The following is a 72,089-nucleotide window of genomic DNA, read 5'->3' as shown; positions in this document are numbered from 1 at the left end:
TTAGTATCATTCCATAATTCTAACGGTGCCTTGTTGAAAGACTCGGATTTGACAACATTCAATATGTACATTGCACATTGAATGACATAGCCCCAGAATGACAGTGCCAATGATGAATAACTCATCATTGATCTGACCATGGCTAATAACGTCATGTTCCTTCTTTCCAAAACATAGTTTTGTTGTGGCATTCCAGGTGTAGTGAGTTGGGATTGAATTCCATTCTCACACAAGTGGTCATCGAATTGATAATCCAAGTACTTTCCTCCTCAATTAGATCGAAGAACTTTCAGTGATTTACCTAATTTCTTTTCAGCTTCTACTTGGAATTCTTTAAATTTTCCAAAAGTTTCAGATTTCTTTTGCATCAAATATAGGCAACCATATCTTGAATAATGGTCAATGAAAGTGACAAAATATTTAAACCCTCATCTCTCTTGCACATTGAGTTGTCCACACACATCAGTTTGTACGAGTTGGAGTGGTTCTATGGCTCTTGAGCCTTTTGCAGAGAAATGTCTTTTGGTCATTTTGCCTTCCAGACAGGATTCATAGATTGGAAGAGAACCAACTGTTAACTCTCTTAAAGGTCCCTCCTTTGCTAGTTTGTTAATTCTATCGCAACCAACATGCCCCAATCTCAAATGCCATAGATATGTTTCACTGTCGGAATCAGTCTTTTGACGTTTAATAGACCTTGGGTTTGCAACATTAAACATTTCAGAGTTGCATACAGATCACTCTTTTGTCTTAAGTTTATATAGTCCATCATCGGATTTTGCATGACATATTTCAATACCAGATCTTGAGATAACAATCAAATTGTTATTGAAGGATTATCAAAACATTGTTCATGGAAAACAAAAACTAAAATTAAGTTTCTAGAAAATCCAGGAATAAAATAAACATTGTCCAAAACAAGAAATTTATTTTTATCAAATTCTAAACGGGCTGTTCCAACCACTTTGGTAGAGACGACCTAACCACTGCCAACCCTCATAGTCACCTCCTCATAACAAGCTCCCTCGAAGAACTAAGAATATGTAAAGAAAAACATACATGGTTAGTGGCACCATAATCAACATTCCAGGATGATATATCATCTTCCACTAATTAGACTTCTAAAAAAGGTAAATCATATTTCTCTTTTGAGTCTGAGAGATACTTAGAAGAGATTATCTTCCAATGACCCTCAAATCCACAATGAAAGCTTGTCCCTTTGGGTTGCTTTTTCTTGGAAGTTTTGTTATCCTTATTCTCTTTGTTCTCCTTGCCTTTGGATTTTTAGGCTTCTTTTTGTGTTTGTCATTGTCCTTTTCATTTAATTTCTTTCTCTTCTTATTTTTCCCTTTTGAAGAGGAAGGTTTAGAATTAGAAATATTTGTTTCTTCTACTTTTGAATTACTCTTATTGAGTAATTCAAAAGTCTGCAACTCATTCAATAGCTAAGTCATATTATACTTCAACTTGATCATAACATAGTTGGTAGAAAATGTGGAAAAAGCTGGTGGGAGTGATTTAAGTATCAGACTAACTTGACTCCTCTCATAAATGGTTGCTCCATGAACTTCTAGATCGTGCATTGTATTGTTCTTGTTTAGAACACGTTCTCTGACAGAAACTCCTTTCTTCATTCTCATGTTCATATAGGCTCTAGTAGTGTAACACCCTAGATAGCCAAGACCATTACACTCTGTATTTTAAAAAATGTTGGACATGATAATCAAGTCATTTGGACATACACGTGTAACTAGATGTAATTAAGAAATTAGGGTTAAGAATTTCGGCCCAAAGAATATTTACTTTCATTAAAATTTTAAGTTTGTACATGGGATCCCAAAATAAACATTTAAAAAGTCATTTACAACTCAAAAGAGTGGTTACAACACAAGACGGCCTAAGAGGAAAAATTAGGGTTTAACCCTAGTTCCTTTGTGAATCCCCGACCGTGGTGGTTGAGTGAGCTGCATATGTACACGTCGCCACCGAAACTCTCTGTTATCCCCATAATTTCAGTTTGATGATGTGGCAATCAGAAGTGACAAGTGGCAATGAATGGTCAGTAAAATGGCACATTAATAGTCAATAAATGTGTTGGCTCTTCGGAGTTGTGATAAAGTGATCTGACCGTTCTGATAGAATTTTTGTCCGACCGGTAAAGATTTTTGATTGACCAGTCAAATGCTTTGGTCGACCAGTCAATTGTTTTGGCCAACCAGTCAATTATTTTGGCCGACCAGTCAAGTGTTTTGCTAGACGAGAGATGTATCATGCTAGACCAGAGAAGTGTCATGCTAGACCAGAGATGTGCCATGTTAGACCAGAGATGTGTTATGTTAGACCAGAGAAGTGTCATGCTAGACCAGAGATGTGCCATGCTAGACCAGAGATGTGCCATGCTAGACCAGAGATGTGCCATGTTAGACCAGAGATGTGTCATGTTAGACTAGAGAAGTGTCATGCTAGACCAGAGATGTGCCATGCTAGACCAGAGATGTGCCATGTTAGACCAGAGATGTGTCATGTTAGACCGGTGGAGTGCATGGCCGACCAGTTAGGTGTTTGGCCGACTGGTGGAGTGCATGGCCGACCAGTGAAGTATTTGGCCGACCGGTGGAGTGCATGGCTGACCAGTCAGCTGTTTTGGCTGACCAGTCGAGTGTTTTGGCCGACCAGTCGAGTGTTTTGGCAGACTAGTCTTTCTTCAAGAAGTGAAGTTGGCTGACTAGACAGATCATCGTTATGCAAGCGAAGTTCCAGTAATGCCTTCGGCTAGAATTAATCGTACTTGCGCGGGAATCTCTCAGTTTATCCCAAAGAAGTCGCATATTGTTGAATTTTAAATGTTATTATTAATGAAATATTGTGAGAGTAACAGAAAGGACTCGGTCAAAGGGAATATCTGATGTACGATCCATGAGCCTATAAATAAATGGCTCATGGCATCATTTTAGAAGAATCTTATCTTTTTAGACTGAGAAAAACTCTCTAGTTTGGAGACTTTGGGACTGTTACTTGGGGTATTCTTGGGGAATTTTCTAAGAGAGTTTAGAGAGAGAAACTATGTATTTTTCTACTTACACTTAAGAAACTCAGTTGGCTCAAGTTCATTTGATCTTAAGTGTAGGATATATATCACAACTCCAAGTGGATTAGGCTATTACTAATAAATTGGTTCTGAACCACTATAAAATTATCTGTGTCGTATTTTTCTCTTGAAGGTTCATTGTTGTTTTGACGTCTACTCGTCGTTGGCCAAAATCGTGGTCAACACTCTTCAACTCATGGCTGATCCAACTTCCCTTTTCTCTTACCTGCACCACATAGCACCCATGAGCCAAAGATCAGCAAGAAAACTTAAACATGCTCATAAGCAGTTAATAACGCATTACACAATCATAATTGGCATGTCTAGTAGTAATAACCCTACTCATGCATGCATTCAATCCATATAAGTGACTATAGAGTCACACCGGGGCCCGTTGCCCTAGATAAGTGACTATAGAGTTACCCCGGGGCCGATTACCCTATTTCTGTATAACCAGCCTTAGGGCTGGCCAAGCGTACTGGGCGCTTTATTTTCCAAGTGACCATAGGGTCAGTCAAGCATATACCATGCTCTTGGATAGGCCTAACCATATCAGCATGCATTCAGCGTGCTATTGGCACCCTTGACTTATAAGTTTAGTCTTTCATTCAGATAATACAGACAAGCATAAAAAATGTAATAATTATCCAGATACAGAGCATTCAAGCATGCTTAATAAAAAATCATAGGCATAATCATATTCATGCTCATTCACAGGGGCCAAAGCCCTAATTATAACCCAGGGTGTAGTTTTCTTACCTATGGTCCAAGCACTGAATATGTAAAAACGACCCTCAAGCACGATTCCGTTCCGAGTCCTAGTGGTACCTTATTCACAACCATAATAAAATATATTTATCAATATCAAGTAAATAAAGGCTTTCAGAACGAATTCTAGCCTCCAAGACCTCGAATTCTATTAAATCGGGTAGTAGAATCCTTCCCAAGACCTTAGGTTTGAGTCCCCACAACTCGAAGCCTCACTTGGCTATTATTTACCATTAGAGACGTGACACACCCCTAAAGGGCTGCGACATGCCCCAAAGCAGAGAGCTCTGGCCATGTTTTCACTGGACACGCGCCACGACGCAACCCACCAGGCGTCGCGGCACTACAACGGTTGAGAAGAACTCTAATGCCCCTGAGTTCATACGGGACTTGACGCTCCAAGAACAGCGTCGCGACGCAACCCCGCGAACCTAGATTTCCAACATTTTCGTCAGAGACAAATCCCTCCAAAATCACCCCAATTAACAACCAAACCCAGAATTGAGCCCGAAAACCTCAATAATACACTTAAGGCAACACAAATACACCAAAAGCTAAGCCAAAACCCTACTCCAATTCAAAATTCAAACCTTGTGTTCCAAAACTCAAGAACACTTAAAACCAACTAGAAATTAATCAAAACAAAGTATGCGATCTTAACTCAGGTATGTAATTCGACCTCCAAGTTGCACCTAACCCAATTTTCAGCTTCAATCCTCTAATTCCAAGCTAAACTCCTCCAAAAATTCAGAGAATTCACACAAACTAAGTGAGAGAGAGAGAGAAACGACAGAGAGAATTTGAGGGAGCTGTGTTTTGTGTTTTCTGAAGGCCTCTACTAGCCTAAGTCTACCAAAGATTAGGGAAAATACCGAAATGCCCCTAGACTTTACTTATATCTTTAATGCCATCGAGGGAAAAATAGTATTTTTCCACCATTTCTCGCCAATCTCAATTAAGCCCTCATAGTTTCCCAATAAATCCCAATATCCCCAAGTAATCACCAAATAACTGCCCATTACTCGATAAATCCCGGTAATGTACTAAATTATCAAAATACCCCTAGGCTCACCCTCAGCCGGGTATTTGACCCCGTTATGACTAAACCGCTAACTTGCTCACTAGGATCACCTCGTGCCGAATAACTCAATTATATCCACATAATAATGTGGTCTCAATCATAAAACACATATATTTACAAATATACCCTCAACGGGTCAAAATTATGAAAATACCCTTCTAATAAGAAACGGGCCCACATGCATGCTTAATACACCTAAACATGCTTTAATAGTCATATTATAATATAACTCACATAATTCACATCATCATGCATATAATCACATAAACACATAATTTATCCAATTATTGCCCTCCTGGTCCCTTAATCAAGCCACTAAGCCTTATTATGGAATTTGGGACGTTACAAGTAGCCTCATGTCTGCATTGATTGGACTCCTGTCCAAACATGGTTGAAGAGACTCCCATATTTCATATGAAGTCTCTGTGTATTCATGCTTCTTTCTGAGTACATCACTCATACTAGCAAGCATGTAGCATTTAGCCTTGTTGTTGGATAAAATCTAAGCATCATACTTCTCTCTTGCAGTTTTGGGAGCAGGGACCTCAGGACATTCCTCAGTAAAAACAAACTTATGGTTCTCACAAATCAACACATGTTTTATTTCCATTTCATAAAATTATCACCAGTGAGTTTTTCATTTGCAAGTAAAGCAGTAACAAGGTTTGAGTTATTCATCATTGTGAAATAAATAAATAAATAGGAAATGAATTCAGCATATATTATGAATAACAGTAAGTTTTTGGAACAGTAAATATGATGCATAAATGCAACAAATTTAAATAACATATAAAAAAAATTATTACTAATTCCACGATAAATTAATTTGAAAATTAATGGACCAGCCTTAGGGTAGGTCAAACTAATCTCAAATTAATTTTGAGACAATTGTCAAATCCATAAGTGAAAACATAAAATCAACTATTTTCTCTTTTGACTTACGAACAACCGCTAGTTTGATCAAGATTAACTAGTCTGCTCGAAAGCCTATTTAACTTTTGTGAGTGTAATCCATTATTTTAGATTAATGACTTAACTCAAGAGTGTGCCTTAAGGCCAGCGAAACTTAAAATACATCATTCAATCATATTCTTATAAAGAAGTTAACCTTGAATAATAACATAGTAAGAAACCTTCCTTATGGGGACGCAAACAAAGGCGCCTTAAGGCCCATTCCATGAAACATCGGTGTTAACTAATAATGGAGACCATAGGAGTTATTGTTATGATCCATGCTCCCACTCACTATTTTAGAATATGTATTTTCTCAAAACATCCTATGCTTTTTAATTAATTAAATTATTCAAATTAATTTACCAAATGATATTCTAATAATTACTAATTTCATTAAGCATTTAATCATTAAACAATATTTAATCAAACTACTAAATAGGCACTTAAACTTTCTAGTCAATAAATGTTCTAATTATTAAGAATATCATTTGCCTATCTCATAGAATTAATTATCAAATAGGTCTTGAAATTAACACTTAAATTCAATTTATCAGTTTGTTGTAGATTAATCTAGGATTAATTATCTAATTCATTAAATGCAAATAGTCAAATTGGACATTCCTAATTAAAACATGTTTCTACTCGATAAGAGATGCATTCTTTAATTAGATATTGTGCGGGTAATATGTATGGCATGTTATCATTCATGACAATGTTAATAAACACATTTAATACATTCAAACATTTAAATAAATAAATACAATACATAAATAAATGTGAGTTGGGTGTTTTGGGTATTTCTAGAAAAATTATGACACTCGCAAAATAGACAATAAAAATGTAAATACTATCTAAGACCTAAATAAGACCTTCTATCTTCATTATTTGGGCCTTCAAAATAATCTTGTTTCACTTGCATCTTTATCCATTTTAATTATCTTACACTAATTTTAAGAATAATTAAAGTTGAGTTTTAAAACTAGACAAGTTATTAGGCCCAATTTGAATTTGGACTCAAAACAATTAATTGAAAAATAAATAATTTTAATGGGTTTTATGAAAAACCCTGATGGATAATTTGTTGCCAATTAAGGTTTTGTGAAAACCGTAATTTTTGGGCAATTAGGGTTCGACAACAACATGGTATGCACATGGAGGAGGCACGACACCTAGTGTCGTGCGCTGGGCTCGAAAGTGGCAGGCGATGCTCTCGGGAGTTGTAGATGGTATGCACACGGGGGCTTGGGAGCAACAGGGGGTGCACGAGTGAGGGCGTAGGCATGCAAGGCAGACTCAGGCAGGGCTCGCACTGGGGCTCAGGGAGTGCCTGGTAGCAGCGAATGGGGCTAGTGGGAGCTCCAGGCGACTTGTGAGCGGGGCTCGTGGGAGCCTGGGCTTGGTGCTTAGGCTGGGACTGAGTGGATCTAGGCCAAAAAAATTGCCTAGCTACTTGGGGCTCAGGAGGACATTTGAATAATTAAAAAAAATCCAAAAAGATAAATTACAAAATTCCTATGCCCCAAATGGCTTACATTTTTCAGATCTAGAAAAAATTAAGAACAATTCCTAAACCAAAACACCATAAAATTAAAGACTCTTAAGAACAACCATTCATCAAAATAAACATCCATCCATTTATCACATAATATAGTAATATAAGAATGCATAATATACCCACACAACAATTAATGTATGCAGAGAATAATGACCGCTCTGGTTCCAATTGTTGGTAACTAGTTTACCATGTGCGCAACGGAAAGCACGAGCTGGTGGATCCAGAGAATTTTATTAAAATATTTAAATAACAGATCCATTAATATGCAAAACATTAATCAAAGAGAAAGAAAAAAAAGGATTCACCAGTTGTAGAACAATCAAGAATTCTTTCTATCTTTTAGTAACTCCAACAAACATCCAATCCAAAGTAGTGTTGTGAGTACTCAGACCAAGATGTATCTCTACACCTCAAGATGTGTGTGGGCACGTAGTACTCATGAGATCTTGGAATATTAGGTCCGAGACAGTTTTCAGGGGTAGAGAAAAATAATACGATATATTTTTCTCTTTGTGAAAAGCTTTAGAATTCTCTAGTGTTGACTGCGTTTTTAGCCAACGACGTGAGAACGTCAAATACGACAAACCTTCAAGAGAATGTAAACGACAACAGACGGTATAAACAAGAAAAGTAAATAACACACAGGATTTTTATAGTGGTTCAGCCCCGATTGTCGGTAATAGCCTAATCCACTTAGAGTTGTGATTTATAGATCTATACTCAAGATCAGATGGACTGAGCCAACTGAGTTTCTTCAGTACAGATTGTGAAAATACAAGAGTTCTCTCAAATATCAGCACTTTCTCTCTCTAGAATACACAGACCCAATTTTCTCTCTCTAGAAAGCAGAAGCAGAAGAGACCCTTCTCTCATCCATAAGCCCTCTATTTATAGGCCTGAGATACTCAACTAATATCCCCTTTAGATCAGGATATTTTATTATTCATCTTATATTTATATTACAAGAAATATTTAAAATACAACTGATTCCTCAATTTGAGTGAGGAATGAGAGATTCCCGGATGCTTAGACCAACTCTTGCTGAAGTCGTTCCGGGGATTTTGACGTAGTCTCACATGCATGTTGATTACTCCTTCAAGGTTTCCTTGGACCAAGGTGATACAAGCTTGGCTATCCTCGGACCAAGGTGGTCCGAGCCAACTCCCTTGGCACCTCACCTCGGACAACTTTGAGGCAACCTCCTCCATTCAAGGTCCCTTCGGACCTTGTGGCCTTCTCCTCGGACCAAGGTGGTCCGAGGCATCCTTCTCTCTTGTTTCTCTCCTCGGACAAATCCGAGCATACCTCCTCCATTCAAGGTCCCTTCGGACCTTGTGGCCTTCTCCTCGGACCAAGGTGGTCCGAGGCATCCTCCTTGGTATCTCACCTTGGACAAGTCTGAGGCACTCTCCTTTAGCATCTCTCAACTATGTCCGATCGGACATTGTGTAGGCTCTCCTTGTCAAAATCTAAGTCTCCATTCTTGACTTGCATGGGACTCCTCCTCCTTAGCTACTTACCTTGAACACTTTCGAGCCAACACTTAGGAAACCTTGGGAGGCTTACCTCGAACATACCCTTGGGGTCTCCTAGGACCACATACTCCTTGGGGTCTCCAAGGACCACTTACTCCTTGGGGTCTCCTAGGACCAATTTCTCCTTGGGGTCTCCTAAGACCACTTTCTTGAGTTCTCCTTGGACCTCATCCTTGGGTTCTCCTAGGATCACTCTCTTTAGCCTCCTAGGATGCATTTTGTCATCTTTATTGCCATGCCATTGATCTCCAATTTTTGGGTATAACATCTAGGATCTCTTGTGCGTGTTGAAACTAATTTTATATCAGTTAGATTTATAAAAGAATTAATTAAATTCAAAATTCAAAGTATAAACTTATTATTAAATAAATATATAAAATAAATATCCAAGATTCAGTCTTGGACCTAATCACAGTGCTTGCACTGTGATTGACATGTAGCATATCCCTATTTTAGGGATTTGTGTCTTAACCACTTTTATTTAATAATTATTTATTCAAAAATATCTAAACGTGATAACTAACTTTATCAAATTAATTAATGAATAAATTTCAAATTCATTCAAACCAATTTTGAATCATCTTAATTATCTTTTCACATTATTTAAATAAATAAAATTAAATAATTATTTAATTATTTAAAAGCCATTTTCGAAAATGGCTATTTTATTTAAAAAATAATTTTTGAAAATAATATTAACTAATTTATTAATTTTGAAAATTAATGTATTAATTAATTTGTCTTAATTACATATTTGACCTTGAAGAACAAATTTCTTCCAAATATGCCATTTTCTTGATGTTTTCCAATTTCAACTCTAACCTTGAATGGTGTTGATAGAGTCATCTCAGTGACATATGAACCTATAATTTCAATCTCCAATAAATTTAGATTATTAATTAAAACTCTTTAATATAATAACCTTGATTTATTAATCACAATATCATTCCACTAAAAATATGATCATGCACTCTTGTAATTATAGACATTTATTTATTGAGTGCCTTTAAATATATAAAAAGTGTGCATCGATTTAATCACTACACACAATTAAATCCTCTATTAATGGTTCATAATTAAAGTAGGAGTAAATTACCGTTTAACCTCTTTAATTATATCTTCTTTCCTTAAGTACCATTAACTTCACTAGTGAAGGTTAATTTATAAACTAATTTATGAATTTGAGCTCAATAACTTTTGAGTTCCAAAAGCCAACCCTTAAGGAAACCATTATTCAATTCCTCTCGGAAAGGTATAAATTCCATATCTTTATGTTATGTCCCTTGCCATTTACATCAATGAGTTCCTTAAACTAAAGTTTTCAGCTTGATCATTCTGACAAACCATAACGAGTGAATCAAATGACTCATATGACATAAACACGAGTTCATAATAACTTCAGGATTGAGATCAATTTGTATATGATCATCTTATTGATATATTAAATTAATACTTATAAAGTAAACGATATTATTAAGTATTAATAACATCTCGTCTCCCGTTCATGCATAATCACTTCATACAAAGTACCTCCACTAAGATGTTCTACTACATCAATATTCCGGATCTAGATTAGATGTATTCATAATACTAGTGAACCGTACTTACAGAATTTAATCCAAAGATTCCATATAACTTGTTTTACTTTTAACTATTTAAGTTCGTTCTATAGAATTTTAATCCTCTCATACCAATACATGATTGTATTCACAATAACAAATTTGTGAATTTTTTGATATTCATATAATATTATTATAATAATAATTGTAAACAATAAATATACACTAAAATTCATTTCAATTATTTATTTCATAAAATATTGTTCAATACATATACTTTATAGAACATTAATCCCAACAAAAAGGTTGTGAGGATCGGTTCAATGGCAATATATATAAGCTAACTCTAGGAAAGAATCAGAGCAATTTGATCATGGTAATTCGAGATCGAAGGGCTAAAATTGGGAAAAAAGATAATAGGACAACTATCATTGTACTCAAAACTCGAACAAATGCCTATAGAAATCAAACACGTGTCCCACACTCGAGAAGGTAGGTGGGCATGTTCCCCATGACAAAAGTAGAAAAGCCTCCACTATGTCCGTCAAATATAGGAGTGACGTCATACACGAGCAGAGGCTTGGGGGCAAAAGTTGTAACGGAAAAGACACGAGCTCAAGTGTCTTGTTCGCGGTACAATTGGCAAGAAATTAATGAAGGTTATGCGATTTTTAGAACACTGTATAATTGGTAAGATCTGTAGCCCGAGTAAAGCCCAGCTGAGATCAAGCATCATGGAGGTCGCCCAACACATTCCTTAGATCACCTAAGTAACACTTCGAGCATCTTGAAGTTCGGGTGGCTAAAGCCTGTGAACAACCTTCAGCTCGAGAGAGACATTAGCTCGCTGTAAACTATTGGAATACACATGCTTGCATTCCTAAAGACTCAAGGATGTTATGCAATGAATAATGTTTTGTAACTATTGTAACCCCCTACTTGGTAAGTGTATATTTTCAAGCAGTTGATGTCATTATTATATTTATTTGTATGTTTGGGAACTAACTCAAACAAATACGTTGTACACATTTCAAATGACTACCCAATTTGTCCATTGAACCACTATAAATAGAGGGGGAAATTATGTATTTGGGACCAAACTTTTGTATGGTCTTAAACAATTTTAATAGATATCATAAAGTAATAACATAGACTCGTGGTCTAAGTGAATTTGAATTACTGAACCACATAAAATATTCTTGAGTATCTTTACATACGGTATACCAAAAATCCTAATTCTCTATTTTGGAGTACTTAGTCCAATGTTTGCAAAAAACCGCGTCAACAAAACCTTGCTGTGATTGAGTTTGCAAAAGAGGAACTATGAATCTATGGAAGAATTTCTTAAGCGAGCTGAAATGTAAATAAGAATATAAGAGGTTACAGAAAGAGCATAGCTGATCAGACTTCCCTCACAAAAGACGCCTCGATCAGTGAGACTAAGATGGTAGACAACCATTAGTTGGTGTTGGGGATTTACGGCTATAATCCTTGTTTTGTATGTTACAACTCAAAGCAATAAACAATGATAATCTAAACTCTAATGGAAGAAAATTACGAAGAACAAATCTCAAATAAATAGGTGGTAGAATTGACCTTTGTTGTTGAAGAACCTTGATACATAATATCACAAGTCTATGATTTTATGTAAACGAAAATTGTAACCAAGGCTTGACACAATTGAAGATTTATTGTCTAAAAATATCTATTCCTCGCCTACTCCTTGAGATTTCTTGAAGCTACTACAATGGAATGAGATTGGGTTTCACAAGCCTTGAATCTTCATGCAAGTCAAGCTTTCTTGAAGAAGATCTTGGAGAAAACTAGTACTCTTGAAAGCTAGAGAGAGAGAGAGAGAGAGTGTGTGTGTGTGTGAGTGTGGTGAGTGATCAATTCACTAATTATCTCAAATGAACCCTTTAAATAGTATAGATTCCCTCATTAGACTCAACCAATGAGATAAAAGCATTTTAATTTGAATTTTGAAGCCAAAAACAATTCACTGTACGGTCCCGTGCGCACTGCCTAGGCGATGATATTCCTGCACCTAGGAAATAAAAGACAAAAGGTTTCAAATGAGGATGACACGTATCTTTGTCATCTTAGACTTGGTCATATAGGACTAGACAAGATAAACTAGTTAACAAAAGATCGACCATTAAGAGAACTAAGAGTTGGAACTCTTCCGATTTGTGAGTCTTGTCTAAAAGGAAAAATGACCAATTGTCCTTTCTCATCGAAAGGCAATTGAGATAAAGAGCCTTTAGAGCTTGTATACAGCTATGTTTGTGGTCCAATTAATGTACAAGATAGAGGTTGATATGAGTACTTCATCACATCTATTGAGGATTACTTTAGGTATGCTCATACTTACCTAATGCTTAGAAAGTTTGAAACCATTGGTAAGTTTCAAGACTTCAAAGTCGAGGCAGAGAAACAATTAGGTAAGACTCTTAAAAGACTTTGATTAGATCGAGGTGGTGAATATTTGGATTTGGAATTCAAAGATTTCATGCTGGTGCATGGTATTCTATCCCAACTCACAACACCTGGAACGCCACAACAAAATGGTGTTTCAAAAAGATGAACGATACCTTGTTGGACATGGTTAGGTATATTTTAAGATACTCTTCACTTCCTCTCTCATTCTGGGGGATATGCACTTCAAATGGCTACTTACATTTTGAATGTAGTCCCATCTAAGACCATAAGAAAAATGCTACTGGAATTGTGGATTGGTAACAAACCTAGTTTGCACCATTTACACATTTGGGGCTGTCCTACTCATGCTCTTAGACCTAAATCAGGAAAACTTGATTCGAGGTCGAAGTATGCATTTTTGTGGGCCATGCTTTAGAAACAAGAGGCAGTTACTTGTATAGTCCCAAGGACCAAAAGGTATTTGTTTCAACAAATGCGACCTTTCTTGAACATGATTATATGAATAACTATAAACCTCATAGCAATGTAGTTTTGGAGGAACTCATAGCTGATAAGATTCCATCACCTTCTTCATCATCATTAAATGATAAACGAAAAACTAAGGAAATCACTATTCCTGTTCGCTACGAACATGAGACACATGTCCTTGTGTCTGATATAGACAAGGACAATTCATTAACCTTCAAATAGGCAATGGATGATCCTAAAAAGGAGAAATAACAAGTAGCCATGAACCAAGAAATGCAATCGATGTATTCCAATTATGTCTAGGAACTTGCAGACTCACTTGAAGATGTCAGGCCCATTGGGTGCAAATGGATCTTCAAGAAGAAAAGCGATGTAGATGGGAAAGTAGAGACTTTAAAGGCAAGGCTAATAGCCAAATTTTACACTCAGAGAGAGGGTGTTGATTATGAAGAAACATTTTCTTCCTGTGGCCATGCTAAAATCCATTCGCATCCTCTTATCCATTGATGTCACCTATGACTGTGAGATAAGAAAAATGGACATCAAGACAACTTTTATGAATGGATATCTTGATGAAAGTATCTATATGATACAACTAGAAGGGTTCATTAAAGCAAACATCTAGATCTTGGAATATCACCTTTGATGAAACAATTAAAACATATAACTTCGAACAGAATGTCGACACAGAATGTGTGTATAAATATGTCAAAAGGTAAAGTAATGATTTTCTTAGTTCTTTATGTGAATGACATTCTCCTCATTGGGAACGATGTAGAGACACTGTCAAAGGTGAAGAAGTGGTTAGCTGAAAAGTTCCAAATGAAATATTTGGGTGAAGCGAGCTATGTTCTGGGAATCCAAATCCTAAGGGATAGGAAGAACAAGCTCTTGGCACTTTCCCAGGCTAATTATATAGATAAGGTGCTTGAAAGGTTCTCTATGGATAATTCTAAGAAAGGTCACTTATCGACCAGACATGGAATTACTCTTTCCAAAGACCAATGTCCGAAGACATCTCAAGAGGAAGATGGCATGAGAAAGTATCCATATGCTTCATCAGCTGGGAGTCTACTGTATGCTATATTGTGTACTAAGCCCGACATATGCTATGCAGTAGGGATTGTAAGTCATCATCAATCAAATCCTAGTTTGGAACACTGGATTGCAGTAAAGCACATTCTCAAGTATCTTAGGAGAACGAGAGATTATGTGCTTGTATATTCAGGGGGTGAGCTAAACCCTACTAGATACATTGATCCCGATTTCCAATCAGACTAAGTCGACGTCTGGGTCAGTGTTCACTCTTGGTGGAGGAGATGTAGTCTGGAGAAGTATTAAACAATCCAGTATTACAGATTCAACCATGGAAGCCGAGAATATCGTGGCTTGTGAAGCAGCTAACCTAAGGAAGCGGTTTGGCTTAGAAAGTTCTACACTGATCTTGAAGTAATTCTAGATATGGAGAAGCCACTAATTTTATACTATGACAATAGTGGAGCAATAGTTACTCTAAGGAACCCAGAAAACACAAGAGAGGAAAGTATATAGAAAGGAAATATCATTTGGTTAGAGAGATTGAGCATTAAGGTGATGTGACTATTATGTAGATAGCGTCGAAATAGAACCTGGCAGACTCGTTTACCAAGATACTTCCTGTAAAGTCATTTATGGGTCATGTACGCAACATGGGGTTAAGGGAGATGCCTCACTTTCTTTGAGGGCAAGTGGGAGATTGTTAGGATTTATCCCCTAAAAGCATATAAAGATATTTTATTGATTTAAATAAAGTATAATTTTATCATATTTGAATGTTATAATTATTATTTGAATAATTTATATGAATATCAAGAAAATTCCATATTCATATATGAGGATATGATCTTGTATTAGTATGAGAGAATTAAGATCATATACAATGAATAAAATATTCAGTAACATATTATAGTAAGGAATCTTTAATGAATGATTACTAGTACGGTTTACTAAGCATAAGGGATGCAAGTAGTCTAGATTCAGATTACTGATGTTAATAGACATCTTAGAAAAGATACTATATAAAATAGAGATTATATATGATAGGACCTATATGAATTAACTATCTTTATAAACATACCGTTTGCCACAAAGATTAATTCTTATCATAGTAGATGATCATTTGAAGATCAATTTAAATTATGAGTAGTCATGAACTCCTGTTTGTGATCATTGGATCTTTCGATTCACTCGTTAAGATTTCTTAGTATAATGAGGCTAGTGACTTTTGTTTTGGAGATTCAATATCAAGAATGGCTGAGAATATGATTTACAATAATGGAATTCATACTTTCCTAACGAATCGAATATTGGTTCCCTTAAGGGTTAGTTCTTGAATTGAATAGTTATTGAGCTTAAATCTATAATTTGATTATAGATTAATTATTCTCTAGTGAAGTAATGGTACTTAAGGAACAAAAGATAATTAGAAGGGTAAAACAATAATTTTGGCCAGCTCTAATTAACGAACCGATAATTGGAGGATATAACTTCATTTATTGATTATATCAATGGACTACAAAGAAAACTTCATATTTATAATTATATAAATACTTAGAGTACAATTCCATATTTATAATGGAGTAATCATGGAATTAACAAATAAGATTATTAGATTAAAGAGTTTAATTAATAATCTAGTTTATTGGAGCTTCGTATTATAGGTCCATGGTCCCTAGGTCACATTTGTCCTACACTGTCAAGGGTATGGATGTCATATGGAAGATTTGTAGAGAGAATGACTTAATTGCAAATGAATTAATTTTTCGGGGTTAGGGCATTATTATGTGATAATTATTGGGTAATTAATTAATTGTGAACTAATTAATTATTTAACTGTATAGTTTTTATTTTGAAAAACTATATGTTAAAATAAATATTAATCATATTTGGATTAAAATATAGATAGATTAATAATTATCTTATTATGAGATATTTATTTATTTATTTAAAATTGATATTTTAAGATAATGTTAATTTTGAATTAACTGATATTTATTTTTGGATAAATATATTATTTTAAATATTAATTAAATAAACAAATGAGAAAAATCAGGGAGCGCCACCCAGGGATATTTTCTATCCTTGGGATTTGAATTTTGAATTTAAAATTAATTAATCTATTTAATTAGTCTTTTTAAATATGATTTAAATTAAATAATTAAAATAATATAAATGATCAATTTTATTTTAAACAAAATAAAGATTAATTAAATTAGTTAATTATCTTAACAAACGTGAAAGAAACAATACTTTCAGAAGTAGCTTAATAAGTTGTTTTTGAATGTTAGACTCTCTCAAGAAAGAAACGATAGAATTTCCTAAACCTGAAATTCTAGAAATTTCTATAGCATTTCTCTTCTCAAACCTCTCTAGATCTCATGTGTTGAGTATATCTAGAGATTCTAAATCAACCTTTGAATCCTACATGCTCACACACGTCCTTGTTTGTTTGAGGATTGGCTTGGAAGACTAAGGTGTGAACTTTTAGAAAGGATAAGAAGATCGTTTATTTATACGAAAAGATTCAATGACACTTGATAGGCTACGAGAGGTAGTCTATATTCCTTTTATGTTTTATTTAATATATCTATATATGTATGATCCTGGCTGGTATTAATAAATTATAAAATATCATATTCCGCTATGTATTATGATTTTTCTCATTTAATACCAACAACCTTTTGGGTATGAACTTTATCTTAGTGAAAACACTCAAATCTTCTACTGAAATGCTAAGGTATTCTTAATAGATTGAAACTCACATTCCTAGTGATAATAACTTGTAATGTAACGCCCTAGATAGCCAAGACCGTTACACTGTGTGTTTATAAAGTGCCAGACTTGCTAATCAAGTCATTTGAATAAAATCGTGTTATTGAAACTATAAAGGAACTAGGGTTAAAAGCGTTTTGGTCTCAAAAACCATGTTTTCATTAATAAGCATTATCTGTTACATGGGATCCCAAAAATATTAAGTTCAAAGACCGTTTACAAAAGACACAAGATTTATGTACAACAACCGGCCATACTAAGGCAAAACAAGCAGTTAGGTGATCCATGTCCTGGTCCGCTCCTCGACCGTGGCGGTCGAACCGCTGGCTATGTACATTCCACCTCGGAGCTCTCCACCTCAGGCTTGGTCCAGTTTTCCCTTGCCTTTACCTGCACCACGTAGCACCCGTGAGCCAAGGCCCAGCAAGAAAACACAACAATAGTAGAGCATAAGAAATTAGCAGACAAGTCAATATCTCATATTGCATCACATAATCTCAACCATATAATCAGTCAGTACCATCAAGTATTCCACATACTAAGCATATCAATTCATAACATGTACAGTTCACAAATGATAACCAGGGCTAGCGCTCTCAGGTTGCTCCCTCCGTTATCCTGTAGTTCTTGGCTACCAGTGGCCAATTCGCGCCCTGTGCGCTAATATCATGTATGGCACTCTTAGGCCGCTTTTACATGTCCCATGGCGTGATACCAACATTGACACGACACAATTCTCGGGAGCACTTAGTCCCATCACAAACATTTATCCGGGTGCAGTTTTCTTACCTTTCAATTCACTAGCTTCCAATGGCACGAAGCCGCGAGCACGGTCCTCTACCCCGAGCCTCTCCAAAGACCTAATCACAACACAAATGAAACATCCTTTGTCACTAACCAATCCAAAACTACTTCCCGGAACCAATCTCACACTCTCGGAATTCCCCAAATCTCTAAAACAATGCACCGAAGACATCCCCCGAACTCCCGGAGCAAAGGCTCAAAATTGCAAAATCCCATGTCCTGAAATTGGCCTAGCGCCGCGGCGCCCAGCAAGTTAGAGAACTTGCTCTGCCCAGAAACAGCCTCGCGCCACGGCGCGCAAGAAAAGCGCCGCGGCGCTCCTTCGCGAGCCCAGAAATCTAGGTTTTCCCCTGCGTTTTTCCCGAACCCAAATCACTCCAAATCACCCCAAACTCATACCTAATCCCCAAAACCAACTCAAAACCCCAAATAAACCTTTCAACAACCTACAAACAATCTAGCTCAATTATACAACCATTCACAGAATTCACACTTAAATTTCAGACTCAAACACTTAAACCAAGACTTGAGAAAAGTGCAAACCAAACCCTTTAGATTCTTAATCCATAACAGCTACGAAAATTAAACAGGATACACTCTTACCTCAGTCAAGAACCCAGCTTGAATTCTCCTCAACTCTAGCTTCAAATCACCTTCTCTTTTGATTATTCCAACTCTGAATTCATGCAAAACCAGCCACTAACTTACTTCGATTCATGCTTATCCTCCAAAAACTAGATTTGAAACTTAAACAAATCATAGATAGACCCTTACCTCTGAGTAACCTTGGCCTAGGCTTAGCTTAATTGCCTTAAATCATCAAAATTCTCTTCTTAGGTCTCCCAACTTCAGCTTCCCTCTTCTTCTCTTTTCTTCTAGATTTTCCTCCAATTTCAACATAAATCAACTTCCTAAGTGTTATACGTGACTAACTTTTCTTCTCAGCTGAAGCTCATCTATTCACTGCCAAAAGACCACTTTATCCCTCCACCAATATCCCTTCCTAACTAAACCTCAAGGGAACACTTGTCTTTTTACTAACATTACAATTCTACCACTTTTCCAACAAAACCTGTTACTCTCTATGGTTACTAACAGTTACACAAGTTACCAAATCACCAGTTACCATTATCTAGCTTTCTAGGACCGTCTCAGCACGTGCATCACATTGATATCACCACACCCACGTGGTACAAATCACATAGCATAATTATCACATAACATAACACACATAGTCATATAACATGCTTTAAATCATAATCATGCATCTTAATCATTAAAATCACACATAATTCCCAATATGCCATCCAGGCACACTAATCAAGGCCCTTAAGCCTTATTAGTGAATTTGGGTCGTTACATGTAATGTCTTACACACCTCTAACTTATTACTCATGTATTTCTCACTTTTCGTGCTTAGCACTTTTATGGCCTTGTCCTTAATCCATTCATTAACAATTTGGAGAAAAACTCCCACTCTCTTGAGAGGCGGCACCACCTCTAGGTTCACATAGGTGAAATTCTTACAACATCTTTGTTATCTTTAGAGATGCTTGTTGCTCTTCAACTGGATTTCATTAAAAGCCTATGGGTTAACCCCCATGCCCAGTAGCAACCAACATTAACTCATCCTAGATGGGACTTTTAAGTCTTTAATGTTGTAACTATTCCCTTATCAATGACTTGTTCTTATCCATTGAACTCTACACTTGATGTATACAAGTTTTGAGTTGAGTTGCCATCATTGGGGAATCTATTGGTCAATCAGTTTTAGTCCCATCCCCCTATTTGTGGAGCTCACCAAATCTCTCCCTAGAGGTTTGGTAAACGGATCCGATAAGTTCTCACAAGATTTGACTTATGAAATTGATATGACACTCTTATAATTCAATTCCCTCACATAGTCATGTCTTAGACATATATGTCTAGACTTCCCATTATATATCTTGTTGTAAGCTCTAGTCAAAATGTCTTGATCATCACAATGTATTGAAATCGTCGATACATCAACAATTGTTTTCGATATCTCCGACATGAGATCTTTTAGCCAATTGGCCTCTTTGCCAGTGTCTGCTAGAGCTACAAACTCAAACTCATGGTTGAGTGACATATACATCTTTGTTTCTTATATCCCCAAGAAACAACACCCCCACAAAAGGTGAACACCCAACTAGTTGTAGAGAGATTATCTCCTATACCGGATATCCAACTTGCGTTGGAATATCCCTCAAGTTTCTTAGAAAATTTAGAATATTGGAGGCATAACTCCTTGTTCCTTTTAAAGTATCCAATACTCTTTCCACGACCTTTCAATGTATGATACTTTGATTGCTAGTAAAACTGCTTAGTTTACTAACCGCAAATATAATGTCCGCTCTAGTACAATGTGCGACATACGTCAAGCTCCCAATAACACTTGCATACTCTAGTTGAGCCACCACTCTCTCTTCATTCTTTTCAAACTTTAGACTCGAATCGAAGGGTCTGTTTGCCTCTTTGATATTAAGATGACCAAACTTGTCAAGAAATTTGTCAAGATAATGAGCTTGACCTAAGGCATACCCATCCACATTTCTTCTAACTTTGATACCTAGTATGGTATCAACCACTCCAAGGTCCTTCATCTTGAAGTTAGAAGATAGAAAGCTCTTCGTTTCTATTATGCCTTCCATTTCATTACTTAATATCAACATATAGACACACTAGGATGACATAGTCATCACAAGTATTAGAGTATAAGCACTTGTCCGCATTATTGTGTCTAAACCCATCTGAAACTATGACTTCATCAAACTTCTCACACCATTGTTTTGGCACCTGTTTTAAACCATTTAATGATTTAACAAGCTTACACACACACCTTATGCTCATTTCCCCTTAGAACAAACCCTTCCAGTTGTTCCATGTACATCTCCACATCGAGGTTATCATTTAGGAATGTCGTTTTGACATTCATTTGATGAACATATAGGGTTGTGTATTGATGATAAGTCAACCAAAAATCTTATAGATGTTGTCCTTGCTACCGGTGCATAAGTATCAAAATATTCTATGACTTTTTTTTGTCTAAACCCTTTGCCCACCAACCTTGCCTTATAGGCTTGAATGGTCCCATTAGTGTTTTATTTTCTTCGTAATACCTACTTGCAACCTATTGGTTTTGATCCTTGTGGTAGATCAACAATCTCCCAAGTGTGATTAGATATAATTGAATCAATCTTATCATTGATTGTCTCTTTCCAAAATTTAGAATCCATTGAGGACATAGCTTCTTGGAAAGTTTTAGGATCATCCTCCACTTGAAGTACCATAGGATACTTCTAAGTGTCTCCCTTGTGGTTTTCCTCTACTAGGCAAAGAGTCTCCACCTGAAAGGTTTTATTTTGTGAACCACTCTCTTTAAGCCTTTAGCTTCTACTAGGTAATATAGGTTGCTCTACAATCCTTGAAGGTAACTCTTCTAGAGTTCCTTCTAATGAGATTGGTTCTTGAGGCTTATTGTCCCTAAACAATAAATTCTCAAAGACATTAGATTCAATGTCTAATAGCCTATAGGCCTTTCTATTTGAGGCATAGCCTACAAACACACATTTGATGGCCATTGGACCCAACTTGGTCCGTTTATGCTTCGTGCTCTTGCAATAAGCAAGTAACCCCACACTTTGAGATACCCTACGTTAGGCCTCCTTCCTTTCCATATCTCTTATGGTGAAATTTGATTATTTTTTAGAGGAATCTGGTTTAGAATATGACAAGCAGTAAGCAAGTCTTCTCCCCATAATGCAAAACTAAATTTTGCATGTAATAGCATATCATTTTCAACATATGTTCTATTCTTTCTTTCTGCTATACCAGTTTGTTCGGGTGTATAAGTGTAACGCCCTGGTTACCCCAGAACAGTTACGGTGATCGGTGAACCAAAAATTTGACCCACTACCCGAGTCCTTTGGTTAAAAACGTGTTCTAAGTGTTATTAACAGGTTAAGGTGAAAAACAATAAAAGGAAAGGATATATTTTATTAAGTATATAACTGCTCATGAGATATTCAAAACATTTACAACTCAAAATGGCCTCTATTGTTTCAAATTTACAACCCCGCCGGCCTAAGCGGCAAAAATAGGGTAAACCCCCTAGTCCCTCTAAGAACTCCTTGGCTGTGGTGGTCAAGCGGCCGCATATGTACACATCACCACCTAAGCTCTCCACTCAAGGCTGGGTGAGCTTTTCTTTCCCTTTACCTGCACCACATAGCACCCATGAGCCTAGGCCCAACAAGAAAACACAATAAAGCATGATATAATATCAACAATGATCATAATAATCATTCAGGACCATCAGTCTAAACACAGATAGGTGACAGTCGCAAAAGTCATTAAATTGGGAATAACTCCCTTCAGCCTTGTGACGATAGGGTCACCGGGGCTCAACAGATAAGTAAACCTTTCATTAGCTTAAACATGATAGGTGCATGGTGACTAGTCACCAACATAACCTTCCTCATGACCATAGAGTCATAACCCTGGAACATCGTTCCCTAGCCATGTGACAAGCAATCACCTGGGCCTTACGCCCTGGCTCTCAGTAACTAGTCTTAGACTAGCCAAGCGCTTATAAGTTCATCGACCTTAGGGTCGGTCCAGTGTTAATGCCTTAGAGCCATTCAACACTGATATCGATTAGATCTAATCTTCATTCAGCCCTGCGTTCAGGACGCTTATGCCGGTTCTAACTCTTACGTCAGTGTCCCTGACTAGTCATTGCCATATACAAGTAAACAATATTCACTAGCATTTAATATGCAATCCATGTCCAAATTCATCAACCAGCATGCCTCAAAAACTATCATACATGTCATATACATGGGGTGCAATTTTCTTACCTCAGGTTCGAGCGGAAAATATTATAATAGCAACTCCTGAGAACGATCGATCTTTGGGTTCCTTAGCGGTTACCTAATCACAACCAATTATAACCTCCATTAATGAGAATCCACAATGAAAGGGTCTTAACCTAAGCACCACTCTCGGGACCCCAAAACATGCCCACACGGTGAGTAGATTCGATCCCGGGCCTTAAGGAATGAAACCCCAAGTCAAAAACCCTTAAAAACACTCAAAACGGGACTTTGAAGGAACAGGGTAGCGCTACAGCGTTGACCCCTAGCGCCCCAATGCTATTCTCGGAACCTCCAGCACGCCCAATTGCCCCCTGAGTAACGATGTAGCGCCCTAGGGTGGGCGCTATAGCGCTACCTCCAGACCCGAAATCCCCTGAAACGACCTTCTTCATCTCCTTCGATTCCCACCTGATTCCAAATCTTCCAAATCCCATTCTTGGTGCCAAATGAACCCAAAAACCATCCTAACATACCTCAAACATCCCAATCATAGGAACCCTAGCCAAAACTCCCAACCTAGAAATCTCAACCTAGAAATCACAGCTGCAAAACAGAACTAAAACAGGGCAAACCAGGGAATTCTATGGTTAGAAACTTACCCAAAGCTCAGCTTATGATGCTCTTCAATGGAGGAACACACTCCCAAACTTCCAAGGCTTGCTTCCCAAGCTTGAATCCTCAAGAATGGTTCAAAAATCACAAAGAAAGTGAAGGAGAAAGAAGATACGGGAAGGCTTAGAAACTTACTCTGTTTTTTCTACCTCCTTCTCAGCCAAAATGGTGATATCTATCCTAGGGGTGAAATGACCATTATACCCCTAGGTCAATTTAAGGTTTCTAAAGGCTCCCAAGGGCAAAATTGGTATTTTCCACCTATCTCGTTAATTATAATTAATGCTCTCCAATTCCCGCTATTCTCGATAATCTCAAACACCAATAATTCACATCTCGTTACCCTTTAATTCCCGGTAATGCTCTAATCATTAAAATCACCCCGAGACTCATCCCGAGCCTCGAACTTAAACATGTTGTGACTAGACCACTAATCAATATTCCAAGATCGTGTCATGTCGAATAGCTCGAACAAACCCACATTATAATGTGGTCTCAACATATATCACCGACATGCATACAAATATACAATTATACCTTCAACGGGCCAAATTACCATCACACCCCTGTAATTAAAACGTGGACCCACATGCATGCATTTAACATCATATTATAATATAATTCACATATACATGCATAATATCATTTAATGGCATAATTAAACAAGTATGGCCCTCCCGACCTACTAATCCTGCCATTAAACCACATCGGAGAATTCGGGACATTACAATAAGGGGTTGTTCATTCATGTATTATACCATGCATCTCACAAAATATATTGAATTCTTGGGAAAAATGTTCTCCTCCCCTATCACTTTTAATCACTTTAATTTTCTTTTCCAATTGATTTTCAACTTCAGATTTAAAGATTTTAAACATGCTCAAGGCCTCATCCTTATTTTTAAGCAAGTACACATATGTGAATATGGAACAATCATCAATAAAGGTAATAAAATACATATTTCCACCTCTAGTAATTATTCCATTCAATTCACATGAATCACTATGTATCAAATATATCAAGTTAGTTTCTCGTTCAACACTTGGATAAAGTTTCTTTATCATCTTAGATTTAAGAAATAATTAACATTTATCATGCTTAACATCATTTTATACAATTAAACCACATTTGATAACTCTTTTGATTCTACTATAACCTATATGAGCCAATCTATTATGCCACAAAGTAATAGAATCAAAACCAAGCATATAAGACGAAGAAGAGCATGAAATATTATCAAAACTTGAGTCTTTGGTACACAATTTTATCATTCCATCACAAAGTACCATTTCCCCACAAAGTAGTTCCCCTGTATAAAATTAGCTTGTTGGACTCAAACACCGCTTTGATGCCTGGTTTTCTCAACAATTGCCCACTCACAAGATTCCTACTCTTATCCACAACATACAATACATTGGTTAAAAAAACCTTCTTTCCAGATGTGAAGTAGAGATCAACATTCTCCTTGCCCAACACCTTGTATCTATGCTCATTACCCATTTGGATCTCATGGCCATCCTTTGACTCTTCAAAGGTTTTGGAGATCTCTCTATCATAAGTTACATGAATGGTGGCACAAATGTCATATCACCATCCTTGCACTTTCCCTTGGATGGCATTCACTTCACTCAAGGTAGCAACTAACTCCTCTTCGGTTATGTTGACCTTGGATCCATGGTTGTGGGACTTTCAATACTTGCATTCTCTAGCCATATGGCCACTCTTGCCACAAAAAAGCAAGGGCCTCTCACACCATTGAATTTTCATTCATTCTACCATTGAATTTTCATTCATTCTTCTTAGGGGCTAGATTAGTATCCCTCTTTGATTGGTGTTTCTTGTGGGCCTTCCCTTTGGATTGAGAGAGTTTCTCTATGGCGTTTGCCTTGGATGTCCCAACATTCGACTCTTCCATACACTTTTCTCTAGACCGAGACTCATCTTCAATCCTTAGGTGCTTTTGGATCTCTTCCAAAGATATCTATTCATTCTTATGGAGGATTTTCTTTCTATAGCCTCTCCAAGATGGAGGTAACTTGACTATAACCCTCCAATAATGAAGGGCCCCAAAAATGTTATCTTAAAAGTAGATAACTCATTCACAATCTCTTGAAGCTCATGTACTTGGGGGAGTAAGTGTTTACCATCGAAGAATTTAAATTCCATGTATTAAGTTATGAGGAATTTTTCGGTACCTTTCGGTACTTCTTCTCAAGAGCTTCCCAAATCTCATTTCCTGATGTATTGTTTGTGTAGAGATCATAAAGACAATCTGGTAGAGCATTGAGTATGTGGCCTCTACATATGAGCTCATCTTCTTCCATTTTCTTCGTTTCCTTGATCATTTCTTAAGTATCATCATCCTTTGGAGCCTCCAAAGTCTTCAAATCTTTGTCAAGGATTTAGTGCACCTTAAAAGTTGTGAGAAGAAGCTTGATCTTGTCTTGCCAACGAATAAAATTTGAGCCATCAAATCTATCTAGTCGCACTAGATCTTGAAACCTGAACTTGAGGGCTGAGATTGATGAGCTTTCTTCCATAGCTTTGGGTAGTAAATAAACCTTAGAGATAGACAAACTTTGATACAAAAATTATATTTAGAGATAGATATTTTTTATTGTTGGAGATTTAAGGCTATAAACCTTGTTTTGTATGTTATAACTCAAAGTAATAAACAATGATAATCTAAACTCTAATTGAAGAAAATTACAAAGAATAAAACTCAAATAAATAAGTAGTAGAATTGAAATTTGTTGTTGAAGAACCTTGATACATAAAATCACAAGTTTATGATTTTATGTAAACCACAAATTGAAACCAAGGCTTGACTCAAATGAAGATTTGTTAGCCTCCTCCTTGAGATTGCTTGAAGCTACTACAATGGAATGAGATTGGAATTCACAAGCCTTGATTCTTCATCAAAGTCAAGCTTTCTTGATGAAGATCTTGGAGAAAACTAGTAATCTTGAAGGCTAGAGAGGTGAGTGATCGATTCACCAATTAACTCAAATGAACCAGTTAAATAGTATAGGAACCCAAATTAGACTCAACCAATGAGAACCGAGAATTTTGATTTGAATTTTGGAGCCAAAAACACGTCATTGTACGGTCCCGATGAATAACTTCTGAGTGCTTTTGAATAAATGACTACTAATATCCATTTGTAATGGAAGTCAATCATCGTGGTGTACAGAATTTGTAAATTTGATGGAATCACCATTGTGCTCATGTGTACTCTCACATGTTGACTTTAGTGAAATTGTTATGGTTTTTGCACATCTTCATATCTAACCAATTTCACCATGTATTTAACCAACATTACAGTTAGGTGGTTACAAATGAAGAAAATTGGAAAATGACAAAACCCAAAATGAACCTCTCTACATAACCTACACTTACTTGGTCAAGACCCATGAGAACATCATTATCACTACTAGATGATTACCCACTTGAATTCCTCCCCACGGTAGGAATGGGGAAGGAATGATACCACTAAGTTCTGCAGGTTCCACAAGTTTAGACATATACATGTTGAGATTGAGTACCTAATTTAGAGGGGTACCTTGCACAATATGTTTGGCCCCTACCATAGGTGAAACCTTAAGAGGATAAGGCATCTGGATTTAAAGAGAATTCCTATTAATAACTTGCGAATGTTTGGGAATAAATGACTACTGATATCCATTTGTGATGGAAGTCAATTGTCGTGGGGTACACAACTTGTAAATATGATTGAATCTTCATTGTGCTCATGGTTCCTAAGAATTCATCTGTAAGTATGATTGAATTGTAAAATTTTTATTTGTAAATGGGATTGAATCACCTTGAACCACACAACACTTATAAGCAAGATTGAATTGCCATTGTGCTTGTGGTTTCTAAGAAGTCACTTGTAAGTGTGATTGAATCATTAAGGTGCATCATGTAAGAACGATTTAATTATTGGGTTAATAGAGATTCTAATCAACACTGGAGGAGTACTCTACTGCTCATGACTTCATACAGGATCAACAAAAAGAAAGCTCGAGTATTTCCACAATATTGTAATGCCTCGAGCACAACCTATGTACAAAAATTATACAATCATTTTATTCATGCTAATCTGTTTGTTTCATTTGCATGAAATGGCTAGGACCAATGACGTGATAAAAAAGCCTTCATTGTGCAAGCATGAGCAAGGACTTTGTTAAAGAAGAACCTCTAGAAGAAAATTAAAGAAGAAAAATGATGCCTTGGTGTAAATGAAACTGGCGAGAACAAATGTTCACCTAAGAGCGAAAGAGTGCTCATGTAGAATTGACAAGATGGGTAGTGCTTGAGACACACATCATTGAATATCAAGAAGGTGGATGAACATGTATAAAAATTTGTTACCAATCTTGTCCATAAAGATGATTTATAGTACACGAGATGATTAGCTTTTGAAAGTATGCTCTAGAAATAACCATCAAAAGCTCAACCAATAGAAGAAAGAATGCAATATGAATTTATTAGCATTTAGTACCTTCTTTAATGTTGATCAGTCCAACTTGTAGATTAGGAAAGAGCTATTCAATATTTTTAATGTACTAAATTCAGTTACCCAAATTTGAATGTTGCAATCATAACAAATTGAGTAATGATTTTCCTTGATCATAGGTACTATATTAGGTTTCCCTATGGTTCAACACTCAAAATTGTTTATTAGCTTTTCTAGTGTAATTTTGGCATCGTTTTTGCTTACCCCAAATTGATTTATGTTTTCATCATGACTCTCATATTTGTAGGGAAACCTATGATCAAGGTTTCCCTATGATCAAGGAAAATACAATCTTGGTTGTATTTTGCCTAAGGAGACAAATTTTAATGAGGTAGAAATGTTAGGAGTTAGTAAATGAATGAGGAGAAGAATTTTTTAATTCTAGCAGTAAGGCTTGTAGGAGGTTTTGATGTTAGAAATAGTTTTCCAATATGCATAGCAGAAACGCATAATAAGTTTTAGGCTACATTAATCATAAATATATAGAGTAAGGAGAACTAACAAGTTAAGGATTTATTAAATGTCCTTGCTATTATTTAGCATTTATAAGCGAACATCCAATCCAAGCTTTTCTTCAAGAACTCAAACCACGATCTTTTGAACTATTCTCTACATCCCAAGGCCTATGTAGGCACAAAAAGAAACAATGGGTTTATTTTTGTGATTCACAAGTTGCACTCAACATATGAGATCTTGTGAATAGGCTTAAAGAAAATTAGGTTTTCTTAGAGAGAAAATAATACAATATTTTCTCTATCAGTGAGAGTTCTCAAATATGAGATGATTTTTCATTCATATCAGATTTAGTTACTAATAATATCTACTTATATTATCTCTTTATCCTTAAGTACTATTAGTTTTACTGCTGAACAATTTATTAATAAACTGATTTATGAATTTGAGTTCAACAACTATTTGTTAGAGTTGATACCGTAAAAGCATGTGTAAAGATAATTTATTTTAGAATTAAATAAAACAATGTTTTTCCTATAATTGAATGTTTGAATTATTACTGAATAATTATTTAAATATAAGAAAATTTCATATTCATTAATGAAAGTATGAGTACAAGAGGATTAAGATCATATATTATGAATAAAATAGTTAGCATCATATTAAAGTATGGAATCTTTAATGAATTGGTGCTAGTACGATTCACTAAATATTTTTGTAGTACATGTGATCTAGATCTGAATAGCTGATATAGATAGACATCTTAGTGAATGTACTTTATATAATTATATTATATATGACTGGACTGATGTGAGTAATTTCTTTATGATCATACTCTTTGCCATAAAGATTTAATTCATATCAATATGATGATCATGTGTAGATCATTATAAATCCTGAGTAGTCATGAACTCTAGTTCTTGTTTGTTAGGTCTTTTGATTCACTCGTCAAGGTCTCTTAGAAAAATGAGGCTAGAGACACAATCATGAATGGCTGGGAACATAATCTTACAAGATCTGGAATCCAAGCTTTCCTAAAAGGATCGAATATCGGTTCCCTTAAGGGGTAGTTCTAGAAGTGAATAGTTATTGATCTCAAATTTATAATATGATTATAAATTAACTATTCACTAGTGATACTTAAGGAACAAGAGGTAATTAGAATGGTCAAACAATAATTTTTTACCAACTTTAATTAACGAACCAATAATTGCATAACAGGACTATATGAAGTGATTGTATGAATGTACTACTTTAAATAATTATGTAAATATAATTCTATAATTACTAAGAGTTCAGTTCCATATTTATAGTGGAGTAATAATGGACTTAATAAATAAGATTATTTAATTAAGTAGTTTGGTTTATTGGAGCTTAGTATTATAAGTATATGGTTCCCAAGTCACCTCTATACTACATTGTATAGGGCATGAGTGGTATTGACAAAATAAATTAAGAAATAAGTAAAATTGCAAGGAATTAATTTTTCTAGGTTAAAGATATAATTATGTGATAATTATGTGTAATTAATTAATTGATTAATTTAACTAATATGTTCTATTTGAAAACTATATATTAGTTGAGGATAATATTAATTGAGTTTGGATTAATTAATACTAAGAGAGTATGATATTAATTTATTATAAGATAGTAAATTATGTAGATTTTATAAGTTAAAGTTAATTTTGAATTAACTGGTATTTATGTATTTTTGAAAAAAAAAAATTATTTTAAGATATACATATTTTATCTTATTAATTATATAAATAAATTAAAAAGATTGGGGAGTACCACATAATGTCACACGCCCAGTCACTAGGCCGGAACCAATTTTGAATCGTTCAAATTTTAAATGTTATAATTTGAATTATTTTATTTATTAAAATACTATTTAAAAGATATATTTTGATTTGATTAAAATATTGATTGAATAATTAAATATAAGCCTAATCAGTTATTGATTGAGTCTACATTGATAGATATTTTAGGTTTATGAAATCAAATGTATCGTGATTTTCAGAGACACAATATTCAATTTTTAGAGAAAGTCTGAAAAAGAATGATACATTCTCTTAGTCTCTCTCCTTCTCAAACCACTTTTGATCTCATGTGTTGAGTATATCATGAGAGTCTATATTTTCTATATCATCTTAAGTGTCCACACAAGTCCTTGTGTGTTGATGATTTGCGTGGAAGATCGTAGTGTGGATCTTGGTTCAATCTTGTAGATTGGATGTTCCTTATTATATACTAATAGATATAGATGATATTTGTTAGGTTACAAGAGGTATTAGATCTGGATCCATCTTTTATAGTGTTTTATTTAATATATACATACATATATTACTCCTGGCTCGGTAGTAAAAAGAATTTTTTTTGCAATGCACCTTCTACTACACACTTTTATTTACATATTTAATACCAACACTATTCAGTCCCAAATATTAACCCTGAAGTGAATCATTATTTAATTCTTGAAAAATAAGGTATAGATTCCATATATGTATATTATGTCCCCAGCCACTCATATCAATGAGCCTCAAGAACAAATTTTTTTAGCTTGATCATTCAGATAAACCCTAACGAGGGAATCGAATGACCCAAATAATATAACCACGAGTTCATAATAATTTCAGTATTTAGATCAATTTTTATATGATCTTCAGTTGCTATGTTTAATTAGTTCTTTATAATAAACAATATTTAATAAAGTATTAACAAACATATTGGCTCCAATTCTGTATAATCTCATCATACATATGTGATCCAAATCTAGATCACTTATATTCATAATACTAGCAAAGCGCACTTACAGTAATTAATCTAATGATTCCTTATTAACTTTAGTTTACTGTGAACAGTTTTAAATTCATTCCCTAAAATTTTAATCATTTCGTACCAATACTAGATTGTAGTCACATTAATAAATTTAGGAATTTTCGATATATTTATAATATTTTTCAAATAATAACACATGTAAAAATCTATTTTTTTTTTATTTATTTCATAAAAACAATGTCCACTACATATTTTTTAAGGCACCATTCCTAGCATTCACCTTAATATAAAGACTTAGGTTCAAAATAAAAATGGTTAATTCGATGAATGGTGTGATTGAATCAGAGGTTTGGGATGATTAGGCATTAAAGTTTAGACCATAATATGCACGTTGGGCCTCCATATGAAAATAAAAAAAAAATTCATTCTATAGTAATATGAAGCACAAATTGGATAATGTGGAGTACCCTTGACTGGTGTTTGGGATTTAAATTTGATTGAATATAGGAAAAAAAAATAGAAGGGTGGCCATGGACACCAAAATTCTTCAAACATTTACAAGGGACTCTAAGGGCATTGATATTGGTTAACCGAGTGGTCACTTTACATGGAAAAATAAAAGGTATAATGGTGGCTTTATAAAGGAAATAGTGGATATCAAGAATGGTGTATCTCTTTCCCAAAATTAGGAAAAAATGTGGTTGAGAAGGCTTAGTTTGAAATCATTAGAGATGATGGTAGCCAATTATTGATAACTAGAATGGAAGGAAAAAAAAAGCTTCGTCTTAATGGAACACAAAGATTTTCAGACATTGCAACGAAAAGCTTAATAAATTGGAAGCATATTTACAAAAATTAAAAAACTAGCCACTTTTTCAAAATATGACGGAGGAAATGTTATGATTGGTTAAATACAAAGCTAAGTCATTTTACATAATGTGGTGTAAAACACTTAATAATTTCACATAATTGAGGTGTAAAATTTGAGCTTTTGTTGTAGGCATTTATAAATGATTTTTTGGATCTAAATTGATATAATGAGATATCTAAGCATCCCAAAAAGTTTAGGAATATTTGGAGTTGATTATTTGGCATGAAAATGCAGTGGTTGGCTAGCTTGTAAGAGACATGTCACACCATATTACGCGACATGTCGCATAAGACAAGCTTGGCTAAGCTGCCTACAACAGGCGATATGTTGCTAGCTCCAGTAGAGGCAGTGTTGTCTTTGGGCTCTAATTGATGTGTTTAAAATAAGTATAATATTATTGGTCAAGCCTAATAGCCTACACTATTACCTGTAATTTTTGGAGTTGTGAGGCTTGGTCACACTTCTCAAATCTCTCTCAAGCTCTCCAATAACACAAATTTTCCCAAAAATTCGTCAAGAATTCCTGGACTTGTTAAATTTCAACACAAGCCCTGTGGAAGCCTTAAGCAGGTCCATAGGGCTTATGTTGAACCCAAAAAATATCAGAAAGAAAAAAAGTGTTCATTGGGTCCTACAAAGATAAATGTACTTCTCTACAACATTGTAAAGAAGCCTAGATTTCTCACAAGAACTCATAGCGTAAAGTCATAAAATCCAAAATTGGACTCAAGCGAGACAACCGTATGCTTGCTTATGCTTCATCAGGCAAGAATTTTAACTACAATGCGCTGAGAGAAAAGCGCATTCATTAAATACTCAAAAAGTCGCCCAAGTCCTTCATCATCACAGAAAAGTAACTTGGCCTCAAGACAAAAATCGCACAAGGAAGGAAATCAATGAGAGAAGAATCGATGGCCAGAAGCCAGCTCAATCACTCGCGTTAAAAAAACACTCCTCATGAAAAAACATCTTGTTCGTAAATTAATTAGTCTCAAGATCTCGTAATATAAATTCGATAAGCCAAACCAATAAGACTAATGGTGAGATAAAAGGCATGAAGTGTGATCGCTAGGCTTCAAACAAGAAGACAATTTGCATGTATTTCACAAGAACATCATAGGAGGTTCACCTTGCATCATTAGAAGACCCCGCGAGAAAGGGAATCACAAGAATAGGTGAATGTCTTCATGAGAATGAGTGAATAGTAAATTCCCAGAGATCCCACTGATACTCTGCAAGATCTTATCTAGCACACCTTTAACACACATCTTCCCCAGATGCACGCTTGTGACGTGCCTCTTCCCAATAAGCACGCCTCTAACATGGCACACTGCTCCAAAACATCTATTACGCATTAAAGACAATTGACCATCTATATTTTTTTTGTCTTATTAGCTGTAAAACACTAATGATATTTTTGTAAATTGTAAAACTCTCCCTTTATAAAGGGAAATTTGACTTTTTATGCTTAATGGGGTGGTATAATTCAAAATAATGCTAGGCATTTTTATCATTACAAAATAATGCCAAAAGTTTTGCTAGTACCCAAAATGCCCCTGTCACAATTCCCCCCAATCCATTTTGATTCTCCTTTCTCTCTCTCAAACTCTCTCGGTTCCTTCCCTTCATCTCCCCCCGACCGACCAACTAACCAAAACCCAACCCCGTCGAAACCCCGTCGAAGCCGCGCTGCTGCCACCGTCGAAGCCCTCAGTCCCTCTCGCCGTCTCGCCTCTCGCCTCAAAGATTCTCCCTCTTGCCTCTCGTCGTCTGTCTGTGTCTGTTGTTCCCCTTCACAAGCTCATCCAAAACCCAGGGCCTCTAGGTTCGAGTTTCTCCATCTCCATGAGTTTCTCCATACCCAAAACAAAGGTAAGCTCTTATTTTTTATTACATTGAATTTGTGTTTGTAGTGTTATATTTTAGGATTGTTGTGTGTTTGTGTCTAGTTTTGGGTTTGAATCTGGTTTGTTTTGGGTATGGATTAGTGTGGGTTTGTTGAGAGTGAAGTCTTGGATTTTTGTGGGTCTGGCAAGGTTGCTCGATGGTGGTTCGACGGGGCTTCGATGGTGGTTCGATGCATGCTCGATAGGGCTTCGATAGGTTAAGTCGTTAAGGGTACCAAGTTTAGGTTCGATGCATGCTCGATTGGGTTTGATAGGTTAGGTCATTTGGGGTTCTAGGTTTATGATTCTGTGGGTTTCATGTATGTTCGATGGGGGTTCGATGCATGCTCGATGGGGGTTCGATGCATGCTTGATGGGTTGGGTATTTGTTGGGTTCGATGGTGGTCGATGTTGGTTCGATAGGGTAGGCCTTAGGGGTTCGATGTTGGTTCGATCGGGTGGCCAATTATGGGTTCCAGGTTTAAACCTAAGAAATTAGATGCATGCTCGATGGGGGTTCGATGCATGCTCGATGGATTGGGTTCTATGTTGGGTTCAATGCATGCTCGATGGATTGAGTTTTATGTTGGGTTTGATGGTGGTTCAATGCATGCACTAGGGTAGTTAGATGGGTAATCGATAGTAGTTCGATGGTTCGTGTATGTTTATTGATGGGGTTTTCACGTGACTTTGTTTAACTGTATTATTTTTATTTTTATTTTTTGCAGATGCCGAAGTTTCTTTTTCCCTTGACAGATCACTTTCCTGGTCGAGTCACATATAGGGGTAATGGTTACTTTAAAATAATGAAGGACAAGTTTAAGGAGTTTGGGTTGATAGAAAGGGTGAAGGAATCCCCTTTCAAACAATTTTTCATTGCTGAGAAGTTAGACTTCTCTGCATCTCTCATACATCAATTAATGTTGTGCAAGATCCAGTGCATCAAAGAGGATGAGTTGCAATTTCATTTGGGATCTAGACCCTGTAGATTTGGTAGAGGTGAGTTTTCTTTGGTTACGGGGTTGAACTTCAGTTCCAGGCCATCTGAGACTGATTTGAAGAAACACTTGACTAGTGACCGCTTAATCTAGGAGTACTTTAATGATGAAGAAATAGTGAAGATAATGCATTTGGAGGCTGCTTTAAAAAATTGCACTGTAGTTGAAGATGCCTCCAAGTTGGGCCTATGTTTCTTTGTTGAGGGGGTTTTACTGGCACGAGATGGCAAGTTAAGTGTTTGGATAGATTCACTGAAGATGGTGGAGAACACTGAGTACTTCTTTACTTACCCATGGGGGAAGGTGTCTTTTAACAAGCTTATGGATGCATGTAAAAAAGACATGCATCATCAGAAGAGGAACTATGAGAAGAAGAAAGAAGTTAAGGGGAAACAGAAAGAAGCAAAATACAGTTTGTATGGTTATGTCCCTACATTGCAGTATTGGGCATACGAAGCCATCCAGTAGTTTGCACGTGAGTATGATATTAACCATGGAAACCAGTTTCTGAGGATGCTCAGTTGGTCGAGCAATAAGGAGCCTCCTATTTCAAAGGTCGACCTTACACTGATGTTCAAGAAGATGGGTGTAAGTTCTGCTATATTACGTCAAAATACAGTATTCTTTGGTGGTTTCAAACTAACTTGATGCTTTGTATTTGATGCAGTTGATTGTGTTGTCCATGTTGAAGCCCCGACCTTTGGAGATAGATTATTATAGTGCTTTGACTGAGGGTGATGCTCCCTTCTATCCCGGGTTGGGCCAAGAAGAAGAGGTAGAAACTCCCACTGATTTTGAGAAGGTGGCGTAGATAGCTGCTGAGGTTGCGAAGGCAGCCAATATTTTTGTTGATGGCCCTGATGATGAGGATGCCCCAGTACCCATCGACCCCACACCCTCAACCCCGGCCCCATCGGTACACCCCAGTTCTGATCAACCTGATTTACGGGAGGTGTTGAAAAGGTTGGAGTGAGTTGAGAGTCGTCAGGATACCATCCTAAAGAATCAGGCGGTCATCATGGATGCTATCAATAAGATCTTGACATTCATACAAGATCTTCCAAATGATTCTCATTCTGACTCACTTGACCTCCCAGATGATTTTTTCGTACACGACATAGGCACTCCTCCCTCGATAGTACTCACAGCAAATCCTGAGACTCCAGGTGTTGCTATTATAGAACCTGGGGATGTTGCTTGTGTAGAGTTTGAATTGGCCAAGAGGAAAAGACGCAGACCTAAGAAATTTGAAGACTACACCGACCCAACCAAGAAGAAAGCTCGTCTGGATGCGATTGATGACGTGACATTAGTCCTCGACCCTCTGAAGAAGCCACTTGCTACACAGTACAGGACGGTCGGCAAGTGGTTGCTTGGAGATATTCTGAACAAGACGAAGAGGGATGTCCAAACTGGTGTGTATGGTCCGAGTTGGTTTTGGACGATGAAGACATCACAGTTTTGGATCGATGATGGGGTAAGTAATTTTATTAATATATGTTATATGTTATAAACAGTGTTTTGATGTTGGGTCGATGTGGGTTCGATGGGGTTTTGATGGGTAGAGGTAGATGGTTTGGGTTATAGTAGCTTTAAATGGGGTTTCAATAGGGGTTCGATAGGCAGATGGTTTGGTTCATGGGATTCGAAAGGGGTTCGATGGGGTTTCGATAGGGGTTCGATAGGCAGATGGTTTGGGTTCTAGTACCTTTAAATGGGGTTCGATGGATAGAGGCAGATGGTTTGGTTGTAGTAGCATTAAATTTTGTTCGATAGGGGTTCGATTTTGGTTCGATGGATAGAGGGAGATGGTTTGGTTCTAGTAGCTTTAAATGTGGTTCGATGGGGTTCGATAGGCAGATGGTTTGGGTTCATGGGGTTCGATATGGGTTCGATGGGGTTTTGATAGGGGTTCGATAGGCAGATGGTTTGGGTTCTAGTACATTTAAATGTGGTTCGATAGGGGTTTGATGGATAGAGGTAGATGGTTTGGTTGTAGTAGCATTAAATTTGGTTCTATAGGGGTTCGATGTTGGTTCGATGGATAGAGGCTGATTAATTGATTTCCTATCATTTTTGCAGCATATTGATGCGGCCAAGCATATGCTACGTAGGCATCGACAGTTCTATCCCGGGGTGTATCGGCAAGATGCTGTTGTGATGAATATTATGTTCTCACAAATGGTGCCGGCCCGTTATGATGGATATCAGAATGCCAAGGAAGCGGATAAGAAAAGGTTTTTGTGGGATTCAGATGTGATATCAATGATTACGGGAATTGACAATAAATTTATGGCATCGTGGAAGGGAGTAGACACTGTATATTGGTGCTAGAACTACCTTCAAGTGCATTGGTTTGCAGTTGAAGCCTCCATTTCTACTTGTACTCTGAATGTTTATGATTCAGACATGACTGTGATAAATGATAAACAACTGCAATCCTTTATGAAGTCATGGTCTACTTTGTTCCCATCGTTGTTATTGTAGTCACAAATTTTCAAGGACGACCCTCGGTTGACAATTCCACCTGGAGCTAAAAGATGCAAAGAGTTCAACGTGCATCGCATGCCAGTTGATTCAGTACCCCAAACCAAAGTCAGGTAATCAAAATTCTAGTTTTTATTCAAGTTTTTTAAATTAAATTCTATGTTGATTTTGTTACTAATGCAGTTTATGTTTCGTTCACAGTGGAGATTGTGGTGTGTATGTCATCAAGCACATCGAGCACTTATTGGGTAGGCTACTACTTCACACGATCTGCGATGACAACATGGAGTTGTTCATAAACAAATGGACAGTTGACTTATGGTATCAGAATGTTAGACATTGAATATTCTCTTCTTGTTATATTTCTTTGCTTAAAATTTAGGTTATTAAGAAAAAAATTTGTATCGAGCATCTTTTTATTAACGACAATTAATGACCAAAATTCATTAACGACAATAAAAAAAACAAAACAAAAATAACCTTCAACTTCAAGTTTAAATAAAATACAACAAAAAATAAACTCAAAGTCGAGCTTTGCACGAGGACTTGTTATGGCCACGACCACCACATCTACTGCACTTACGCATTGTAACTAGTTTTTCCCCGCCAGATGGCCAACGGTTTGTCCTTGGTCTTCCTATCTTTGGCTTTTTTGGACGACCAACTTGTTGTTTCTCTATGGGTACACCAACTACCATATTCTTAACGTCATTTGGAAGTATCCAGTCATCCACATTCCCAGTTGGGTAAATGGTTTCTTTGTACGAATTCCCCCATGACTCAATGGTATAAAACGGTGAACACAAAGAGTAAAGGTTCACTCCACGCTCTATAGCTGCTGCAACTTCATGGGGACAAGGTGTGCCTATGAGCTGGAATACCCCACATGAGCATGATTCCGTCATCAAATTCACCTCAGCATCGCTGTCTGCACCGGTTACATGAAACTCGAATTGACCAAGGGCATAGACATTCATGAACCTTCCTTTGTTAGCATTGTTCGATACATCTGCCTCCATCAGGGTGGATAATTTGGTGGTAGTCTTCTCTGTCACACCACGTCGTTCAGAAAACCAAGACACATACGTATGGCACCTCGAGTTTCAATTCATACACCTCCTTATTCACCTGAAATGTCTCATGCAGTATGTCAAGTAGTTGCAAGTAAGTGACATCATTCTCTACTGGTATCACTTCACCTTTAGCATCCTTAAAATACCATTTCCTACCATCTGTTTTCCAAACACCGTTGTAAGAAACAAATACGTAAACAGTAGAACCTGAAATAAAAAAATACAAATACAATTAGCTGAAAAACAGATGGTAGGAAATGGTATTTTAACAATGTTGAAAAACATGACCATCGAGCCTGCATTGAGTAGGCATCGAGCCTCCATCGAGCATGCATGAAATAGTGAGAATGCACATTGCCATCGAGCTTGCATCGAGTAGGTATCGAGTAACCATCGAGCACAATATGCAACATAAAAAATGATGTGCCATCGAGCCTGCATCGATCAGGCATCGAGCATCCATCGAGCATGCTTGAAATAGTGAGAATGCACATTACCATCGAGTACCCATCGAGTAGGTATCGAGTAACTATCGAGCACAACAATCAACCATAAAAATTGATGTTCCATCGAGCCTGCATCGAGCAGGCATCGAGAAACCGTCGAGCATGCATGAAATAGTGATAATGCACATTACCATCGAGCACCCATCGAGTAGGTATCAAGTAACCATTGCGCACAACATGCAACCGTAAAAATTGATGTGCCATTGAGCCTGCATCGAGCAACCATCAAGCACAACCCAAACCCAGAAAATTCCCAGAAAACGCAGATCGACAAAAAACCAGAAAAAACCAAAAAAATGTGCAAATATTGCTCAGATCTATTCGAAATGCCCAAAAAGTTTAAAGGAAACATCACTAATCCAAGTATTTAAGAAAAAATTGCTTACCCATAAAAATTTTCTCCAAGATTTCTCAACCTTTACTTTGGTCTTGATCTCTACAAATGGCTTTCGTAGGGTTCCTTAGTAGGGGTTGCTCGACTTCCTTCTACCGTGGTTCTCTTAGTGGTGGTGTGAGATGAGGTGAGTGAAAGAGAGTGAGGAAGAAACAAAAAGAAGGAAGAGAGGAGGGAAGAGAGGAGATAGTTGTGATAGGGATATTTTGGGTATGCTAAAATGAATTGGCATTATTTTGTAATGATAAAAATGCCTAGCATTTTTTTGAATTACAACCCTCTATTAAGCATAAAAAGTCAAATTTCCCCTTTATAAAGGAGAGGCATACCTCCTTTCAATGGGAGAGAAGGATCTATAAAGAGGATTTTTTTTTTCAAGAAGAATACTCCCATTTCAAAACATTTCAGAAGAAATTTCCTTAAGCACTTTCTATGTCATTATCTCATTTTCTGCCTTTTCTTAACCATTCTTACAAAAAAGATGATTAATGAAAAACCAAGCATTAACACATGCTTTAAGGGCACATCATTGAATGGCTTAATTAGATATATCATCCAGTAAAAGGAAACTAAATAAAGGATAAGGGTCATTGTAACAACCCAAATTCACTAATATGGCTTAAGGGCCTTGATTAGTGTGCCAGGAGGGCATAATTGGTTTGTGTATGAATTTATTAAGTTTAATGCATGATTTTATGATAAGCATGCTTGAATGGTTATATGAATGTAAATGTGATTATATGCTATAATTGTTAGAACCACATTATTATGTGGGTAAATCTGCAGCATGCGACTTGAGGCGATCCTAGGGAGCTAGTTAGCGGGAAAGTCACAACTGGACTTAATACTTGACTTGGGGCAAGTCAAGGGGTATTTCGGTTATTGGATGGTTATTTGGGTTATCGGGTTATAGAAATAAATAATTGGAGATATATTTGGGGTTAGGAAGCTTAGGTGGGAATACTGGGGAATTTTACCATTTTTCCCTAGAGGACGTTTCCGATACCCCGAGCCTCGGGATTGACTTAATTACCTAAGACTAGACTAAGTAAACTTTAGAAGTTAGTAGAACAAAAGTTAAACCGACCCTTCCTTCTCTCTCCCTTTCTCTCTCAAGGAAAACCACAGATGATTTAGAAGAACTTGGCTGGAATTAAGAGAATTGGAGCTGAGATTTAGGAGATTAGCTCAAGAATTAGCTGAGGATTCAATCAAGAATTAAGGTAAGTCACAAGCTTTGTGCATGGTGGTTAAATTCTGTGTTTATGGTTGAGTTTGGAGGTGTTTATGGGTTTTGACATTGAAGGATTGAATTGAAGCTTAGAACTTGGAAGTTAGCTCTGAAATCTCTTAGAGAGTTGGTTCATCTGAGAAGGTAAGCTCCAATTCATTATTTAGTGTTTGAATTCTGAGTTTTTATGACTGGTTTTAGTGTTCTTGAGTGTGTGAGTTTTAGAAATTGAAAAGGTGTTTTGATGAGTTTTTGGATTAGGTTTTTGCTGCCTTGTGCTTCTGGAATCATGTAGGAATGTTTATGATAGTTGTAGTATATAATTAGGATAGTTTTGAGTGAGGTTTGAGAGTTAAAAATGGAGGTTTTTCTAGGTTCAAAAAGGTCGGGCCGCGGCATAGTTCTTGGTGAGTCACGTCCCTCTGAAGCTGATGAGTGCTGGAGAGGGAGGGCGGGCCGCGGCATGGGCTATGTAGGGCCACGGCCCGTGTCTCGTTTTGGGTGAGGATGAGCCTCTGTTTGGGGCCATGCCGCGGCATGGGAGGCTTGAGCCGCGACCCTTAAGGAAATTTGGGTTTTTGGGATTTTAAGCATGGGAATTTTACCTAGGGTGCTCGGGATCGAATCTACTATCGTGTTTGGTGGAATTCGATGTTCCGGAGGCTAGAACCTTATCTAGAAGCCCTTTTACAATTATTAATGGTATCCCTTATCTTGGTTGTGACTAGGTATAAGCTAGGGGCTCAGGAAACGGATCGTGCTCAAGAGGCATCTCACGTAACCAGTACACTTGGAAACTAAAGGTAAGAAAACTGCACCCGGTTGTGAATTTATAATGGGACTAAGGGTTCCCTATCTTGTATGCTTTCTAAAGGGTGGTATTATGCCATATGAATAGTAGACAAACGACATAAGAGTGCCAAATTTTACATTGGCGCACAGGGCGCAGCTCAGCCACTGGTAGCTGAGGACATCTTATTATTTACTGAGCTCGGTTTAAGCGGACCAGAGTCAGTGGGATTAAACAGAGGGTGCGACCTAAGGGCGTCGACCCTAACGATCATTTGATTGATTATCATTATTAATTGATGAATTTGTTGTGTTGATTAGCTGAGTATTAGTTTGTTGATTCTTTGGTTATGTCAATGGATTATATGACCATGTTGTATGCTTAATATGTGAACATGCTCTAAAGCTTATTCAACTATTATTATTGTTTGCACTATAATGTTATGTTTTCTTGCTGGGCCTTGGCTCACGGGTGCTACGTGGTGCAGGTAAAGGCAAGGGCAAACTTGATCAGCCCTGAATCAGAGAGCTCTGAGAGCATAATGTACATAGTCAGCTGCTCAACCGCCACAGTTGAGGAGGAGACAGGAACAGGAGAACCACAAATGTCTGTTTTTCCCTTAGAGTGGCTAGTGGTTGATTGTACTCTGGAAATTTTGTAAACTAACTTTTTAAACGTTGTTTCTTTTGGGATCCCTTGTGTAAAATGTTTAATTATTTGAAATGTATCTTTTGAGACCAAAACCTTTTAACCCTAGGTCATTAATGGTTTCAGTGACACGTTTGTAACTAAATGACTTGATTAGCAACCCTTGCACTTTTATAAATACACAGTGTAGCGGTCTTGGCTATCCAGGGTGTTACAGTCATCTTCAAACCACATGTTACAATATCTAACCTTTATTAAATTTAATTAAATGATGAGCTATTGTAACGTCCTCCTAATTCAGGACCGATACACTATGTACTTTAAATTGTGTCAGACTTGCTAATCAAGTCATTTGGTTATAAACGTTCAACTAAGGTTCACGTCAAGGGTTAGGGTTAAAAAATTTTGTCAAAGGAAATGTTGAGTTTTTATTTAAAAAGTTTCATACATATATGGGATCCCAAAATATTACAAACAAACGTTAAAAAGGGTGTATATACATAAAAAGTTACAATCGGTCGACCTAAGCGGCAAAAGGGCTACAACCTAAGTTTCTCTGAGATATCCTCGGCTGTGGTGGACGAGCAACCGCATATGAACACGCCGCCACCGAAGCTCTCCAACTCATGGCTATTCAAGCTTTCCTTTTCCCTTACCTGCACCACAAAGCACCCGTGAGCCAAGGCTCAGCAAGAAAACTAAAACATGTGCATGAACAAAAAATAAAGATCTTCAGATACTTATCTAGCATGTCCAACAGTAATAACCTACTCATGTAGGCATACAATTTCAAATAAATGGTCAGTGGACCATTCTGGGGCCGCTTCCCTGAATAGTTGACCATATAATCAACACCGAGGCCCTATGCCCTAGCTTTGTGACCATAGAGTCACCTGGGGCCCACGCTCTTAGCTCTGGGTAACTAGCCATAGAGCTAGCCAAATGCTTTGTTTTCAAATGACCATTGGGTTGGCCAACGTAATAGTACGTTGCTACTTTGGGCCTAAGCCTTTCGACCAGTGCGCAACGCGCTATTGCTGTTCTTGACTAATAAGTCAAGCCCTGAACCAGGTATTCAGGTACATATACAGAGACAGATATAAACAAGCGTACTATAGAAAATACAAGTATGCATACATATTAATCATATAACATCATCAAATAATTGCAAACATAGTGATAACCATGCTCCTTAACGGGGCCAAGTGCTAGCTACACAAACCATGCGAATAGTCTTGTAACACTTAATCAGGTACATAATATTAAAGTACATTTAATCTACAAGCGAAACAATAACTTAAACATGTTCATTCTTAAGAGCTGGAGCCCTATTCATAATTATAGCTACACTGAAGCCAAGCCCTAATCACATATATCACGTATTGGGTACAGTTTCCTCACCTCAGGTCAGAGTATAGCGTAAAATAAGAATGATCCTTGAGCACAATCTCGATTATGAGCCCTTGGCGATAACCTAGTCACAACCATAATATAGGATTCCGTCAATAATGAGCAAATAAAGGCTTCCGGACCGAGTCCTAGCCTCTGAGACCTCGAATTCTACTAAACTGGGTAGTAGAATCGATCCCGAGCCCTTAGGAATAAATTCTCATCATTAAAAACCCATAGTGGCCAAAACAGCCCAGGCGGGCCGCTACCTGCCCTTGAGGGTCGCAGTGCGACCCTCAAGTCAGAGGCCCCCTTCTTCCTGGGAATGGGACACGAGTCGCGACCTTCCCTAGAGGGTCGTGGTGCGCCTCCCAGACAAAAGCCCCCAAGGGCTTTGGGTTCGGTTAAGTCGCAGCGCCCTACGAACAAGGCCACGACTTGACCCTGCGAACCCAAAATTCCTCCATTTTTCTCTAGCTAAACTCAATCAAAAATACCCCAAATCCACCCTAAAATCAAAATTCAATCCTCATAACCGATTTAACTTCCTCCCAGCAACAAAACCCAACAAAAACTGGATGAAACCCCATCAAAAACTCATTATCCAACATTTGAGCTACAATCTCGAGAACACCAAAAACTCTAACAAAATTAAGTAAAAACAGAGGTTAGATTCTTACCCCAACTGTGATTTAAGTCCCCCTAGCTGTAGACAAACCAATTCCCAAGTTCAAGTCTTCAGTCTCCAAGTTTTCAGCCAACAAAATCCATTGGTTTCCTCAAGCCATTCACTTAGAACAAGAAAGAGAATGAGGGAGAGAGAGAGAGGGTCGGTTGAGTGAGCTGCTAGAAGTGTTTGATATGTTTTTTGTTTTATTTCCTTAAGGCTTAAGTTACTTAAGCTAAGTCCGAGGCTCGAGGTACCAAAAACGTCCCCGATGGCAAAATGATCAAAATCTTCAGTATTCTCTCTGAATCTCACTAACTCCAAATATATCCTCAATTATTCATTCTTGTTTCCCGATAACCTGATACTAAGCTAAATACCTAAAATACCCTTTGACTCGCCCCGAGTCGGGTTTTGGGTTCGTGAAGACTTTCCCGCTAACTTGCTCCCTAGGATCGTCTCGTGCCGAGTAGCCCAAATAAACCCACATAATAATGTGGTCTCTCACATATATATAATTTTTTCCATAACGGGCCAAATTACGAAAATTGTCATTCTAATAAGAAACAGGCCCACATGCATATTTAATTTTCCTAAACATGCATAACTAGTAATAATATCATATAACTCACACAATCACATAATCATACACAAATATATCATATATAAGCATATAATTCCATATATTGCCATCTTGACCCCTAATCAATGTCATAAGCATTATTAGGTAATTTGGGACGTTACAGCTACTAAATTAGCTTCTTTAACTGCATGACGAACTAGATGCACTAGGGATATAAGACTATAAAGCCTTGATATTTATCTCCAACTCTCATTTTCTTTTGCTTAGATGAGACTACAAAATCCATATTTAGCTTTAATTTACCTTGCGGAGAATGATTCCATTTGGCCTTATATTTATTTATTTGTACAGGGCCTATTAGAGCCTTATCAATTGATTTAGAGGTTGATTTATATTCATGCTAAAATGAATATGTCCAAGAGATAACCTTTAATTTCCATTTTGCCCACAATAGACAAAGAAAATACTGCAGATCATCTAACAAGAAAATATCTTTAACTAACAGAATTATATCAAAAGCATCCGAATAGAAATGAGCCAAAACAATATCATTAAAATCAATCAGGTTAAAAAAAAACTAAAATACTAACCAACAATGCATGTGATACAGACTCGACACCTTGCACAATTAATAATGTAAAAACACTAAAAAGATTAATACCTGAAGGAATAACAATATTGAACTTAAGAGGAATGTTAAGATGTCAAAGAGTTTGTCACCACCTTTTAGACACCTAAGGAATAGAAGTGGAAGGATGAATGGTGTGGAATGAACTAAATGGTAGTCAGACTTGACAAAATAAACACCATTATAAGTTAGACTCCGAATTTACTTATCGTCAAGATTAATATTAGAGAGGGGAATAGATTAAACATCTTCAACCACATTTTGTAGAAAATAATGCTTGAGCCTTAACTCATCCCAATTTCCATTGATAGAGTCTTTTTCTAAAAAGAGATAGAAGAGAGAGAGACTTTATTTGAAGGAGGAAGGGAAGGTGAAATGTAAGTAAAAAATCTATGATTTGGAAGCCAATAATCACTAATGATAGAAATAGACTCATTCTCCACTTTTAAAATTAATCCACTTTTCAAAAGTTCCCTACCTAACAAAATACCTTGCCAAACAACCAATTGATAATAGCCTCTTTTAGCCTAAAGAAAATTATTGTGAGGGTGATACCAAGCCTTGAAAACTCTATAAAGAAGATAATCATGATTGGTTAAAAGTCTCCAAGACTGTTTAGCTAACAGAGCCTAATTAAAGTGTGAGAAAGCTCTGAACCCCAATTCCCTAAAAAAAACTTATTCACGACGATGGTTCCATTTTTTTCGATAGATTTTGGATTAATTAATTAAATCACTTCACCAAAACTAAAACATAATAAACTCAATTTCATGATAAAAGGATAAAGAAGTTTGAAACAAGCCATGAGAGGGAATAGCCTGAATAACAACTTTTAAAAGAATTTCCTTACCCCTTCTGAAAACAAATTCCCATTCTAATTATTAAAGTAGGACCAATTTTATCTTTAATGTGATTGAAAACAAAAAAGCCTTTAAACCTACCTAAAAAACTAAGGCAAACCAAGATATTTATCAATGGAAGCTTAAACATGATTATTAAGACAAGAATAGAAAGAAAACAAATAATTTCTATCACAGTCAAGAGTATTAGACCATCTCCAATATAATATGTAAATTTTGTGCCAAATTTAGCACAAAAAATGAGTTAATGTTATATTTGATCTAATATTTGCAATTATTCTCTAATGCACAAGATGAAAATTAACACAAAAAGTCAATAATTCATTTAATATTTATTAAGAACATATAAAAAAAAATTATTTTTAATTATCAAATAAATAAAAAATGATATATGGTTGGTCATTAATTGTCAACTTCTCAATTATAATAATTAGTAACAATATAGTAAATAAAAAAATTAGAATTTATTAATGTGCCGACTCATGCTATATTTTGTGCCAAATTTGGCACAACTTTTAGCATGTGCCAATTTTGACACACTTTTTAGAACACCATTGGAGTTATACTTGTTGTACGATGTGCTAAATATAGCATTGCACCAGCTTCTTGACACTCCATTGGACATGCAAAAAATACTAAGGTTTCCCAACATTAACAACTTGTTCAAAGGCTGAAAAGTAGGTCTCCAAAACTTCCTTAGCCTCTTTACACAAAGAGGTATCAAAGTGACTAAAAAAATACAATCATCAACAAAAAGTAAATGAGAAATTGCAAGAGAAGATCTAGATTTCTTGAATGAAGCTTCCTTAACTCTTAAAAGAAAAGATAACCCTTCAGAGCAAAATATTAATAAGTAAAGAGATAATGGATCCCATTGCCTAATACCTTTCGTAGGAATAACATTGCCCTAAACAAAAATATTCACAATAAACTTAATGCAAATAGATTGAAGGAACTTCATTATAAAATTTATGAAGTCTTGATTAAAATTCCAATGGATCATAACACTTTGAATGAAGTGCCATTCTATTCTATCAAATGTTATAGTCATATTTTGTTGGGATTTATACCCCTATAAAACTATGTCGGACATGTAACACGATCTTATATTGTCTATAAAAATAGTAGAAATCATTTAGTTTGACAAATGCATTGCTTCTTGTGTTTAATACATGAGTATTGGAATCATACAAACATTTGTAAAATGCCGAACATATGGATAGTTACAATTATAGTGACTAGGTCACAATGGATTATAATTGCAATTATATGTTAAAAAAAATGAGTCCTAAAATTAGATCAGTGCATTGTATTTTAATTGATTGGGCAATCTACGATATGATCTACTTACACATTCGGGGTGTGATGTCTTGTCCAAGGCATTGACACAAAGATAAGATCATATGTATTTGGTTACATCGGACTAGGACCGATATTGATTATTGATAGATAAATAAGTATCGTTGTTATCGAATTTAATCAATGTCACAAGGTTGACTATATAGGTCAAGCGATCTTAATTCTGAGTGATAATATTCTGCAAATTATATTATTTAAATCTTTTGACTTGTTCGTTACCAGCTTACCCTACGGTCTAGCCCATACTTACATCTTGGAGATTTAGTAGAGTAATTAAGTAGGAGTAGTATTCATAGATATGAAATCTATCACTTCTTTATGAGAAGTGAAAAGATGATTTCCTTAATTGCTTTGTTCAAAAGGTTAAATGATTGAGATCTCATTTCTATGATTAAGTTCACGGAAATATCATTGATAAGGAACTTAGTGAGAGTTAAGGATAAAATACTGATGATAGGTAAAATGGTAATTTGCACCCAGCTCGTTAGTAAGTCATCGATAGAGGATTGACTAACTGTAATGGTTATAACAATGGATAACGTATTTATGGTTTGGAAAATAAGTTTAATGAATTCAAGATTTTAATTCCGAATCTATAGTGGAGTCATGAGGAATTAATAAGGTAGTGAAATTATTCGTACATAAATTCATTGTAACCTATTGGAGCTTGATTTCATGGATCCATGGTCCCTGCATCACATTTTAGTAAATCATCTAGAATGTCTCAATTAATTGATTTAATTATCAATTATGATTTTTAAAGATGACTAGGTCAATTTTGAAATTTTTTATAGAGATGTGAGATTTAGAGAATAAAAGAGAATCTTTAGACAAATTTATTAATATTGATAAATTAGTGTCAATATAAAGAAATAATATTAAATCAAGTTTCAAATTATAATTAGTCAATTTGAATAAGGATTTAATTAATTAATTAAAAGATAACTAAATAAAAATGTTTTGAATTTAGGCCTAATTGGGATTAAAATTCAAAAAAAGATATTGGGCCCAAGTCAATTTTTAGCAGCCCAAGACTTGTATTTTTTGTTTATTATATTTAATTAATTTAATTTTAAATTTAAAAGAAGTCAATTAAGTTGTCTATATAAGGAATATGATATCTAAGATTTTAATAGTCTTAGTTGATTCATTGGGTAAGTGAAAACCTAGAGAGTCTAATCATTTCTTGGACACTCACTCTTCTTCTTCTCTTCTAGATATTTATCTCATGTCCTGAGAACCAACTCATACTAGTTCTAGGTTGTTCAAAGGCTTGGTATGGAAGACTGTGTTGCTGATCTAGTTCAATCTCTTGATAATATTCTGCTATAGAAAGGAATCAAATGTTAGAGAGATTGAAGGATGGAGTTGTTCCAGTTCTGGTGCGTAATGTAAGTTTCTTTACTTTAATTTATTTTGTATCAATTTCATACGAGCATGTTCTAGGAATTTACATGTTTGTTTGATAATATGTAAATTACATGAAAATAAATAAAGATCTTGTTATATGCAATTTCCTACAATTGGCCTGAGAGTCATAGGTTGCTAGTTTATTTTCATGAATAAACATGTATGTAATTGATTGATATGTTCGTGTGTTAATTGGATGGTACATGATATTTGGTGCATGTTTATTTATTTTTTTTATATAAATTTAGCAATGATTTGATTTTTTTTTATTGTTTTAGGATTGAAAACTGCTCAGATTTTTTTTTTTTTGGACTGATTAGGCAGTATGCGTGCTGGGCATGCATGAAAAAGTCGACAAGACCCCGCAATGGGCTTTTTCACAAAAAAATTATTTTTTTATTTTTTTTAAATTGGATATTTGGTGGAGTTAAGTTTAAAATATTTAAAATTGATTGTTTGATAATTTTAGATAGTTCAGCTTTTCAAAATATTTTGAATTGGTTATCTGATAATCATCATATTTTAATATATATGTTTTATTTTGTTATCATTAAAATATTAAAAAAATTATCTGATTATACAAGATATTTTTTATTGTTTAAAATATTTGAAATTGGATATATGCTAATTCTCGATAGTTTTAATAGTTTTAAATTTGGTTAAAAGATATTTTTATATTTGAAAATTGGTTAAAATATTAAAAATAAAATATCTTGTCATTCCTAACGACTTAACAACCTGATTTAAATTAAGTATTTAAAATTGAATTTTCTTTGATAAATTCTATTTTAGTTAATTTAATATTTTGCAACTTGTTTAATTAATTATATTGAATTTTGTTTGATGAATTATATGTTAATTAATTATGGTATTTTTGCAAAATAGTATATTATTGTGGCATATTTGCATAATTTAATAATACATGCTCATATAGTAACATGTTAGGCTCATCCAATTATTAACATATCAAATATCATTATTAAGTTATTTTTTACATTTGGGCTTTAAATATAAGTATAATGATGACCTAATTTTTGTTTTGAATAATGTGAGAAAATTCAAATAAAACTTTCATAAAATGTTAGATTTTATTTGGACCCAATGTGAGTGCTCATTTGCTTTGCATTACTATTTGGGCTTAATCAATTGAATACCAATTAATACAACAAAGGTTCGAATTCCTCCATTGCTTTGCTCATTTGCTTTGCTTTGTGTGGAAGTTAGGGAGCCTTTGTGGTGGGTCCGACATACTGAACCAAGCTCTCCTCCATGCAAGCTCGAATTGTTAAGGCCCATTTACCTAAGTTGGACTTAATTGTATTAGGTTATTCTTTTTAGTTTGACCTAATAATTGATTATAAACAAATCAATTCTATTTTTTTAATTAATTTTCAATGGTAATTTTAGAATTAATGAGAAATTTATAAACGATGGTTTATTGATTATTTTAACAATTTGGCAAACCTAAGTTGGTTTATTAATTATTTTAATAAATTGGCAAACCTAAGTTGATATTTTCAAAAAGAATAAAATAGTAAAAAATTTAATAATGAGTTTTAAATTTTGAATTTGATCTCCACTGTTGATTTAACAAGGTTAGAGTTCAGTGGGGCCTCATGGCACTTTGATTTCGTTTCCCTACGAAATGTGTTCACTGAACTTCTTAACATGGTTAAATTTCTTAGGACAAATGGTTATAGATAAACCTTCTATAGACTCATCCCTACGGTGACTATAGGAATTAGGTCTGTAATAATCAAAACCATTGGTCAAACTCATAAAAGAAATATTTGTGACTCTTGCTTACCGGGACATATGAGTTCATGGCTAGTTAAAGTACCTAAGAAATAGAAGATAAGTGTTTTAGTATTTTACTTATCTCAAAACATTTTGTATGTTATGCTATTTCTAAGCTTTTGATGAATAAATGTTTGTCAAGCAATGCGTTAATTTCTACATAGTTGATAATCATAGCTCTAGGCTTCCCACCCCACACTCTCTCTAATCTCTAAAAAGTTTCTCTATGGTGAGATCCTCACGAAATATTTGTCCAACATGAACATGGTGTTGATTATGGAAAACATTGAGTTCGGGATAATCAAAGATATTCTTATTTTTCCTATGCAACGATCACCAAATCCTTCAAAGAGGATTGCTGATGGTGGACCGAGCAAAGGAAAGAAGACTAATACTACCAAACATGCTCAAGGAGAAGCTGCCTTAAGCTTCTTCTTCGAAGAGCAAATGAGGAAGAAATTCAAACAAAAAGAACAAGAAGACCACTAGCAAGACACCAAATCCTGCAAAGCATCTTGGAGCAAGGCTTGATTATAAGTACACTAAAGAGGAGTGTTTCCAACTGTAAGGAGACTGGAATTGGAACAAGATTTCCCGGTACTCAAGACATATGGAACCCAATATAATGAAAATTTTCTTGGATGCATGTGATTTTAGAGGATGATTCTTCGGTTTTGGATCATTGAATCAGGATCTACTAAACATGCATGTACTTTTCACACCATTTTAGCATTAGGAAAGCCATGAAGGATTAAATGCCAAAGCTTGGAATCCATCAAGGTTGTTCGTATCAGATAAGGCAAAATGATAAGCTTAAATGAATTTTAGAAATAATTATATTCTTTTAAGACAATGTTTATTTTATTCTGATTTTCAATGGAAATTTTAATTTTAATTTTTCTTATTACATCAACAACAATTTGTAGTTACTTTCACAAGTAATAAAATCCTATTTCTTTATATGGATGTGAATTGTGGGGTGGATGTATGGAAAACGGGCAATACCTATTGCAAACAAAACGAACCTTGGCATAGTCTCTTTGGTCATATTTTCTATGATAGGATTCACATACTAACAAAGGCTAGGCCTCTGAGGGAACTCACCTTGGGTGACCTATCTGTTTGTGAATCTAATCCCTAGGACAAAATGACAAAACATCCATTCTCTGTGATAGGAGAAAGGGCCAAAGAACCACTAGGGCTAGTATATTCAAATGTCTAGGGACAAATGAATGTTCAAGCGAGGAATAGTTATGAGTGTTTCGTCACATTCATTACTGATTGCTCTAGAGACTCATGTAAGTACCTAAAGCATAGGAATTCTGAGAATTTGTTAAGAAGTTCAAAGAATTCATTGCTATTGCTTTAAAACCATATTAGGTAAAATGTTAAAGATCTTGCGATCTAATTGGGGTGGAGGATATTTGGATAATTATAATCAAGATCATTTAATTGAACTTGAAAAATTGTCTAAAGCAATTGCCCCAAGGACTCCGCAATAGAACAGTGTTGCTGAGCGGCGTGAATCTCGCGTTTATGAAAATGTGTTCTCTATGATAAACTATTCAAATCTACCGACTTCTTACCCATATCTTTTCTGGAGACATACTACCTAGACCGCATGTGACATATTTTAAATGTTGTGTCATCTCAAAGTTGTCTCCAAGACACCACTAGAATTATGGAATGGTTGTGAACCTAGTTTACGTCATTATGGAATTTGGGGGGTGTCCTATTTATGTCTTGAGGAAAAAGGTAGGAAAGCTAGAACAACAAAGTGAGTTTTTCTTGTTTGTTGGCTATCCTAAAGGTACTCAGGGTGGTCTGTTTTATAGTTCAGTAAACAAGAAAGTGTTTGGCTCTACAAATGCTACTTTTCTGGATAACGATTACATAATGAATTTCAAGCCTCCTAGCAAAATAGTATTAGATGGAAAAACGCTAAACTATTGTTCCATCCTCACCGATGCAAGCCGATGAAAACAAGGTAGATTTAGAAACCACTAATCCAAGTCAGAAGGTTATGGTTCCTCATCATAGTGGGAGGTTTTCTCGGAAGCCGTTACCTATGAAATTGATAGTGAAACCCACAAGTTGACTGGGGACAAAAGTAATTGTTATCCCCGTTTCCTTCCGAGCGCCCGGGTCCAAGCTTCCGCCCGCGGGCCGCCCGAATGAGTTTGGGCCCAGACCGGGCCCGTTTGGCAAAGGGTAAAATAGACGTTGGCAGCCCAAGTCTAGATGAGGCCCAAAGGGCATCCGGGGAGTGTCATCCGGGACGGTCATACGGGAGAGGGTATGAGCGTGGCTTCCGGTAATGACAGTTGGGATCGTAGTGGATGATCCCGGAGCCTGGTAAACGATCCGGGATCCTGGTGGAATAGTCCGGGCTCCTAGTAAATAGTCCTGGCCCCTGGTAAACGGTATGGGACCTTGACAAACGGAGGGGGACGTGGGTAAACGAACCCGGGTCGGTTGTCCGAGGTTGGCAAGGTAAAGCGTTTGTGACCCTGACTTCATCCCATGAAGCGTGGAGGTTTCCCCCACGCTTCACCTACAGAAAAGGCTACCTTGGGATTGTACGCCGTTGGTTCAGACCTGCGCTGCCACTACTTTGACCGATCTTGTCCCCCGAATCTGCCTCGTAACCCGAGATGCCCAGACCAAAGCCCCAACTTGTCAGGTGATAGATGTGGTTTAGGCCGGCCCAGTGGGCTCATATTAGTGTATTTTCTATGTTTTAATCCTTTGTATTAGGCCTCCATTAGAGAAGCCAGCAGTATTTATACTCTTATTGGGCCCGGGTCAGCCTGGCCCAAGCCCAGTGCACCCGTAAACCTATAAATACAGGTAGTGGGGCATTGGGCAAGGGGGATGATTAGTGCTAAAAAATATCATTTTATTAATCTTAAAGTGTAAAATTTATTAAGTTTTAATTAATATTTTCACGGATTTATTGTCATATATTTTATATTTGAAAATATTAATTTTAATTTAATTTGTGTTTAATTTTCAGGAAATAAAATATATTTTTGACACAAAGAAAAAGAAAGGAGAAAGAAAGAATTAAAATTGAAGAAATCATGAAGAAAATGGCATTTTTGAAGATGAAATGGCCCAAAACTAGGCCCAAAAGGGAGCCCAAACCCAAGCAAGGGCTGCTCCCCCATGTTGCCACTTGGCAGCCCTCCATTCGTCCACTCCAGCCTAACGCCAGCCAAGCCGAGCCGAGCCGATCCTCCAGAATGCGACACGCGTCCCACCTGACGCCAGCCACCAGCCCCAGCCGCCCTGACGCCACGTCCCATCCGAGCAGCACTGACGTGCCTGCCATGTTCCCCACGGCCCGACCATGACTGACGCCTCCAGCCCAGCAGCCAACCGAAGCCTGCCACGTCGCCTGCTGTTCCCCATGAGCCCGACCAGCCGCCTGCCACGATCAGCCTTTGTCTCCCACGGCTGAACACCATTTTTCCCACTTTGCACCTATTTTTCAGCCATTTTTCCCACTATATTGTACACGATTTTTCACATTTTGGGTCCTATTTTCACTATAAATAGAGGACCAAATGTAGGGAAATCATATCAGATTGTGAAGGGAGAGTAGAGAGTATTGGAGAGAAAAACACTTATTTTTACTATTTTTCTTTTACATTTTTGTGAGTGAAAACAATGTCTATTTTAGGCTAAATTCTCTTGTGGAAAGGCTAGAGTGTAGTTCATGTTTAACATTATAATTTTAATATATTGATTCTTTATTTTGTTCTTCATTTCTATATATTTGTTACAATTAAATTTATTTTCTTCTAATTTTTATTCTAAATTTATTATTATCTTTTACATAAGTCTAGTCATGCTCTTCTTATGTAATTTAGGTTTTTAATTTAATTTAGAATATTTATTATATTATATGCTTTTTACTGCATTCTGCCATTGGTATTTTGTCGCTCTAAAGTATATAATATGATAGGTTTTTAAAATTAGAAGTTAGTATAATTTAATTAAAGAACATATTTTAAGGTGAGCTTTATTATATATATTTTCCAACTATAATTAATGGTGTAGAATTATAGTTGAGTAGAATGAATCAATTTTATTAAAATATATATATGTTTGCATGAATGAAACTTATGCCTTCCATACTTTCTTTCTGATTCTAATTCCTCGATTTTATTCATTTAATGTTTATATTCTTTTTCAAATTTACATTTTTCCAAAGTTTATTATTTTTAATTTACTAATCTTTCTTTTAATTTTGTATTCTACCTCTCTGTGGATACGACATAGCCCGATTACTACTGCGACCGCTTAGGAATTTATTGGGCGATATCAGGGGACCTCTGTCTAGTAAATAGTTACTCTGCTGAAACTTGTAGAAAACTCCATTGTTATAGATTCTCTAAGCTCTAATACTATTGTCTCGTGGAAAAAGGCTCATTAACGCCCCAACCACGTAAAAAACCTTGTCTTTATTCCATAAATCTATTCTTCTAAGCTCTCTAATCTTCTATTATTAAGGTTTCCGAAAAATTCGGTAAACATTTTGGTGCTTTCATTGAGAGCCTGAGAAAGCTAGAGTTGATCTCGAACATCTGCAACAATGGTGAACACAAGACACACCACTTTCGACCCTACTAACCAAGAACCAGGCAATGGAGAGCCACTGCCCAACCAGCCTCTTCCTCGGAGTCCACCTGAGGACGCTCCCCATCAGATGTCCCAGCCCGACGAGTCACAGAACTATGAAGGTGGAGTGGAATATGAGGAGGACTACTATGAGGAAGAGGGAAATGAGAGGGAATACCACGACCTAGAGCCTCAAGATCCTGAGATCCTAGAAGGAGTGGACCCCAACCAGGAGGATCCAGAGGTGACTAAACTGAGGAGGCAAGTTCTGGACCAAGAAGCCAGGATTGCTGAGCAGAAGGAGGCTACTCGGTGGATGCAAGAGTCCATCCAAGCCTTACAAGCTTTCATAGCCGCCCAGGGTTCGGAGGCTAATCCCTCAGATGTCCCGCCTCCGGGAACGCAACCGCTAGCTCCGCAGGCTAGAAATGGCGCCCCTGAGGACGCGAGCCTGATCCCTCCTCAGGGACAAGCTCCCGAGCAAGGCCCGGGAAACCCGGTCTGAGAGAAGAGGAAAAACCCTCCCCTCCAGAAAGCCGAGACCCGTCCCCGGCCGCTCCCTAGGAAAGAGAAGGTGCGCCCCGTTCCAGGACAGGGCTACCGAACCAATCCGCAAGGTACGCGGCCACAGGGTACCAGGCCCCGGCATGCCCCAGGGCAAGCCGAACGGGAACGGTCTTTACCTCCCAGCGCTTCAGTGAAAAAAAGCCGCCGGGAGCGCCCACATAACGATGAGCATCACGCCCTCAGCTCTGGGGACTATACGTCCCGGGAAGACCAGCGCGACGGGCTGAATGCTGGAAAGGAGCGAGCCCGCAAGGAAAAGATCTGCCCCTGAGATGGAAACCTTAGAAATGACCTCAATGACAGGAAGAACGAGAGTGTTCCCTTAGAAGATGGTGTGGCCAGGAAGCTCACAGAGCAGTTGGCCGCCATGAAAAAGGTCACAGACCGCCTGGTCCGAAAACAGGAAGAAGCGGACACCAATTCCGACGAAGAGGATAAGGAGCCCTGCCCGAGGCACATTCTGGGCACCGTGCTCCCCAAGGGATTCAAGATGCCGAGTCTAATCGCCTACACCGGGAACACCGACCCCCGGGATCACCTATCCCGGTATAACCGATTAATAACCGTGGCTCATGTCAGCGACGACGGCAAGTGCCTCTGTTTTTCAATCACTCTAGGCAGGCCTGCAGAAGAATAGTGGAAGAGACTCAAGCCAGGATCCATCCAATCCTGGTCAGGACTACAGTCGACGTTTCGCAAAAAATTTGTGGCCGCTATGAGAATGGACATGCAAATCAGTGCCCTCACCAATATTAAATAGCTCCCCACGGAGACATTAAGAGCCTACATCCAGCATTTCACCGAAGAGGCCTCCAAGACCAAGGTGGACGATGGAAAGTGCCTGGTGTTGCTGCAATCCGGGATCCGGGCTGGATCCCCCCTCTAGGACGATATGCAGCGTAGCAAGGCGGCTACACTAGAGGAGTTCATAAGGAGGGCCCAAGGATTTATTAACTAGGAAGAGGCCCAGATCCAGGCGTTCGGATGGCAGCTGACACCTCAGCCCAATGCCCAAGCATTTCCGGGGTACGGGTACAGTTTCCGGCACAGCAATATGTCACTCCCTCGCTTGCACCAAGATCGACAGCCGCGCCTGGGATGGCCTTCGCCACACCCACAGTATATAGCCCTGCCTCTTCGGGGTATGCCCCGGCCCAGTCCACCCCTTTTTTCGGATACAAAGTCGCACCAATCAGGTACAGCGCTGCCCCTGTCAGAGCCCAGCCGTCCCAGGCGGGAGGAACTGAGGCGAGTGTGAACCCCTCCCGGGGGAAAAGATCCGGCAAGGGCCAAAACCGGTCCGAGCTGGCTAAGAAGGGCAAAAGGGGCTACGAGCCTCAATACTCAGAATACACCAACCTAGTAAACACCAGGGAGAACATCTTCCTGGCCACGGTAAGAGCGGTTCATTACCGGAAGCCGACCCCCATGTTCAAAGGAGGAAGGAATCTGAGAGATACTAGCAAGTGGTGCGCCTACCATAAGGAGGTGGGCCACACGACCGAAGAATGCCGATAGCTTAAGGATGAGATCGAAAATTTGATCAAGCTGGGGCATCTCCACCAGTGGATCAGGATGCCCATGGGAGTTCTGAGTCCCCGGACAGTCCACAGCCCCGGGTGCACCTGGAGTGTATCCGCCTCAGGGAGGGTACGCAAAAAGTCTGGCAGCACAGGCCCCTCAAGGGGTCCCCGCTGTGCAAGCACCCGGGCCTGGAATGCCCTATCCGTCCGGGACCGCGCCCCCCGAATAGGTGGCCATGTGGCCACCATCTCAGGCGAGCCTCATTTAGGAGGGTCATCCCGGAACGATAAAAAATGCTACCTTAGCGAACTCAACCACGATCAAGAGGTATGCGCTCTGGTCCAAGCCCTGGCCCAGCGCCCGAAGCTGATGAACCTCCCTATCACCTTCACGGAGGACGACGCCTGTAACGTCCATTTCCCGTACCATGACCTCTGGTCATAAACACCCAGATCGCCAAGAAATTGGTGTCCCGAGTGCTGGTGGATAATGGAAGCTCCATCAACATTCTGTTCAAGCCCGCCTTCGTCGCAATTGGCTTAACCGAAACAGATCTGGCCTCATGACCAACCCAGATCTACAGCTTCAACAAGGAAAAAATACTCCCTATGGGAAAAATCCAGTTGCTTTTAACTTTGGGGAACAAGATGCAATGCTCGTTCAAGTTCTGTACGTTTGTAGTAGTGGACTGTCCCACTGCATACAATATCATTTTCGGTCAGCCCGCATTGGTCGAGCTCGGGGCTATCACCTCCATCCGTCACCTATGCATGAAGTTCCCTTGCGATAACGGAGGAGTACGAACAGTCCAGAGAGATCAAAAGAGCCCCCGAAAATGCTACCACGTGTCCGCCTGGCCTATCAACATGGTCCGGGAAGAACCCCACGAAGGAGCCGTCGGCCAGGTTCTGCCTCCTCCAGCTGGAAGGATTGTTCTGGAGGGGGACGAGCTGGACCCGCGGATAGGAGACAACTGTGTACTGGAACCCATGGACGAGATTGAAGAGGTATGCATTAGTGACACCGACCTGACCAGGGTAATCCAACTCGGGAAGAATCTGACGGCAGAGGTCCGGGCCGCAATCATCGCCCATGTAAAGGAGAACCAGGACGTCCTAGCCTGGTCTCATTTGCATATGATGGGGATCCACTGCAACATCATCGGCCATGCCTTGAACATCGACAAAGATGCGACCCCGGTCCGGCAAAAGTGAAGGCCCCTGGGAACGGAAAGGGCAGAGGCCCTCAAGCTAGAAGTTGAAAAGCTGTCTTCGATCAACTTCATCCGTGAAATTGTATATCCCGTATGGCTGGCCAACCCCGTTCTGGTACCAAAACTGAACGGGACCTAGAGGACATACATCGATTTCACGGATCTCAACAAGGCTTGCCCCAAACATTGCTTCCCGCTTCCTCGGATCGATCAGATGGTGGATGCAACGTCCCGGTACGAGATCTTGAGTTTCATGGATGCCTACTCAGGCTACAATCAGATCTCTATGCATGTAGCAGACCAGGAGCATACCAGTTTCCAAACCAACAAAGGGGTATACTGCTACATCGTCATGCCTTTCGGGCTCAAAAACGCCGGAGCCACCTATCAGAGGCTAGTCAACAGAACGTTCCGGGCCCAGCTGGGGCGGAACATGGAGGTCTATCTTGACGACATGCTGGTCAAATCCAAAACCTTTGGCAAACATTCTGGCGACTTGGCCGAGGCCTTCGCGGTCATTCGACGGTACGGGATGAAGCTGAATCCCGAAAAGTGCACTTTTGGCGTGGCATCCGGGAAGTTCCTAGGGTTCATAGTGAGTTTTCGGGGGATAGAAGCCAATTCGGACAAGATTAAGGCACTGGTTGAAATGCCCTCTCCCCGGAAGCACAAAGACGTGCAAAGTCTGACCGGGCGGATAGCCACTTTAAGCTATTTCGTCTCGGAGGCCACGGACAAGTGCATCCCGTTCTTCAACATTCTTCAGGGAAGCCAGCATTTCGAATGGTAAGTCGAGTGCGAAGAAGCTTTTCAAAAGCTGAAAGAGAATCTAGCCCAAGAACCAATACTGGCAAAACCGGTGGACGGGGAGCCGCTATACCTCTATTTGGCTGTGATCGCACACGCGATCAGCGCCGCACTAGTGCGGGAGGATGGGAAAGCCCAACTTCCTGTGTACTATGTGAGCAAGAGGTTATTGGGGGCAGAGTCACGATATCCAATCATTGAAAAGTTGACATTTTATCTGCTAATGGCATCCCGGAAGCTCCGGCCATACTTTCAGGCCCACGCCATAAAAGTTCTGACCAACCATCCTTTGCGACAAGTGCTGCAGAAGCCCAAGTCATCAGGAAGACTCTTGAAGTGGGCTATGGAATTGAGTCAATTTGACATAGCTTACATACCTAGAGTCTCGATCAAGGGACACCGAAGGGGACGCTCCCGTAGACCCCGCGGCGCCCGTATGGAAGGTGTTCGTGGACGGAGCCTCGAATGAAAATGGAGCAGGGGCCGGAATCATCCTAGTGTTTCCACAAAGGCACTAGTTACAAAATTCCTTGCATTTCCATTTCAAGGCATCGAACAACGAGGTTGAGCATGAGGCCATGCTGGCCAGCTAGTTGTCAGACAACTCTTGGGAGAATACCAAACCAAATGGGAGAAGATGGCTACTTACGTGACTCACACAAGAGAAATGATGTACACGTTCAAGAGGCACTTCATCCGCCAGATCCCCATGGAGCAAAACGTGTTCGCAGACACATTGGCAAAATTGGCCACCGATGCAAAGGCAGAGCTATTTTGGCTGGTCCCGATCAATCATCTCCCCACCCTTATGAATTGAATTCGAAGGCATTTTGTCCTGGATGGGACCCATTGTCCACTACTTGACAACTGGAGAGTTGCCAGCAAATAGGGTCGTAGCCAGGAAGCTTCAGTACCAGGTCCACAGATACGTCATGATGGACAGAGAGCTCTACTGCAGAGGGTTATCCATGCCATACCTCAAATGCATATCCGGGACCAAACTGAGCGCAATCATGCATGAAGTGCACGAAGGCTTCTACGGAGATCACATAGCCAAACTCAGTTTGTCCAAAAAGATCTTGCGCCAAGGATATTTCTGGCCAACCATGAAGAAAGACTGTGTCGATTATGTCTGTAAATGCGAGCAGTGCCAAAGGTACGTGAAGATCCCACGAGCCCCTCCAACAGAAATAACCTTGATGACGAGTCCCTGGCCTTTCGCGGCATGGGGGATCAACCTAGTAGGATCGCTCCCGACCAGGAAGGGAGGGGTGAAGTATGCCATCGTGGCCGTCGACTACTATACCAAGTGGATTGAAGTGGAGCCCATGAATACAATCACCTCGAAGAAGGCCTTGGATTTCTTCATCAACAACATCGTATGCCGGTACGGGCTCCCCTACAAGATTGTGTCTGACATTGGAAAGCAAGTGGTATCGTCACCACTTCACGGATTTCTGTGAAAGACATGGTATCGTCAAAAGCTTCTCCGCAGTCTCCAGGCCTCAAGTGAATGGGCAAGCAGAGGTCGTCAACAAAATCTTGAAAGGAACATTGAAGAAAAAGCTCCAAGCCTGCAAGAGCAAGTGGCTCGAAGAGTTGCCCTGCATGTTGTGGGCGTACCAGACCACTGAAAGAACGTCCACTGAACACACTCCTTACTCCATGGTGTATGGGTGCGAAGCCGTTATCCCAGTAGAAATGGCCATCCCATCCCATAGAAGAGACACGTACTATCCCGCCCAGAACCACGCCTTATTCTAGGAATCCCTTGATCTCATCGAGGAGATCCGGGAAGAGTCACAAGTTCATTTGAAGATGTACCAAGGCAAGATCACGCGACATTTTAACTCAAAGGTAAAAAGCCGAAGGTTCGAAATCGGTGATCTGGTCCTGCGAAGAGTCTTCCCTGCGACCCAAGATCTGGGAGTGGGGGTTCTGGGCCCGAATTGGGAAGGGTCGTACGAAATTCAACACGAAGTTTGAATTTAGGTCCAATTGGGATTTAAATTCTAAACAAAGAGATTGGAACCCAAGTCCATTTGTGGGAGTCGAAGGCTTTATTTTTTGTTTAATATTTTTAATTAATTTAAATAAATCCCATTAAGTTTCCTATATAAGGAATATGATATCTAGGGTTTTAATAAGTTAGTCTCAGTTGATTCATTGGGAAAGTGAAAACCTAGACAATTAATCCTTTATTGGATACTCACTCTTCTTCTTCTCTTCTAGATCTCTATCTCATTTGTTGAGAACCAGCCTGTAACGTCCCAAATTACCTAATAATGCTTAGGGGGCTAGGATGGAAATTTATGGAAAGTTATGTGTTTATGCGACATATATGTGTGCAATTATATGATAATGTGAGTTATATTATAATATGACTAAATAGGCATGTGTTAGGTGTGTTAAATATGCATGTGCACCCATTTCTTATTAGAAGGGCAATTTTCGTAATTTGGCCTGTTACAGGTATATGTGTGCATATATGTGTTATATGTGTGAGACCACATTATTATGTGGATATATTTTGGTTACTTGGCACGAGGCGATCTTATGGAGAAGTTAGTGGGAAATTCACAATAGGACCTAATACCTGACTCGGGGTGAGTCATGGGGTATTTTGGGTATATAGTACATTACTGGGTTATCAGGTAACAGGAATGAATATTCGAGGATATATTCAGTATTAGTGATATTAGGATGGAATTCCGGGAGTTTTGACCATTTTTCCCTCGGGAACATTTTTGGTACCTCGAGCCTCAGGATTTTCTTAAGGTTTCTTAGAGTCTAAGTAAACCTCACAAACACCAACAACAAAAGGAAAAATGTTCAGCTCTCTCTCTCTCTCTCCCGTTCACACACTCACTCAAATTCCTTGGGAATTCTTGTGATCTAGGAGGAATCGAGGCTAGCCTAGGCTCAGGATTGCTTGGGAAGGAGCTTAGCATCACTTGGGGCAACTGAGGTAATGATTTCCAGCCTTGAATATCTCTGTTTCTTTGGTTTTTAGTTAAGTTTTGGAGTTTAGAAACCCAGTTCTAAATTCTGGGATTTGATGAGGTTTTGGCCAAGTTTAGGCTTGGGTTTTGTGTGTTTTGGGGTGCTGAGTTGATTGGGAACTTTACATTGGAGATTTAGCTATGTTTGGATAGGTTTTTGGTGGGATTTTGCTTGAAGAAAGCGGGGAAATTTCTGAGTTTGCATGGTGAGCTGCGACATTAGTAGGGACGCGGTGCGACGCGTGTCGGAACAGAGGAGAGCCTTTGGCTCTCTGACTTAGGGCGGGTCCGGCTCTTTTGTTTTGAGCCGCGACACTTGAAGGGTTTTTGGGCCTCGGGAAGGTTTTGAGTGCGGGAACTCCAACCTATGGGCTCAGGATCGATTCTATTACCCAGTTTAGTAGAATTCGATGTCTCAGAGGCTAGGACTCGGTTCGGAAGCCTTTATTCACTCATTTTTTACGAGATTCTCTATTGGTTGTGACTAGGTTATTTCTAGGGGATCAGAACCAGGATCTTTCTCGATGGTCATTCTTAATATATATTGCACTCGGATCTAAGGTAAGAAAATTGCACCCAATACATGATATATGATATTAGGCTTGGCCCGATTGTTGATTATAACTATGAATAGGGCTCGGCCCTAAGAATGAACGTGATTTAGGTTATGCTTCATTGCTTTGTGTCTGGATAATTGTTTAATGAATGCTTGCCTTGTTTGCATAGGTAGGGCTCGACCCCGTTAAGGAACATGGTTATTACTATGTTTGTGTTTGATTGGTTAAGATACCATGATTTATATGTATGTATACATGTATTGTCTGAAGTATGCTTATCTGTATCTATATCTATTTGTCTAGTTATCTGAATGTCTAATTAAAGCCTTAACTTATTAGTCAAGGGCGGCAATATCATGGTGGTCGAGAGGCTTAGGCCCAATCAGGGACATACGTGTAACGCCCTGGATAACCAAGACCGTTACACTGTGTATTTGAAAAAGTGCAAGACTTGCTAGTCAAGTCATTGAATAAAAATGTGATCCTAAAGTCATAGTCAGGTTAGGGATAAAAGATTTTGATTATAGACGGTAAATTTTCATTAAAATAAATGTTTGGTACATGAGATCCCAAAAATAGGGTTTAAAAGAAAATTTACGAACTCTCAAAAGTTATATATATTCAGTGGCCACTCTAATGGCAAAATATAGGTTTTAGGCTTTTGTCCCTGTACTTTCCCTCGGATGTGGTGGACGAGCAGCTGACAATGTACACCTCACCCCCAGAGCTCTCCAACTCATGGTTGATCCACCTTACCCTTGCCTTTGCCTGCACCACGTAGCACCCGTGAGCCAAGGCCCAGCAAGAAAACCATAACATTATAGCATAATCAATGGTGATAATCAATCAATCGCAAGACAGATAATCAAATATTCAATAAGCCATAACATCAAACTATCAATAGTAAACATATATATTCAATAATTCATCTCAATCAACATCCAATACTAAAGGTCGGCACCCTTAGGTCGCACCCTTTGTTTAATCCACTTACTCCGGCTCGCTTAGGTTGAGTCCAGTGTTTATCTAGCTGACCCCGGCTCACAGTGGCCAAGCCGCGTCTTGTGCACAAATTATCAGCCCCCGGCTCTCTTAGGCCGTTCATTTTCATATGCCAAATCATTCATTTAGCCATACAATAAACATGTTCAAGTATTGGGAAACTCAATCCTGTTAGAACCACTTAAGGGTGCAGTTTTCTTACCTTTAATTCTGAACGGAGAAAATGAAATGGTTTTGAGCACGATCCTTAGCCTCGAGCTTTGTCGATAAACCTAGTCACAGTGTCCAATCGGTAATTGTTAACTTCCAATCCAAATAAATACTTAGGAGACAGAAACTATACTCCAAGACCTCAATTTCTACCAAACCATGTAGTAGAAATTTTCCCGAGCGCCTAGGTTCAAACCCCTGAGCCTTATCAATTCTAGAAACTGTTCTAAGGCTAAAAACCCTAGACGGGTCGCGACATTTCTTAGTGGGCCGCAACTTGCCCCCATGTCAGAGAGTAAGGACCCAAGCCAAAGGGGAGGCGGGCGGCAACTTGGCTTAGTGGGTCGCGGCGCGCCCCCATCCCAGAGAGCATCCCAGGGCCAGAAGGCCAGACGCGTCACAGCACGCCCCCTTCGAACCCAGAAAATATGGGGTTTTTCACATGCTTCTCCCAGCCAACTCTCCCCAGAATTTCCCCTAACAAACCTCCCTAACTCAACACCATGCCAGCTACGAATTCAAGATCTTAATTCACATATTTAAACATAAAACCACCACAAATAAGACTGAAGTTTCTATCTCAAGTCAGTGGAAATTCATCATTCAATTACTTAACTTAAATCCCATTCTAATAAAGTAAATTCTCCAAATAACCCAGGTTATGAACTTACCTTAATTATGGTGGAATCCTCACAAATTCCAGCTAAATTTCCAGCTTGAATCCCCCTAGCTTTCCCTTCTGCTTTCCTTCAATTTCCTTCAAAGAATACCAGCTCATAGCCTAAGCTTCTACCCATTTTTTTCCTCAGCTTCAAGCACAATGAGATAGAGGGAGAGAGAGTGAAACCGTGAGAGAGAAGAGAGAAGAGTTTGAGATGTTTCTACCTCTTTCTGCATTAGTCCTAAGTTCTGAGTATATCCCTTAGTTTCTAGGCAAAAGACCCTATTGCCCTTCTAAATTAACTAATCCTCAAGTTGTCCCTAGGGGTAAAATGGTCATTTCTCCCAATGCCCGCTAATTCCTCAAATGTTCCTAATATTTACCCACTAATCTCATCATCCAATTAATTACCAATTATTTATTCAATGTCCAATAATTCTGAAGATCTTTTCTAAATTTCCAAAAATACCCCTAGGCTTTTCCCCGAGCTGGGTAGTTAACCCCGCTGTGACTATTTCGCCAATCTGCTCACTAGGACCGTCTCAAGCCATATGCTACAAATATGTCCACATAATAATGTGGTCTCAACAATTTATCACATATAATCACATTTATGCCCACAACGGGCCAAAATACAAATATGCCCTTATAAGCTATAAGGGCTCACATGAATATCTAATACTCACAAACATGCATGACACATAGTCATATAATCATATTAATCATGCATGCCACATAATCATGCATTAAACCATTAAATCACACATATACCAATTATGCCCTCCTGACACGCTAATCAAGGTCCTTAAGCGTTATTAGAAATTATGGGTCATTACAGTACTACTATGTTGGTTGACCCTATGGTTGTTGGAAAACAAAGCGCTTGCCTAGCTCTATGGCTAGTTATTCAAAGCTAAGGGACAGAGCCCCAGGTGACTCTATGGTCACATAGCTAGGGCACAGGGCCCCAGGTTGACTCTATGGTCATCTATTCAAGGCACCGGGCCCCATAATGATCCAATGATCATTTATTTGTAATTGTATGCATGCATGAGTAGTTTATTACTGCATGGCATGCTAGATATGTATTTGGAATATGTATTTACTATTCATGCACATGTTTAAGTTTTCTTGCCGAGCCTTGGCTCATAGGTGTTATGTGGTGTAGGTAAGGGGAAAGGAAAGCTAGACTAGCCATGAGTTAGAGAGCTTCGGTGGTGGCGTGTACATATGTGGCTACTCGACCACCACGACCAATGATATCTCAGAGGAACTAGGACTGTATCCCTTATTTTGCTGCTTAGGCCGACTGGTTGTACTTTTGATTTGTATATACCCTTTTAAACATTTTTTTGTAACATTTTTGTATCCAATGTATGTATTAAACTTTTAAATAAAAAGTCAACGTTTCCTTTGACAAAAAATTTTAACCCTAACCCTTGACATTAACCTTAGTTACCCATTTATAACCAAATGACTTGATTAGCAAGTCTGACACCATTTAAAGTACACAGTGTAACAATCCTGGATTAGGAGGACATTACATAGCCCACACTAGTTCTAGGTTGATCAAAGGCTTGGTGAGGAAGACTGTGTTGCTGATCTAGTTCAATTTCTTGATAATACTATGCTACAGAAAGGAATGAAGGGTTAGAGAGATTGAAGGATGGATTTGTTCCAATTCTGCTGCGTAATGTAAGTTTCTTTACTTTACTCTATTTTGTATCAATTTCATACGAGCATGTTCTAGGAATTTACATGTTTGTTTGATAATATAAGAATTACATGAAAATAAATAAAGATCCTGTTATATGCAATTTCTTTCATGTTTAACTTAATAGTCATCCAACTTCTTTTCACCATCTTCTATTTTTAATTGAATGAGTAAGCTCTTGAGCAATGAGAATATTGTCAACAATGAGCTTACCCAAAATAAAGGCACTTTGGTTAAAGGAATTCCTTGATTAAGAACAGACTTTAACCTATTTGCAATATCCCTGGAAATAATTTTATCAAAAGTTGACCAAAGGCTTATAGGCCATAATTCTTTAAGAGTAAATGGCTTCTTAGTCTTAGGAATTAAAATAATAAAAGTTTTATATCTCATAAATCAGCATTACTATTAAGATAACTTAACGTGGCAGAGGCAACGAAATCACCCACAATACTCTGATACTTTTGATAAAACATGAAATTTGTTGTACCCTAAAATTCGAGCTAATGTATTAAGGTCAGGGTACAAGATAACAATTATAATGAACCATGAAATTCACATGAAGAAGAATGATGATGATTTGAACTATTGGGATGTAACACGAATGTGAGCTGAATAATCATCCTCATTTGCTACTTTGTCGTAGCTCAGTCAGAGTTCAAAAGAATTACGACATGATCGAAGCTTGGGTCATTAAGCCAAAGCTCGTATAGTAATCCAGTTCAAGGTATTATGACGCAGTTGGAGCTTGGTGAAGATCTTTAATGAAATATATGTGTCATCATATCCCTGGAAATTTGAGATACTTTCTGGATAAAGAGGGATTTGCTCATACACGTGCCATTATTGTAATAGATATTTATTAATTACCATATCTTGTAATATAGGAAGTTACCCAAGAACTTGAATATTCATTATCCATTATAAATATAAGGAAAATGAATTCGAAAAAGGGGAATTGATTGTATCATAATGCTGGAAAAATTAAGCTGTGCCAAAACTCTAGAAAAACACCTAGAAATAATTATGGCTCATGAATTATGTGGATTTTAACCATTGAACCACGTAAAAATTGTTGGTTGATTTACTTCTTTTCTTTTTATTCAGTTTATTCAAGCCTAAACTCGTTTAATTCTGCTTCTTGTTCTAAGTTGACGAAAAACTGCGTCAACAACATCAAAAGCATCTAACCCAAGAGGAAAATAAAAAAGAGCATATTCAATCTCCTCAAAGGTAAATGGTTAAGAAAGAAAAATATTATCCTCATCACTGACCTTAACACTAATATCTCTAAGTGTTATATTATTTCATATAATATAATATTAGATTAAATAATGTGACAAAATGTGATTTGTCACACCTTGTAATATATTATTGAGAGTCACAAAATTGGACACATTTGTGTGCCCAAATGTGACATATTTTGGAGTTACAAAATCAGTTACAAAGTAGTAACTCCCAAATATTACCCAATAATGTGTATATTATATGTTACACATTTGAGATTGGATTTCATAAAGCCATAATGAAATATGGTTGTTGGAGACATGTTTTTAACTCTCAATATGTGTTTGGAGGTTACAAAATCATGTGGAAAAGGATTTGGGACGTTTTGGAACAATTTGGAAAATGACAATTTTTGTGCTGAAACTAGACTGTGGCCGCGGCCTGGGGACAGAGGCCAGTGGCCGCGGCCAGTGAGGCTGACAGCCCATGTGAATTTTCAGTTTTTTCCAAATTGAACGGTTCTAACATCCCAAATAACTCCCAAATCTCTCCCAAATCTCCATTTTAATTCCATAAACATCCAATTAAACATTGGTAACAACCATAGGAGTTGGTGGAATTTGAAATTCAAAGGGGTATCTCAAACTCTATAAATAGGAGCCTAATGCTCACTTGTAAGACACACAATTTTCCATCCACAAAGCACTTGGCTGGAAAATACACCTTGAGGCTTGATTATTTCAGAAAGCATTTCCAAAAATCTGTGAGAGATTCCTTAGTGCTTGAGTTAGGGGGAAATAAGCTTTTGGACAAAGGTTTTAAACCTTGTTCAAGTTGGTGATCCCCATCCCTCTTCACTTAGGTTGTGTAAGTGAGAGTTTACTATTGTTTTGTTCTTGCATTTTCTCTATTTCTTTTCTTCTTATTTTCATTTTCTATTTACTTGTAACTTTTGTTTAGAGTTATAATCTTCCTTTCTTTGTTTGTTTGTATTTTCAGTTATAGAGTTGTAACACTCTTTTTAATCAATCATTATTTATTTGTAATATTTTGCATAGAGTTGTATTAAATTATCTTTTCCATTGAGGCAATAACATCTATTTTTCCTAACACTAAGTGTGTTGACACTCGTCAACTTAGAATTAGAAACTAAATAAGATGATTTTAGGCTTGAGTAAACCAAATAATATCGAAAAACATAATTACACAATAATTCTACATTGTTCATTGGTTAAAATCCGCATAGTCCATGAGTCACTGTTATTTTTGAGTATTTTTTCTTAGAGAGAACAATCAAGAATTAATTCTCTAGATAGTCGATTCAGTAGTATCATCATAGGTTGTCATATGTGGCATCTTGATGTCATGTGGATATGGAGCTGGAACAATGTGAGGAGCAAAAGATTCAAGTTCCTCATTTGAATCGTCATTGTCTTTATTTTTCTCGACTAGGAGAAGTCTCATCTGTTCCTCTACAAAGGTCAACTGTTCTTAGGTTGGATCACGAACTACAAGAATAGCAATGAGCTGGTTATTGGCCCCTGATCCTGTAGGTGTTATACAGGTGCGGATCCCTCCGAACTTTAGCTCAGTTATCTGGGACACTCCTATTCTCGCGTCCCTCAGTGGGATCGTCCCTTGGTTGAATGTAGCTTTGTTCACGACCTGAATTCTAATGCCTCTTTTGCATGTTAGATGTTCGTCCAGGTTGGACGGAGTTTGTTCACAATAACTTCGCTCGATATTCAAATGATCATGCAGGTCAGGCCTCTATCTCCTACGTGATTGAGCATTATACTTGCTCTCAAACCTACTTTCATGACGAATCTTCGTCCAGTAGCTATTTTCTACGGAGCTTACAGCCCGATTGTGAGGACGAGGAGGTGAATCATTTAAATGAATTTTGATTCTTGTTTGACGAGATCGAGTTACATGTGTTACTTGTCTAGAAGGAATTCATCCTCTCTCCACTCCTCAAACTGAAATATTTCCCTAGGCTCTTTGTTGGGATCCCTTAGGTTGGGGAAGAGAGTGATGGCGAATGGATGATGGAGAGAAACAGCTTGCTGACTACTTGGTAATACAAATCGGGGGCATTCCATATCTACTGGTATTTCTCTTTCCTCCGCTAATGGCACATCATCTTGATTTTCTCTGCGATAAGCAGCTCGAGCTGTTGGATTAGGAGGGAGCCCTCCTCTTTTTTCCCAAACTGTCTGATTAACTCATGGGTGTTTTTCTCGGGGTGTTTGTCTTTCTGATGGTAATTGCGTACTAGGAGTTGTTGTCCTAGCAAAGGGACTGGTATTTGTACATGGGCGCCCTCAAGACCTAGTTCACTGAAAGCCATTCATCCTGGCACCGTGATTTGTTGCAAGTGGCAACCTTGCAATGATTTCATCAATCTGCTTGGTTGCGTTATTCAACTGATCGTTGAGTTGAGCATTTTCTTTCTTAACCCACCCAACATAAAATGAAGAAACACGAACTTCTCTCTGTGGGTATATGGATGAGCTCCTCGTGTCTTGGTTATTTCCTACATTGTTTTGGGGATGTTTATCAGCCCGTCGAGAGGTTCCTTCTATAGTGAGAGTGTGAGATTACACCACCATAATAATGAGAATCTATACAATTATTCTTGATAGATTCCAATAAAAGATTGAGATAGAGAAAGGCAAACCCTACTTATAGAACAAAACTCTTGGATCTTCTTGCAAGCTTCAAGCCCTAATTAGAACACCACTTGAATCCATGTCTTCTTTGATGAAAATCAAAACTAAGGCTTATACATGAGATGTATCATTGTCCAAATTCTCTATTTCCTAGCTCTTGATGGATGCTTGAGGCTTTCTCTAGTAGGAAAGGGAATTGAGTTTGAATGAGCCTTGAAATTCACAAAGACAAGCACTTTCTTTTTTCTTGGAGAAAACTTAGCATCTTGATATCTTGAGAGAGATAGAGAGAGGTTAGCAAGAGATTTGAAAGAGTGATCAAGTTTATCAAAACTCTAAGAGAACTCTTTTATAGTGTAGGAATCATCATTAAGTCCAACCAATAGGATTAGAGCTTTCAAACACATCATTCAGAGCTTAAAACACATCTCTAACGTCAGGTGACGGTTCACTTGTCTATAGGCGATGTATCGCCCCCTGGGCATTGCCGAAATCCTAGGGTTTTAGGCAATGCAATGCCACCTAGGTAGGTTAAACATCTCAAAATTGACCTTAAACACCTACAATTGCTCCCAAATTTTTTTGGGCATCCTTTGATACCTTAATGTATCACTTTGGACGCAAAAACACAAATTTTAAATGCCTACAACAAAAACACAAATTTCACATCATCACTATGTGAAACTATTTAATGTTTTACACCTAGCTTGTGCAAGAACACTTCGACTTTGCATTTTAACCAATCTTAACACATTCCCCTATGGGTATAGTAGACATGTACTCCCTTTGATCTGGGCAAGGCTGACTCATCTTCACGCACCAATCTTCTGGTAGTCATGACCATTCTCGCAAAAGGCATTTTCTGGGAAATCCCAATCGACCGAGAAAATTAAATCAACAAATCAAGTCTAATGCTCTCAATGAAAGCACCAAACTGTTGACGTGAATTTTCGTTAACTTAGAATTTGAAATTAAATAATACAAGTTTAGGCTTGAACGAATCAAATAATAGCAAGAAACAAAATCACACAACAATTTTACATGGTTCAGTGGTTAAAATACACCTAGTCCATGAGTCACTGTTATTTTTTAGTATTTTTCTTAGAGAGAACAATCAAGGATTATTTCTCCACACTTTCAGTACATAAAAACAATTGTCATTTTCATTGTTCATTTTCCTCCTATTTATAATGGAAAATGAACATATTTGGCCAATACATAATTTTGGGTAACTACCCATAATTTCAACATTCACTAATTAACTGATAATTAATACAGTTGATACACAAATTAATGGGATCCTTTCCTTATGAAGAACGAGTCCCAGATCTTTAGGGATTTTCCTGTGTGTATCCCTTATCGTCTATCGTTACTGAGCTCCAACTATGTTGTGATGACTCGAACA

General features: G+C 37.8%; 1 protein-coding gene across 1 annotated transcript; it reads right to left on the bottom strand.

The window, feature by feature from the left end:
* Positions 1-38,088: 38,088 nt before the first annotated feature.
* On the bottom strand, positions 38,089-38,544 carry LOC133818685 (uncharacterized). The gene has a single exon (XM_062251717.1). It carries the CDS (start codon positions 38,542-38,544, stop codon positions 38,089-38,091), a length of 456 nt encoding a protein of 151 aa, XP_062107701.1.
* Between the last annotated feature and the right edge of the window lie 33,545 nt (positions 38,545-72,089).

The sequence above is a fragment of the Humulus lupulus genome, chromosome 1, assembly GCF_963169125.1.
Source record: "Humulus lupulus chromosome 1, drHumLupu1.1, whole genome shotgun sequence".
Lineage (NCBI taxonomy): Eukaryota > Viridiplantae > Streptophyta > Magnoliopsida > Rosales > Cannabaceae > Humulus > Humulus lupulus.
This window is presented reverse-complemented; position numbering and strand designations above follow the sequence as displayed.

What these genes read in the sequence shown, in the direction of transcription:
- LOC133818685 (XM_062251717.1), bottom strand. Translation starts at nt 38,544, where the DNA reads ATGAATGTCTATGCCCTTGGTCAATTCGAGTTTCATGTAACCGGTGCA.